This window comes from Dipodomys ordii, unplaced genomic scaffold, assembly GCF_000151885.1.
Source record: "Dipodomys ordii isolate 6190 unplaced genomic scaffold, Dord_2.0 Scaffold27, whole genome shotgun sequence".
Classification (NCBI taxonomy): Eukaryota; Metazoa; Chordata; class Mammalia; order Rodentia; family Heteromyidae; genus Dipodomys; species Dipodomys ordii.
In genome coordinates this window covers 1,376,572-1,440,636 of record NW_012267243.1, presented here as the reverse complement: position 1 = coordinate 1,440,636, position 64,065 = coordinate 1,376,572, and the positions used below count along the sequence as shown (strand labels likewise).

Genomic DNA, 64,065 nt, shown 5'->3' with positions numbered 1-64,065 from the left:
CATTTCTTCATGTGTCTATTGGCCATCCTTCTTTCTTCTTCAGAGAAGTTTCTCTTTAAGGCTTTAGCCCACTTATTTATTGGGCAGTTGTTTCTTTGTGGATTTGTTGTTGGGGGGTTTAATTTTGTGAGTTCCAAGTATATTTTAGATATGAGACCCTTGTCTGTTGTATGGCTAGTAAAGATCTTCTCCCAATCTGTGGGCTTTCTATAGATCTTGCTAGCTATGTCCTTTGCCATGCAGAAGCTCTGCAATTTCATGCAATCCCATTTGTCCAACCTTTCTTTGATTTGTTGTGTTCCTGGGTTTCTATTAAGAATATTTCCGCCTGTGCCAAGGAGACCTAGGGTTTCTCCTATTCCTTCCTGTAATGTTTTCAGAGTGTCTGCTTTATTGCAAGGTCTTTGATCCATTTGCAGTTGATTCTGGTGCAGGGTGATATAACCGGTTCTGGCTTTAGTTTTCTACAAGTGATTAACCAGTTTTGCCAGCACCATTTACTGAAGAGGCTGTCTTTCTTCCATTTTATTTTTTTTAGCTCCCTTATTGAAATTAGATAGGTATAGGTCTGTGGGTTCATTTCTGGGCTTTCAATTCTATTCCATTGGTCCTGAGGTCTGTTCTTCTGCCAGTTCCAAGCTATTTTGATTACTGTAACTTTGTAGCATCATCTTATATGTTAAAATGTACATACCTGTAGAGCTACTGTGATCCTCTGCTAGAACTATCCTAGATATACACTAATTCGTACATATGAGGGAAGCCATGGAGACTGTGTTTCTTAGGGTTTGGCTTTCTTGACCTAATTTTTCCACATTTGTCCATTTCCTTATGAATGAGGTAATGCCATTCTTTCTGATGGAAGCCTGGAACTCATTGTGTGTATATGCCACATTTTCTTGATGTATTCATCTACTGTGGGGCATCTAGGGTTTATAGTAGAGTGTTTCTTCACAGCAGTGCTGTGCATTTTCTTATCTGGTTATATGTCCCTGTGGTTATTGAAGGTAGGAATGCTATACCATAACCCTTATCTGGCACACACATGGAGCCAGAAGACAGTAGCCTCAAATTGAGATGTGTTCCTGCCTCTGGCTCTCCAGGTTCTGAGTTTACAGATGTTTTCCATTACATCCAGCTAAATCCTGTTTAACTGCTGGCTTTTACCACCATAAAATTGCTATAACTACTGACTTGCTACATTTTAAATGCTTTAGGATTTTGTGCTTCTCCACCCCCAAAATTGGCTGTTTTTCAGTACTATGCTTGAATTCAGAGGTTCTTACATTTTAAGCATTTGAGGGTGTAAATCCACTCCTTTTTGCTCTAGCCCTTCTTCAGAGAACATGTTGCTTTTCCAGTGCTGCCTTAGGCCAATATTTTACTTCTTTTTGTTTCCTAACTGACTGAGATGACTACATAGATTATTTATATTCATTTAATTTCTGTAAGTATTTGTAGTTTTTTAGACTGAATTCAGGGCATTATTCTGCCTGTATGTTATACCATTATTCCACCATTTTTGAATCCTATCATCTATAGTCTAAGAAACAAACAGATATAACAAGATTTCAGGAAAATAATATTAAGAAAATAATACTAAGGATTTTTGCAGGAGAACTTTAATATTACACTTTGTAATTATTCTGTGATGTTTATCGCAAGACATTTCCATAAAACTCCTGTGGGTGCATATAAAGGAATGTAAGTAGCATATGTACCTGCCAGCTCATTTTCATTGCAGCATTATATATATATTTTTATATATCTATATAATATCTATATCTATATATATATATATATAATAGAATAAGACTCTGTGCCCTTCAACAAATAAATGTGAAAGGAAACCTTAATATGCCTATGTAACAGACTGTTTTCCACCATAAATACCATTGAAACTTGTATTTGCAAAAAAAAAATAGAGCTGGAGATTAGTGTATTAAATGAAATAAAGCAGTTCTTAAAAGTCAAGTAGTGCTTGTTTTTGCTCACATATGAAATATATATACTATAAACATGATTTATTATACACACATATACATTAGTGAAAGGCGGACTGCTGGGACACAAAGGCAAGAGAAGACGTAAAGGGTAAGGTAACAAAGTTTAAATTATTGGTAAAATTCTAAGCAGTAAGTAATAGTTAATACATTTAAGGAAAGAGCAATCACAAAGGTTACTTGAGTATTTTATCCGATAATCTCAAGGGCCACCAAGTTATGTCAGGAAGTGTAGGTAACTCAAATCTCTGCTAATAAACTATATCGTAGTTGATTATTCTGTTCTTATCTTATTTTCACTGATTTCAAAATTACACTTAACACATGTAAGTTAGTGACTCACAGAAGAAATCAATAAGTTAGCCCCATTCAATATTTAGGAATGTTCTAATTCTTCTTTCTGTGGCCTGTATTTTTCCAACCTAAACTTTGCTTTGAACAGTGAAATTGTCATTGAAAGTGACTTTGTTTAGCACATAATATTAAACTTGTATGTTTATCCATAATTTTTAAAATTGAAGTTCAAACAATGACCATGCAGTTTTTACATTTGAGGAAATTATCTGAAGCAAAAATTAAGATTTTATTTGACCATTTATTTGCATATTTTTCTACTCCTAAATATAACTATGCTTAGATCTTCCATTATTGAGCATTTATGATGAGATTGATTAATAAGTGAAAATAAAACAAGAGAAGATTGATAATCTATCAAGTAAAATTTGGTAACATAAGAAATGTGTTGATTAGTTATGTTTATGCTAAGTATAAAAAATCTATTGGGAAACAGTAGTAAAACATATAGTAGGTGTTTTGCCCTCAGGAAAGCTTATGCTTGTGTTAAATTTTGCTACCTTCCAGACATTAATGTATCATTTAGCTTTTTGCTTATTATTATATACTGCTTTAATAGCCTACACATAATTACGCACAAATCAAGAACTATTGACTGTGTACAGACTGATGAGTTTAAGATAAGTTATTAGCACAGATTTATGGCCCAAATCTCATCTATTCATGTAGCAATCACATTCACCAATTCCCTCTCACGATATTATCTTGCATTTGTAATAAAAATAAGATCTATATTTTAGCCAATATTAGTGTATAATATAGAGTCTAAGCTATTTTTTTATGTATAGCAGCTCTAAAGCAATTATTTCTGTCCTGTTCTGTCCTGCTACTGAAATTCAGTGTCCTTAGATGAATGCATCCTGTGCCCACCTCCCAACAACCAGCTTTGTCTCTGTGAGGAATATTGCACAGTATTTGTCCTTCTTTGCAGTTCCCTTCTCATCACTCATTATGAACATTTCTTTATGTTTTATGTATCATTTATAGTAAATGTAATAAAACATACTGAGTTTTAAATAGGAGGATTTCTTTAAGGTTGCATTACCTCCAACTGTTCAAATATATTAAATTTTCTTTATTTGTTCATCTGTTGATTGACACATAGATTCCATTATACCTTGGTTACTTTTAGTACTCCAGCTAGGAACAGAAAATCATGGAGGTTACTGAGATCCTTCATTTAGTTACTTTGGATACAACATCAGCAGTGATGTTTCTGGGCCTTGGGCAGTGCCAGATAGTAGTTTTGGGGAAATTCCATTATGATCATTGCAGTTGCACCAGCTTCTGCATCAGGGTTGTAAAGGAATCTCATTCTCCAAATCTCAGTTGATTCTAATTATAGCTATTCATTCTGACTTGTAGGAGTTGACACTTCCAGTGTTTCTCATTTCAATTTACTTCTGATTGGTATCCTGAAGCATGTTTTTATAAACATATTGGCCATTATTTTGTTTAGGAGAAATATATTACTGGGTCCTTAAAAATGCTTATTTTTAGTATTGTTGGTTAATTTAATATTTAACTGTTGTGTTAAAGTATTTTGATTATAATATTCTTTAGAAATATGATTTTCTATATGTATGTATATATGCCTATTTGTACAAGCTTGTGTTTATATATAATATAAAGAGGAAAGGTAGCATACAGATTTATAAATATATACATCATAAAGTAAGATGGACAGAATGATAAACAGATATATTTAATATACATGTATAAAGGCAGCATTATTGTAATTTTATAAGTTATATTATATATAAAAATATACATATATTTAAATATATCTCTGTAATATATTTGTATATGTCTTATATATTATTAGAGTTTATGGTATATATTATACCATATAAATTATATATGTACACATAAATATATATGTGTGTACGTATAAATATGTGTGTACATATAAATCATATGTAATATATGTGTAATATAATAATGGATATAATTATGTATAAATGATGCAGTGATAATCCCATACACATATATTTACATTTATTTGGCTACATACCCTCCTGCCTATTGCTGAGTGAGCCAATATTTACAACCGTAAGGGGAATGTTTATACATTGATTATTGTAATATTCATTACCAAACCATTGCAAAATTAATGAGCTATCCAGGCACCAGCGGCTCACACTGGGAATTCTAGTTACTCATGAATGCTTTTGTGGAAATTCTTTTCCTTAGCATTATGGCCACTCTGTGGCCAGTTGTCAGCCCCTTTTATTACCCTGTCATCATGACCCAACAGTGTAGTTCGTGTCCAGACCACACTGGCTTCCCCCTCAGTGATCTTCTCTTTATAGCTGTGCACACTGGCAATACATTAAGGTTGACTTCTGTCAGTTCAACATAATCCCTCAGTTCTTCTGTGATATATCCTTTTTGCTTAAATTGACCTGCTGAGACACTTCAAGCAATGAACTGTATGTTTTTGTTCATATCGTTGGAATAGTTGGTGGCTGCTTTTTTTTTAATTGTGAAAATGCCGTACAATTACATGGGGTTACAATTACATGGGTAAGATAATGAGTGCATTTCTTATAAAACATTGTTGCCACCTCCTTTGTTCCCCTTCCCATCCCTTTCCATCTCTCCCCCTACGCCCCCCTCCCACGGCCTCCCCCTCCAGCTTCCTCCCCCTCCTTCTGAACACCCACCCAGGGACAAAGTTGTAAAGTTCATTTTTTGATCTAACTTCTTGTACATCTCATTGTTGCAATGGGTCAACCTGTATCCCTATTTAAACAATTTGTTTTTTCCCTTCCCCTCCACAAATTATACCAACATCATATACAGTGAAAGCAGGGATTATTCCCTGGGGCAAGAACGTACAAAGCAACAAAGAAATCATCTTGTAAATATGTTAGAAACAATCACAAGAAAGAAAAAAAGAACATTTGAATCCTTATCTTGGTGTTCATTTCACCTAACATCAACTTATCTGACCATTTCTGCTTGTTTCAGAAATATACTAGTTATTGCAAATAAGGGAAACAATGAGACCTGTATTTTTTTGGGCCTGGCTTACTTCACTTAATAAAATTTTATCCAAGACTTTCCATTTCCTAACAAATGGGGCAATGTCATTCTTTCTGATGGAGGCATAGTATTCCATTGTGTATCTATTCCATATTTTCTTGATCCATTCATCTAGTGAGGGACATCTGGATTGGTTCAATATCTTAGCTATGGTAAATAAAGCTGCACTAAACATAGTGATGCTGGTAGCTATAGTGCAGTCTCGTTCACTGTCAAACACTATGGTCTCATATTTTTTTTTAATGTGTTGAAATTCCCAGTGAAAGAAGAATAAGGAAACACTTTTCCAGCTTGTGTTCCTCACATTGTTGTGGTGCCTGTGTTTCTTACTTCTGGTGCCATTGTGTATCTGAGACCCTGAATAGACTCTGAAATGATTGAAGACATCATCCTTTCTGTATTTTATACCATTGTTCCATCATTTCTGAATCTCATCTTCCACAGTTTCAAAGTCAAACAGAGAAAAGATACCATGGGGAAAGTAATATTAAACAAATGATACTAAGGAAGATTTTTGCTGGAAAATTTCGATGTTATTCTTTGAATTTATTGTGAAATGTCACTGAAATTAGCACTCAATCCAATTTGTGTTTTATATATTGAGTCACTTTCTTAAATTTATTTAACATGAGTATATAATATGGGTATTTTTTATTAACCTTTTTATTTAGAACCCAGAAATTAAGAAAACTGATTTTAAATGGTATTTATTCTAATTGTATATGGTTCTAAAATATATAAATAGACCAATTTACACAAAATATTATGCTAAAATAGCATTCTTTGCATTTCTTCTCATCTAATATGCATATGAATATTTGAAATCCTCAGGAAGATGAGATCTGAGGATGGGGTTCACAGCCAGTCCAGACAAGAAAGTCCTTGAGAATTTCGTCTTCAGTGAATGACCAGGAGACCCGAAGTGGAGCTGTGCCTCAAACTGGTAGAATGCTATCCTTGAGTAAACGAGCTCAGGGACAGGGCCCAGTTCAAACCCCGTGGTAAAAAGTTTTGGATATCTAATTCAACCTGACTAGGAGTATGTAGTAAAACTCAACAAGAATGTAGGGCAAACTTTAAGACATTGGTTTTTTAGTCTGAGGTATTAAATAGAAACTTAGACAATAAGTTAGATGACACTACATGGAATAGTTAGTTATCCTAAAAGATATCACCTTCTTATTTTACCTGAAACTAGGCTAATACAATTTTGCCTGAGGGAAATTTATGTATTTATAACCAATCATTTTGTATCCGATGGCAACATAATTTTCCAGTTATTTGCTGAGTTTTAAAGTTCTGATGCTTCTGTAAGAAATTTGTAAGGTTTGAAACCAGACTCCAGTGTGATGTGCTTGAAATAGACCATGAAGATAGACATTCATTTTGAAGATGGACAGACATATAACAAGAGCTGTCTAATCAAAGACCAGTTTTTCTGTTTTCATGACGTTAGTGGTTTGAACACTGGGTTGTTTTTATGTGTTGTAATTGACTATTGGTAAATATTTTGTTGAATTAGTAATTAAAAGTTAGCATTACATACAGAAAACTTAGTCATCTGTTTTCCATTCTTTCTGTGAAATTTCCATGAGTCTTGACTCTGAATACAAAGTCAAGTTTGACTAGAGGTGATATGGAGAAGAGCAAAGCATGGACTATGTTTAGACAAAGAATTAGATAAGATCATCAGATAATGTTTATCCTTTTATGGTACTAGGGTTTGAACTCAAAGCCTCCCAATTTCTGGGCAAGTTCTCTACCACATGAGCCATGTCTCTAGCTCAACAGATAATTTTCTAACAAATTTTACTAAGAGTTATATTAAATATCAGAAATAACCGTCAGTGATAGACATATCAAATAGATCATTATTCCATGAGAAGGAACCTACCAGTAAAATATAGCAAAATCCAACAATCAGGAAGGAAAAACCAAAAAAAATGGAAAAAAATCTTAATCATTCAATTTATTTACATGGTCACAAAGCAAATGGTTTAGTTTTTAGACAATGCACAGTACAGCATAGGTAAATAGAAAACTAAGACAGGAGTGGCAAATTATCTATCAAGTATGTTGAGAAGGTAGGAGTCATTTGTAATATATTATTATTAAGTAGTTTTACAAAGAGGTTTCAAATCCATAAGTCAATGAATCTTTTTTATGTAGTTCACTTTGTACACAATCAATAGAATTGAATATAAGTGCTGTAGTCAACTTTGCTCCTTATATTTGTGTGCCATGTCTGCTTGCCCTTTTTTGAACATGTTTCTGCATATTTAGTTTTCTTTATTCAATTTTCCTTGGTTTTAGTAAACCAATTTATATGAAGCCACTTGAGGTGGATTTGAAATTCATAAATCCATTGGGAAAACTCAGTGTCTAGACTTTGAGATCAGAAAACTTTTTGAGTACTTGGGTCATAGAATTCTAATATGGTTTAGTTCCTATCCCCATAATGTTTGGTGGTCAGCTTATAGCAGACCAGACATTAGTTTATTTGCTTGCTTGTTGTTTTGAGAAAAAAAGTCTAACTCATACATGATAGCTTGATGGCTTGAAAAATTCAATTCCACTGAGAATTTAGTAACTTCCTATGGCACAATGCCAAGAAGATGAAATTGTTTTTCTGGATGCACATATTCTAAGATTTCAATAAGACCCATTCTCCCGTGTTCTATAAAAGAACATCTGTAGGAAACTTCGACATGCTAGAAGTAAATTTATGCATAGCAGTGAGAACGAATCCCTAATTTCATACATGTAGGAAAATGTGCATTCCTGTAATCTAAACCCCCAGATAAATTCTAGAACCTAGAAGGGCAGTGGAGTAAGGTCACCAAGGAATACCCTCTGTCTAATGCATATCAAAGATTTGGATAAGTAAAATATGTATTGATATCTAAAAAAGCTCCTCAATATTTTCAAAAATATTTGTCTGTATTAAAATAAAATGAAAGTGAAAGGATAAAATATCTGAGGAAATCAAATCATGGTGAACCAAAAGAGCTAATAATAATCAAATAGATAACCTAACAACCTAATTTACACCTATACATTTTATTTTAAATCAAAGAATAAAATCATGTTTAACTTTTTGATTAATTTAATGGGCAGCAGATAACTTATTTACTTTTAAAATGATATTTTTACTTGATAGCACAAATTCATTGTATATTGTACACAGTAGCTTTAATAATTTTATGGGAAGTGGTTTGTACTATAGGACAAACAGTGGCATAGAAATTGAGCACAAGTTTCTGGACACCAAACAGAACTCGGTCATATTTCCATAATAAGGAGATGATGATGATGATGATGTCTGCCCAGTATATGATCACAAAGAAACTCACCATCAACAGAATGGTCTTTGTGGCCCTTTGCTCTGGGGAGACTCTTGGGTTCAGCCTGGTGCTGTGGAGGTGCTTTGACTGTCTCTGATGTCTGAACAACAGAATCACCATGTATGCACTGGACAGCAGCATAAGTCCTACCAGGAAGATATCTCTGAACAATGTCAGAATGAAAATTAGTCCCTTGATGATGGGGTTGATAGGAGCTATTGAACACTGTTCATTGATATTTATTAGATTCTGCTGGCTTGTGTTAGAATATACTACAGTATGGAAGATGAGGATACTACCAAAAGATAAATTATAGGACCAGAAAAAAATGACTATGCAGATAACATAGTTTGTAAATTTATGTTTCAATCTCACTAAGCAGGGGGTTCTGGGGCTGATAGTAATGGCCTGGAACACACTCAGGAGGCAGGTGGTACTGATGGAAATAGCCCTAGTCACTCTGTGAATATAAATCAACACTTTGCATTTGAAGTCACTCTGCAATTTCAATGATTCAAAAATGTCTGGAGAAGAAAGACACAGTGCAATGAGGAGCATTACCATATGGACAAGGGCCAAATGACAGCTGATTATGTCAGTGGGTTTAACTCTGAAATCTTGGAGAAATGTGAAAAGCTGTAAGAAAAGAAGGAAGATGTTGGCAGAGATCCCAGTGCTGGTTTGGAATAAAAACAATTGCTGAATGATAATATGGATGGAAACAGCATTCATCTTCATGACCCTAAGGCCTTGGAGGTGGAGTTGGTGTGCCCTCCAGGGAGAGAAGGCTCAACTTCGTAGAAGAACTGGCACTGAGACTGTATCTGGATTTCTCCTGTGTCCTTGGAGTAATAAGGAATTATCATTTTTAAGAGCTTCATTGGGAGACAAGAGAGAAGATAAAATGAGAGATTGGCAGTACGCAGGACAATTTATAATAGAATTTGTTACAGAACATGGAATATTGCTGGATGTTTGTGGGCTTGAGGCTCACACCTGTAATCCTAGCTACTCAGGTGGCTGAGATCTGAGGATCATGGTTCAAAGCCAGCCAGGGTAGGAAAGGCCATGACATTCTTATCTCCAATAAACCACTCAGAAAAATGGAAGTGGTTTTGTGGGTCAAGTGGCAGAGTGCTTGCTGAGGGACAGTGCCCAAGCCCAGAGTTCAAGCCCACAACTGACCAAAAAAAAAGCCAGCCAGAATATGGAATATAGTTAATTTAAAGCATTGATGTCAGAGGAATGGCAAGGAAAGGAGAACCACAAATAAGAGTAACACAGCATGGCCTGTAAGGGCAAGTTTGTGAATATTCACAGGAAATGAACAGCCACCGGGTCTGTTCAGATACTCAGGGTGGCAGATATGGGTCCTACTGTAGAAAATGATGGGGGACCCCAGAAACCTAGACCATATTGGGATTAACTCCCAAGATATGCAACCTTAAATAGTGGAGATAAAGGAGTTTTAGGATTGGAAACAGAAAGGGCGAACAACAATGACCAAGACAAGTGTCAATAACCAAGAAGATTGTACTCATAATCTGACTGATACAATTATAATCCCTTTTTAAACTGCTTAGAAACAACAATAACAATAATTTCAAAGGAAAAAGGAAAAAGTCCAACAGAGTCTCCAAATAGACAGATGCAGCTGTGTCACACCTGACATTCAAGCAACCTTAAGCAAAACAATAGAAATACCAGCAACTAGTCCATAAGTCAGCACCTTAAACTTTGTGGCCCCTCTTTGATGTAAAGCCTCTGAGAGGGAACAGACCCACTTAGTCATTTCTCTCAACTAAAGCTATGGACAGAAAGTAGAAATGGATAGAAGTTTATGCATAATTACACATATAGAAAATACAAGAACAATAAGGATATCAACATTGCTTCATATATCTCTGTCTTTCAGAAGAGGAGACATTAAAACCTTTTGTGACACACAAAAGGAATCCAATTTAAAAAAAAGATGGGAAATAAAGCAGGGAAAATAATTGAACACCATCATAATAAAAAAAGCTCTCAGTAAAATTTCTGCCAGTGAACCCAACTCTCTAATCATAAGACCCAGAACAACATCTTGCATCAAACAACACAAAATAACAAGATCTAATCATTTGTTCCTTACAAGAAACAAAAGCAAGCATAGTCTAAGGCTGAAAGGGTGGAAAAGTACCTTACAAATAAATGACCATGAAAGTTGTCAGGAGTGGCCATACTTCTCTCTGATAAAACTGACTTCAAGATAAATCAGATAAAACTGACTTCAAGAGATAAATGAATTTAAATCATATTAATAAAAGGAAATGATCCATAAACCGAAATTACCTCATAGATACAATGAACTGCTGCAGAGATTTACCTGGCATCTGAAGAGCACAAATTCTTTCCAGTAACCCATGAAACTCTCTCCCGAAGAGATTATACCCTAGAATATAGAACTTCATTAGCAATGAAAGAAACATGAAAAATCCTGTATTTTAACTCATTTTCATAAAGAATTAAACTAGAACTCAACAGCAAAAGACATTGCAGAAAATATTTTTTAAAACATGGAGAGTGTTTTAAGTAACATAAGTCAGGCCCAGAGAGACAAGAAGGTATGCTTTCTATCATATAAACTACAACCAACTTATAAATGTACAAGTAAATACAAGGTTGTATGAAATGATATGTATGTGTTTATCAAAGAATGATATTTGCAGGGGAGAATTCAAATGATGAATGGTTTAGAAGAGCTAACTCACAGACTAACAAAATCAATACCAGAAAAGTTGCACATGAAATGTGTGTGCGTGTGCAGTGAGGTCAAGAAGAAGGAGTAAGATAAATAAAGAGAACAAGGGGTATGGATGAAGTCAAAGTATTCAATGCTTATCCTGTGAAAATTAAGAAAAGTTTGGGAACGATAAGAGAGCATAATAAAGGATGATGTTGAATGGTACCTCTTATGAAACTGGTTAAAGATAATGAAAGTATGATTTTAATGAACATGAAAGTTGATAACACATTGTTGAATGTCAGGTGGGAGACATTTAAGGAGGAGATATTTAAAAGTTCCTGGAAACCAATGAAAATAAAAAGGCATCCCACCAATCCTACCACAAATCCTCATTTATGTACAGCAAAATCAGAGTTAAGAGAATAGTTCATTGTTAGGAAGGCTTGTATTAAAAACAACAGCAAAACCTAGGACACGCTCAAAATAACACTAAGTGATCAAATAAATAATCTTATAGTGCTAAACCAAAGCTAAAACAAGTAGATGGAGATAAATAGGAAAAATTAGGGCAGAAATGAATGAAATTGAGAGTAAAAGAACAATGAAGTAATCACTGAAACAAAAGGTGGTTCTTTGAAAAAAAATATGGATGATAATCCCATAGATATAAAAGGATAGAAGAGATTCAAATCAATGAAATTAGAGATGAGGAAGAAAATGACACAGTAAATAGCATAGATTCCAAAAAATCATGAGGTAATTCCTTTAAAATATACTCAAATAAACTGGAAAATCTAGAAGAAATAGATATATTTCTGTATGGATAGGAGTGGCCAAAATTGAACTATGACAAAATTAACAATTTCAACAGTGTTGTAAAAAGCAAGGAGATTAAAGAATTAGTAAAGTTTCTCTCTTAAAAAAAAAGCTTAGGGTTAGTTGTGTTCACTTCAAAGAAATACTAATACTAATACTTTTCAAATGCTTACATAAAATAGTAAAAGAAGGAATATCAGTGAACTCAATCTATGAAGCAAATATTACACCAAATCCCCAAACAGGCAGACATTAAAAAAGAAAAGAACTATAGATCAGTTTCTATGGTGAACATTGAAACAAATATTCTCAGTAAAAATATTCTCAGTAAAAATCTGTTAATAAAGCTTAAGAGAATATAAAAATGTTGTATAAAATGTTCAATTGATGTCATCCCTCAGATGTAAGTAAGTATGTATGAGCAAAGTACAGAAATTATTAAATATAAAGGATCACATAAATAGATCTTAGAACAAAAAAAGCAAATGTTCATCTCAATCCATACAGAAAAAGCCTTTCACAGAATTCAACATTGTTTCATAATGAAAACTGAAGAAACTAGGATTTGATAGAACATACCTGAATTTAATAAAGATAACATATGTTAAACAATTGGGTAAGCAAACTGGACAGAGAGAAGTCAGAAGAAAAAACACAAATGGCTAATATTTACATTAACAAATGTTAAACACCCTTAGCCATAAAATGAATATAAATAAAAATTACACAAGATTGCTCATGGAATGACATTAAGATAATCTATCAATGGAACATAAAGAAGTTATTATGAATTACCACCATGGGTGCACTGTAAACACAGGGTTCAGAAAATACATGAGTATTAGAATGTTGAAATTAATTAGAAAGTTGGAAATCAAAATAATTTAGCACTTGAATAACATAACTGATTATTAGTTTTTATTTGTTTTGTTGCTTTTCCCTACATGTAAGTTACAACAATAAAGATTCATTAAAATTATCACAATATGATCTATACCTTGAGATTTTACTTAATATAGAGATCCCTTCATGGCTTAGGAAGCACTTAGGTCTCCACAAATAAGATAATTCCACATAAATTCTATCAAATAACAGAAAATCTGTTGTAATTTTACTGAGTTGACAGTATCTGTCTTATATTTTATTTCTTGAATACATATTAATTTATCAGATTATACAACTATTCTACTGTGAACATAATCATGCAGAATAGGTGAGGGATATTACTATCAAATGGATAAGGAAAACTTAAAATATCCTTGGTCTTAAGTTAGAAAACTAAAGAACAATCTCATGTAATATGCAGTTGTGTATAGAAGGCCAAGCATGAGTTTTTGAAGAAAAGAAATTTATTAGAATATTTATATTATTTTAATATAAAAACCTACTTGTCAAAAAGTGTTGTTTTGTGGAAGACAGAAATAGTGTTATTTTAAATAATGTGGAATGGTTTTAGCACTCAGCTTTCCACAGACTGGAGAAGACAATCTGTGCACAATAACAGCCTATGTATATGAGGCAAAATGTTATTCCAATTCCCTAATTTTATGGTATTCATAGCGCAGCATTTTAAGATCTATTACTGGTCACTGACAACATGCATTGATGATGAGTATTTCAGGTAAAAAAGATAAGGGGTATGATGTATGAAGTGTCCAATGGTAGAAAATAAATTACTCAAAAATATGATAATCTTACCAGACAATTAGAAAAGGTCAAACATTATGTACTTATGACCTTCTAAGAAGATGCTGAGGGAAATGAACTCCAAGTTATTGACAGGAGAGGTTTTTTCTTTTGTTGCTGTTGTTTTAATGTACTATGTCATTTTTTTTGTTTCTTTTGTATGTTCTTCCCCCTACAGCATAACCCCTATTGTCACAGTATTTGATGCTGGGGCCCTGCATCTTGTATATACATCTTGCTAATTTGGGGAGGGGAATGGAAATAACAAAATGCTGAAACAAGGATACAGGTTGACCCATTGTAACAATGAGATGGACAAGAACCTATGTTGAAAATGAGTTTTACGATTTTGGGGAGGGGTGGAGGAAGACGACCTAGGGAGGTGGGGAAAGAAAGAATAGTAGGGGAAAATACAAAGGAATGGGTAAAAATGCTTGGTAGGCAATGTATTCATTACCTTACTCATGTAACTGTAACCCCCTCTGTATAGTATTTTTAAAATTAAAAAAAATATGAACTTTGTAAACAAGGCACTTCACTTAAGGGTTTTATGAAACAGACAAGCATCAATCCAATCGTGGCAATTCATACTTATTACATAAATGGTTTCATTTAGTTAATTTTATTTCTCAAGTTTACATGCTTCAATTAGAGAGCCACACGTTAAGATGTCGATTTAGGTGTTCAATGCTTCTTGAACAGTCACCCCTTCCACCATTCTTCTCCATTTCAATTGCCCCTTCCCAGATGTATTTCATGTTTTTCACTTCCTCAGATATGTACATTGACAATTTTACACATTTTTAGTTTTTTTATCTGAGTTTATTAACATCATGTAAAGTATTGCAAAGGAATCAATTACATTTCAGGCATTTTTAAATGCAGTTCTAAAATATTCCAGAGATAGGCTTTTCATTTTCATGTGAAATACCCAAATTATTTCAACAATATAATCATCAATTAGTTTATATAATCTTCAAATATTTAAGTGTTGTGACAGACTTGTTTATTCACAGTTAACAATTTTACTTTCAGGAAATACACAAAGTCCAAATTTAGTTTAGTTTCACTAGGACAATGTACTCAGTACATGGGTTTTAGTGACCCAGTTAATATGAAATATATGATTCTTACTTTAACTATGCCTGAACTTCCAGCAATTGCAAATATGTTTATTTTCCATTAAATTGTCAGCAAATATTTATCAAAGATTTAGTTACAGTTTGATTGATACCTATTTAAATTCATATTTGAGCAAAACTAGGCTCAAAAGTATTTGTGGCTCTGAACATCAAGAAATGAGTTTTTTAAAAAATCTGTAGCTCATCCGAACCACAACAATAATTCTTAATATTTTCTTGGGACAAAAAGAAAATCAAGTTTACTTCAATATATTTTCAAATATTTACTATAAGTAATATACAAGAGAAATATTATACAAAATCACCTCCTATACAACTGTACCTCACAACGTCACACTGGTGGATGCAATTTTGTAACTAATCTAGAATGATTCTCCAGTTCCATAAACCATTATGTTCAGGTATATTATACACAGGTTGTTTTCTCCCCCGCCTGTCTCTCTCTCTCTCTCTCTCTCTCTCTCTCTCTCTCTCTCTCTCTCTCTCTCTGTTATTCTCACTCTGTTTGTCTCAATTTCTCTCTTTTGACATTTCAACTACAGCCTCCTCTGAAATAAATGATGATAGGTTTCCTGTCCAGAAGTTTAAAACACACACACACACATACACACACACACACACACACACACACACACACAGAGAGAGTTGTATAAACCATTATCTTCAGGTATATTATACACAGGTTACTTTCTCTCTCTTCCTCAACCTCTCTTATACTCTTCCCCCCTCTCTCATTCTCACTCCCCTTCTCTCAATTTCTCTTGTTTGACATTTAAACTCCAGCGTCCTCTGAAATAAATGATGATAGGTTTCCTATCCAGAATTTTAAAACACACACATACACACATATGCAAACACATACACACACACAAATTAGACCCTACAATCTTTTGTGAATTGCAAACCTTACAGATATCAGTACTATACAAATTGACCACTGGAATTTTAAAAAATGAAAGATTATCCTGGGGAATGGTAGAAAACAAGTAGAAAGAAGAAATATGCAGATAGCAATCTGATTTCACTGGAAAGGGCATTGTTACCTAAGAAAAAGACATGTATCCCTCACCTTACCCCTCCACCTTCACCCCATAAGTTATGTTAATGTGCTCAAAATATCTTTGAAATCAATATTAGCACAGTTTTGGAAGATGTATGCATTGGTAGAGGAAAATTATCTAGACAGGAAACTGAGTGGGAGATTGAAACTTTCCCCACTTAATTCTTTGCATTTGAGAAAAACATATAAAGATGAAGATGGATGTGGTAGGGATTCTCTAAGACATTTGCTAAAACTTGCATTGGATTCCACCTCAGGAAACAGAGAAAAGGGGCTAGAGCTGAAAGGGGGAGGGGGGAGGAAAGGAGTGAAGGCAGGGAAGACAAAAGAACCTCTACACACTCTGGGTCTAGCAGCACCCCACTATGCTACAACTTTTGAAAACTTAACACAGTTTAAGATAAAGTATATTAGAAAGCTGAAGCAAGTTGGAACATTACAACTTACGATAGCATAGTAAAACACTTAAAAATTGAAGTAATTTACAGTAGTTTCAAAATAAAAAAGCAACAACTTGAAGACAGTGAATTGTTTCTGATTTGATATTTCTTACTAGATGTAAAGTTACCTAAGTTCATACAGCCATGTAACATAAATAGATAACCTATTGAAATAAAAGTTGAATACAATTTCAGTTTACATATATATCAAGGAGTTAAAAATCCTCTCACAATCCTATACATTTATGGCTTAAGTATTTCACAAAGTTGACATTTTCATATCTGGAAATATCTACTGTGTTTTCTTTGGATTCAGTAGGACTTTATATTAAAATTCCATGAGAACGCGCCTTAACAAAAATTCCTTGAAAATATTTTACTTTGCCTACCCTTTCTCTGTATCCTGAGTACTCACAGTTAGTGAATGAAAGAGCCAGAGAACCACTGAAGTAAGTCCATGTGGAACTGAGAGAGGAGATATGATTATAAAAGAGTGCCATCAGGTCATCTCTCTAGACCTATCATTATCATGTCAAGATAGGGTAGGCCTTGGGAACATTAGAAATGGAAGTCAACAAAGCAAAAAAGTTCATCTAATTCTTGAATAATGATGTAGGATCAGCTGGGTCCCAAACATTTTCCTTTGTGAGTTCATCTCCCTAGACCATGTCCAAATAGCTTGCTTGATTTTAAACTTTGTTGACAGGAAGAGAATGAAAACATAAATGTGCCTTGAAAATAAGAACAAAGCTGTCAGAGTTCCTGATCTGTGTCCATGGCTGTAAGTATCCTGGTGGCCTCTACATTTATTCTCTAGTGGTTTGGGAATCTCAGCTAGATCATAATAGACTTATTAAAGCAAAAGGAAAATAGTTTGGTAGTCAGATTTAAGAGAGATAGCAAATCAATGTTTACAATAAAAAGTATAATTTGTATCTAAACATTAGTATGCATGGATGAATTTATTTTATTTCAAACAGAATTTCTTAAACTTGTTTCAAGTATATCCAGTAAATTCTATAATAAGGTGAACTGATTCTTTCCCATGATGTCCATATACAAATTTTTGGATACCAAGAATTTTCAGATTATTTTGGTTTATCTAGAAAAAATACCATGCCATCCCAGGTACAGTTAAAGACCAGTGGCTCATGCCTGTAAATTTAGCTACTCAGAAGTCAGAGAAATGGAGGATGACCATCTTAGCCACCCTGGGAAAGAACAGTCTGAGACACTTTCTGTACAAAATAATAAGCCACCAGGACTGGAGGCATGGCTCAAGTGGTAAAGAATCAAGGGAGCAAGCACAGAACCCTGTATTCAAACTCTGGTACCAGCAAAAGTTAAGGTGCTCTGATTGAGAGATGCAAGACTGACATCATGAAGCTATAGGGAAGGAGAGAATGCTGTTTTGTTGACTTTAAAAATAGAAGAGACCAGAGACAAAGGGGCATAGGTTCCTCTACAAAATGGACCAGTAGACCCTCTAAAAGGAAAAGGGATTCTACTACATTGTGAGCCATGGAGACCTTTTAGCTGTTAGATCCTTTAGAACTATAAGGTAACTAATTTCTGTTGTTTTAAGTCAGTGAATCTGAGTTAATATACTAGTCAGAAACAGGAAAATACAAACATTATGACCCAGGACTCAGAGAAAAATTAGTTTGGTGTGTGTGTGTGTGTGTGTGTGTGTGTGTGTGTGTGTGTGAGTGTGTCTGTGTGCGTCTGTGTAAGTGTCTGTGTACTGGTCCTAGGGCTTGAACTCAGGGTCTGGGCTCTGTCTCAGAGTTTTTGCTCAAGTCCACCATTCTACCACTTAAGCCACACCTCTACTTCTGGCTTTTTGGTAATTTATTGGAGATTATTATCTCACAGACTTTCCGGCTCAGGCTGGCTTTGAACCACAATCCTTAGATATCAGCCTCCTGATTGAATAAGACTACAGGCTTGAGTAAACTGTGTCTGGCTGAATTGGCAATTCTTATTATACAAAAATAACTTCACATTAGTGTTTCATTATAGTGATGTTTGCTTTTTTGCTCTGTGTTTTTGTGTGTGTGTGTGTGTGCTGTGTGCTAGTAATGAGTATTGAATTCAAGGCCTGGGCACTGTCTATAAGCTTTTGTGCTCAAGGCTAGCTTTCTATCATTTTTGAACATAGCTTCATTTCTGGCATTTTGTTGTTGTTGTTGTTCATTGGACAGAAAAGAATCTCACAGACTTTCATGCCCAGAATGGCTTTGAACCTTGATCCTCAGATCTCAGCTTCTTGAGTAGCCAGGTTTACAGTGTCCACCAGAGATAAAATAAGCTTTAAAAATAAAATTAAATAAAAATTATAATGTAATTCTAATGCATGACAGCTTTTGCCTATGTTATTTTTTATAGTTTTTTTTCTTTCAGTTTCGGGTTTACACTTAGTTTCAGAATCATTTTCAATTAAGTTGATATGATGTAAAACTCAGTTCAATTTTCACTTTTCACAAGTACTTATGTTTCAGAACCATTTCTAGAAAATTCTTTTTAAAGGAATGAACTCTGGATTTATCTCAGAAGCCCAGGGTCCTGTTTACAGATGAAGGGTTTTTTTATCTTTTATTTACATTTTGTCAGTTTATTTTCTCATCTTCACACTAATAACACATATTACCTTTGTAATTATAGGTTTTCATAGTTTTTTTAGTTAATCTCTAAAGAATTCCAACATTTTGAAGCATTGTAAAACATTTTAAGTTTCAACACCTATTGATTGACAAGAAATAGACAATCTAATAGTTTAATATATATACTGATTTTATGACTTTCAAACATGCTAAATTCGATTAAAATTTGTAGCAACTCGTTATAGATTAAATAGACTATCTGTAAATATAGTATTACTCCTTTTCCAATTAGCTAACAATTTTCATTTGCCTGATTTCTCTTCTTGGTGATTTTTTTATTTCTATTATACTGAATACAATAATTTGGAAGTAAATGTAAAAAGGGAAAAAAATTAAAAATTTATACCTTCCTGTTTTTCTTAGAAGACATCTCTATTTAATGATTTCTATAAGATATAATTCTGAACCCATAGGGTGCCTTGCACCTCATTAGATATAATGAATTACCCTATTTTCTACATCTAATTGTTTTTAATAATTGGTCTTCATTCTGGTGGCATGTCTTCTGAATTATATGTATCTTCTTTGTGGTGCTTCAGAGAATGGATTTAGAGTTTAGGATATTGCTTTTATGATTTTGTTTAGATATTATGAGGTATGTGCCAAGGCAGTAATAACAAGTAAATGGAAACAAATTTGGAGAAACTTAAGCAGAATTAAATTAGGACTCCTCATGGTCTGAGTGGGAGGCTCAGCACTCACAGAGTCTGGGATGCAGCCTTGTCTTCCCTGCAGAGAACACTTGAGTCTAGACTAATAAGCACTTTCCCCCCTGATCCCCAAATGTATATTAAAAGAAAGGACTGAATGAACACATTCAAAGAAATCTTCATGTCAGAACAAAGATTAAGGTTATTTATTATAGTAGAGTGGTCATTAAGTCCCATATACATACACACAGACATACATACAAATACACCCAGACATATACACACACACACAGAGGCATGCACATTCACACACATAAAAAGTCATACATGGATTAGTTAAAATAAAGCCATTTTGAGCAACTGATTTATGTCAATGGAAAAGCTTAAAAAGGATATGTACATAAGTAGAATATTATGTAGAATATGAAGGATAAAAAGAAACTGCTGGTCAGGATTAGAAAAATAAACCTTTTATATAAACCAATTAAGAATTGATCTGATATTAGGAGAGGCATAAAAATGTAAATATTTGTAATTGCATTTTTTTCACATTAAGTTTTCCTCAGGTATCATTTTTTATGATGATATTATATCTTCTTTGTCATAACTTTAATTAAGGATTTTATTTCCTAGTTCTTTCTATTAAGACCAGACCTTGGAATATACTATAGCATTTTCCTCTCCACTAAATTATGCGAATGAATCAAAGGGGACAGTTTACTACTATTCCATTGAGTACAAGTTACATACTTAAAAATACATCTATGTATAATATAAAATATAGTTTTCGTAGTATATCCACAAATTGTATAGAATCATTGCTACCTAATTTCAAATATTGACCCAACTCCGTGCTAAAAAAATAAAGGAAAATCAACCTGGTCCATAATTCTCAGTCCTTTCTCCAAATCCTGACTTTTATTAGTATACTTTCTATGTCTATATTATTGCCTATAATGATATTATATGTAAACTCAATTACAAGACTTTTAACTTGCTTCATTCACTAATGAAAGATTTTAAGCAGAAGTTCTCAGAAACTTTTGCATTTCCCATATGCACAATGATGCAGTATTAAATTTACACATTAACTTTGGAGAAAATTACAATTCTGGGAAGAATTGGTCTTTAAAACAAGAGATTTCCAAACTCTGAACATTGTTTTACTTTCATGGTATTTCAAAAAATTTGCAAAATGGACAAAATTTATATATTTTAATCATGAGAAATTCTGCTTGTGCATGCCTAAGTCACATTCAGCTTCTACCTTCTCCCAAAGCCAATATCCTCTAGTCCTGTCTTCCTTATTTCTTAAAACTTTCCTCCTACAAATACTCGTGGGCCCTTTGCTTTTCTTAGTCAAGTGTGGTACTAAGTTTTTAGTTTCTCAGTTTCCCAAGAGATTCCCACTTGCACTAGGTGTTTGCCTTCTAACTGTTACTCATAAGACTTATCATGATTAATGAAAAGATGGAAGCCCAGGAGACAGATCTCTAAAGATGAGATTCAAGAGGTTACTTGTTATCTTATTAGCTTAACAAGTCCCATGGTTCCTGTTCATATCCTTTATTTACAAAAAGTTTACCTTGATTCAAAAACCTTACCTCATTATTACAGACACTAATTCTTCTTTGTATTTGTGCTCATTAGCAGGCCACTGTCCTTGTGGTGTTTAATGATGCTCAAGGGAAGGGAAGATGCATGCTTTGAATGCAAGGTGTCTATAGGATCCTGGCATACCTCAGCTATGACAGCCTCTTAGGTGCTTCATAGAAAGAAACCATTCATTTGTAACACAACTGGGATTCTTTCACATTGTGAAATCTGCATTTATTTGCTCAAAATTATGGTCTGTTAAAGCACAGGAGTCCAAGTTATGGAGCTGTGATGATAATGAGGTCAACTTATTAATTTAGATTCTTCATGTACCAGCTGATATTAGGCAATGCAAGGCACATCCAATCTAAAGACCATGTTCACCTAAAAGTACTACAATAGCTGGGCGCCAGTGGCTCATGCCTGTAATCCTAGCTACTCAGGAGGCTGAGATCTCAGGATCATGGTTCAAAGCCAGCCCAGGCAGGAAAGTCCATGAGACTCTTATCTCTAAAAAGCCACTAGAAAACTGGAATTGGTGGTGTGGCTCATGCCGTAGAGTGCTCACCTTGAGCTGAAGAGCACAGGGAAAACATCCAGACCCAGAATTCAAGCCCAATGACACACAAAAAAGTGCTACAATAAATTTATTTTTATAGTCATGTGAATTAGTTCTATAAAAGATGAACAAAAAAATGAAAGTTTCAATTTTAGTCAGTTTTTAGAGTTACATAATTGACAAATTGAGAAGTGAAGTACATGGTCAACAAGAACATGTTTTGTGTGTGAAAATGTACACTAAGGACATAAGTCACTAGCTGCTCAGATACTTAACCATTATGCCTTTAAAATATCCTTATATTTATTATACAAGGAACAATCCAGTTGCTCTATTTGTGACACCCATGACAAAATTTTCTTGTCAGTAATATCACTTTTATGAAATGTATCTTTAAGTTAATTGTTCCTTTGCTTATATTACATACATTCTTCAAGTCAACCTGCTGTCTAGTTGATTGTGTTGATTTTGAAGAAGTGTAGAGACTCAAAAGTATGCATTAATGAAGTTGTCTTAGGCCAGCATTAACCTGGTGATCTATGTTATTGGATTCCTGATGACCTCAATTTAGTTTCTTGAGGAGAAAATGACCAATAATTTTCGTCAATAATTTGGCATTTTTTCACATATTCTGTAGAGTTTTTACCTCTTGTTAGTTAAAATTAGGTCAATAGTATATGATTAGCACAGCAAAATTACTATTATGTGAACATCCAAGTGAACTGAGGATGAGTGTTTGCAGAAGGGATACAGTCAGCATGTGTCACTATGAAGATGTTAGGAATAAGCCCATGAAACATCAAGAATCAGGGCTTTTATATACCAAAAGCACACCATATGGATTATTCCAACTTTGTTCGAGTTATGCACACCAATGAATGAATGTCAATACTGTAAAATAGGTATTCTGGGGGATTGAGTATCAGGGAGAAAGCGATGATGAATAGAGAAGGTAAAGTAAGGTGAATAATAGGTACTTTATATGTATGTACTATGTATACATATATGACAATAGATAATGAAAACGGTTAAAATTGTTTTCAAAAGAGGGGAAGGGAAATGAGAGAATATAACAGAGGTGATAAATTTGATAAGGGTATATTATACATATGTATGGAAATACCACCCTGAAATCTCCCTTTAGAGTTGATGGGGGCTAATTTAATAAATTAAAATAAATAAGTATAAATAATACATGTAATGTATATTGACAGGATAATAATCGATATTAATGAGTTGATTATAATTCCTATTATAATTGTATATTAATTATATCATTTTATATATCATATAATTAATTGATATTATATTGATATTAATTAATGTTGTAATATATTATAGACTTAATATATACTAAAATGCCATTTATGTGTTTTTTAAAATGATTATTACCACTGATTTCTCAGTACTAAAACATTCACAGGTGTTTCCAATAATAAAGCCTATTGCTCAAAACTGCAGTTATATAAATATGATTATCTCCATGTGCTTTTTAACTTAGCCAATCTAGTCCTTATATATTTATTTATTTATTTTTTGGTCATCATGGGGCTGTTGGGACTGCACTTGTCTTGGGCGCTGTCCCTGAGCTCTTCAGTTCAAGGTGAGCACTCTACCACTTGAGCCACAGTGACACTTCATTTTTTCTAGTGGTTAATTGGAGATCAGAGTCTCATCGAGCCGTCCTGCCTGAGCTAGATTTGAAACATGGTCCTCGGATCTCAGCATGGCATGAGCTACTGACACCCGGCATTTTAAGTATATTTTTACTTATTATTTAGTTGTATTTTATATTCTGTTGTTTCTCTTTCTGATTCTTTTTTTTCTTATCAAGCATTGTTGCCTTCTCCTTTGTTTCCCCTTACAATCCCTTCCCCAAACCTCCTCCCCTCCACCAAAGTTGTAAAGTTCATTTTTTGATATAACATCTTGTACATCTCATTGTTGCAATGGGTCCACCTGTTTCCCTATTTAAACAATTTGTTGTTTCCCTTCCCCTCCACAAATTATACCAACATCAAATACAGTGACCTGTATCCCTATTTAAACCATTTGTTGTTTCCCTTCTCTTCCATAAATTATACCAAAATCAAATACAGTGAAAACAGGGGTTATACCGTGTTGGGGGGGACATACATAGCAACAAGGATTGCTGGGTCATAGGGGAGCTCTATGTGGAGTATTTTGAGGAACCTCCATACTACTTTCCAAAGTGGTTGAACAAGTTTACACTCCCATCTACAATGCAGTAGGGTTCCCGTCTCTCCACATCCCCTCCAGCATCTGTTGTTATTAGAGTTCTTGATTATAGCCATTCTAACTGGGGTGAGGTGGTATCTCTATGTTGTTTTGATTTGCATTTCTTTTATGGCTAGGGAGGTTGAGCATTTCTTCCTGGGTCAATTGGCCATTCTTATTTCCTATTCATAGAAGATTCTCTTTAAGTCTTTAGCCCACTTATTTATTTGGCAGTTGTTTCTTTGAGGATTTGTTGTTGGGGGATTTAATTTTGAGTTCCAGGTATATTTTAGATATAAGACCCTTGTCTGTTGTATGGATAGTCAAGATCTTCTCCCAATCTGTGGGCTTTATATTGATCTTGCTAGCTATGTCCTTTGCCATGCAGAAGCTCTGCAATTTCATGCAATCCCATTTGTCCAACCTTTCTTTGATTTGTTATGTTTCTGGGTCTCTATTAAGAAAATTTCAGCCTGTGCCATGGAGACCTAGGGTTTCTCCTATTCCTTTCTGTAATGTTTTCTGTGTGTCTGCTTTATTGCAAGGTATTTGATCCATTTGGAGTTGATTCTGGTGCAGGGTGATATATAAGGTTCTGGCTTTAGTTTTCTACAAGTGATTAACCAGTTTTGCCAGCACCATTTACTGAAGAGGCTGTCTTTCTTCCATTCTATTTTTTTTTTAGTTTCCTTATTGAAATTAGGTAAGTATAGGTCTGTCGGTTCATTTCTGGGTTTCTAATTCTATTCCATTGGTCCTGAGGTCCGTTCTACTGCCAGTTCCTAGCTATTTTGATTACTGTGGATTTGTAGCATCATCTTATATGTTTTAATGTACATACCTATTGATCCTCTGCTAGAACTATCCTAGATATACACTAATTAATACATACGAGGGAAACCATGGAGCCTGTGTTTCTTTGGGTTTGGCTTTCTTTATCTAATTTTTCCACATTTTTCCATTTCCTTATGAATGGGGCAATGTCATTCTTTCTGATGGAAGCCTGGAACTCATTGTGTGTATATGCCACATTTTCTTGATGCATTCATCTACTGTGGGGCATCTGGGCTTTATATTAGAGTGTTTCTTCACATGAGTGCTGTGCATTTTCATATCTGGTTATATGTCCCTGTGGTTATTGAACTTAGGAATGCTATACCATAACCCTTATCTGGCACACACCTGGAGCCAGAAGACAGTAGCCTCAAATTGAGATGTGTTCCTGCCTCTGTCTCCCCAGATTCTGAAATTACAGATATTTACCATTACATCCAGCTAAATCCAGTTTAAATGCTGGCTTTTACCACCTTAAAATGGCTATAACTACTGACTTGCTAAATTTTAAATGCTTTAGGATTTTGTGCTTTCCCCCTCCCATTGGCCTTTTTTCAGTACTATGCTTTGGATTCAGAGCTTCTTACATTTTAAGCAATGGCTCTGCCACCTGGGCTGTAAATCCACTTCTCTTTGCTCTAGCCCTTCTTCAGAGAACGTATTGCTTTTCCAGTGCTGCCTTAGGCCAAGATTTTACTTTTTTTGTTTCCTAACTGACTGAGATGACAACATAGATTATTTATATTCATTAATTTTCTGTATTTGTAGTTCTTCAGACTCAATTAACTTCCTTTATATATATAAAAACTTTATGTGGAATATTTTTGTAGGTATAGAAATACACTTATTTTGCTATAGGGTATATGTCTTCCATGTATGAACAAAGAATTCTGACCACTCTCACATTAATAAGCCCAGCGACCACGCTGCTATAAATGAGCCCTATCCAAGGGAACAACAGTATCTCTAGTGATACCAGGAAGCCAAGCTATACTCATAGTAATAAGCAACTGCAAATGGCCCCAATTCAAGTAAAAAGTGAAAGTTTTCCTGATTTTGCCTCCTGTTCCCAATTTAGAAGCAATTAGAGAAAGTTGAATGTGTAAGCTTGGACAGCCTGTAGCTCTTTGACATGGCTAAGCCTCCATTCAGGGTTCACTGAAGACTTCTCACTCTTCTTTCTGCTTTAATACTCTATCAAAATATCAGCCATAATGGCTGACTCTCTTACAGTAACCAATCCTAGCATATGTAAGCTTTACTTATTGTTATTTAGATGGTCCGTATTTATGTCTACAAAAATACCAATTAGAAGGAGCAACTTTCTGCCTCTGTGAGACTTATCTTTCATTTTTTATTTTGAAAAAATTTCCACTTAAAAATATACTTGGATAACCACTTCAGTTTGCCAACAGATTTTAAATCTACCTTTCACATTTATGTATTCTGAATTCTAGCATTGTGTAAATACTATTCATATCAGTAAAATCTTTTATGTCATTGTAATTATTCATTATTATATAGACAATGATATTAAAATTATATAATTAATGGTAAATAACCATTAATGGTGTGATTAATAATTATATTAATGATTGTCAATTAAGTTTAATAGAAATGTGAATATGATAAAGGATTATAAGAATAGGGAGAAAACTTCTGATCATTTCTAATAGTTTAAGCATCACACTATTTTTCTCTGTATGTCTATTTGAGTCATGGAAATTGTAATCTTTCATGAATCTGAAGTCATTTAGTATAAATGCATTGTAATTATGATATAGGATGCCTGTAAGGCAGTCTAGGAGTTTACATCCAACACATTAAAGTGACAAGTTAGTGTGGCTGATGAATTAAGATCCTAGAATCCAGAAGGTTTCACTAGATACTGCAATACTATCAAAGTTTTCACCCATTGTAGAGAACCAACAACAATAAAATGCTATACAATGGCTGTAAATACAATGTGTGACAACATTAACTGCACTGCCACCTACTGGATGGAATGATACAGACTTCTAAGTGTAATTCCTGGAATAAATAACAGCTGATGTAAAATTTTTGGTTGAGTTTACTGTTTTTAATTTCTTAAAATATTTCACTATTAATAATTTTAGAATTAATTTCATTGCTTTTGTAAATTTTATTTTTATGTTACATAAAATCATAAATATTTTACATGTTATGCAGTGCTATGTGATGTTCAATAATTATGTATATTATCTCTAGCTTAAACCAGATTACACATATTTGTCTCTGAAACATTGATCATTTCTTTTTCATGGATGCTCTTAAATCTATTCTTCCAGCTTTTGAAATGCACAAGATATCACTGTCATTACAGTCACCATATAATCACTGTAATATGAGGTGGCACCCCAAAATTTATTGTTCATATCCAACTTCAGATTATTAACTATTAATATTTTCCCATGTCCCCAGTCCCATTTTACCCTCCTTCAGTAGCCATAATTCTTTCATCTTCAATGAGATCAAATTTCTGATTGTAGATATCAGTGAGAATGCCAAGTTACTTCCCTTAACATATGTTCTCCAGTTCTGTTCATGTTGTCAGATAAAATGGAATTTCATCCTTATAGCTTAATATATTTCTTGTTCATTAAAGGACATTTAAATTTTTGTATTTCTTGGAGACCAGGAATAAGGCTGTAATGATCACAGAAGTACAGATTATCTTTTCCCACCTGATTTCACTTTCTTTAGGTATATACCCTAATTGGAATTTCTGGACAATATGGTAGTTTGATTTCAAATTATTTTAAACAAATGATTTGGAAATAATAAAAAGACAAACAAATGATTATATTTGAATTTATGTGTCTTTTACTTGAAAATGTTTACCTTCTAAATTTTCTTTAGTTGTGCAAAGGTGTTGTCATTTAACAAAGCAGTTTATGAATACAATGAATAGATCAATGTCATTACTTTCAACATTTTCACCACCCCCTCCTGACTTCCCCTTTTCCTTATATTTCTTAATTTTAACCCCCATCTCTTCTTCATTTATCTACCCCCTCTCAATTTCCCCCAACCTCCCCCTACTTTAGAAAGTACCCACTTCCTGGTGTTTATATTGTTGGGCTTTGATTCATTCTTTCCAAGGAATTGAACTATTTGATTTCTCCATTGAATCTACCATATTTCAGTTAATACATCTGTAACCACTTGTATACCACACTATGTGTTTACTTATACGTTTCTAGCTACCACATATAAGGGGGATCATCCAACTTTTGTCTCTTTGGGTCTGACATACTTCACTATGTGTGATTCTTTCCCAAGTCTCGCCATCTCTCTTTTTTTTAAACCCCAGTTCCTTCCATTTATTTTATTTTATTTTTAATTTTTTTCTTTTTTAATAAGTTTTTTTATTGTAAAAATACTGTACAGAGGGGACACAGTTACATGAGCAAGGTAATGAGTACAATTCCTATCAAGCATTGTTGCCTCCTTCTTTGTTTTTCCCCTACCATTACCCTCTCTCCTGCCACCACTTGTACATCTCATTGTTACAATTGCTCAACCTGTATCCCTGTTTAAGTATTTTGTTTTTTCCCTTCTCCTCCCCAAATTGGAGAAATGTATATACAAGATGCAGGGCACCAACATCAAATACAGTGAAAACAGGGATTATACTGTGGGGGAGGAACATACAAAACAAAAAAATCACATAGTACATTATAAATATATTAGAAAAAAACCATTTGTGTCCCTATCTTGGGGTTGATTTTGTTGTGTTGATTCGGGACCCCCGAAAGACCACCAGAGACCACACCAATGCAAACAGCAAAAGAGTCGTTCATTTGCAATCTGGAGCTTGGTTCTCCTGGCACTCGGTAACCAGTGACACTAAGAGGCCCGAGCACAAAATCAGCACAGCTTTTATAGCATTTAACAAACAAGTTTTGGGGATTTCCACACAAGCAGTTACATGATTGGTTAACATTTTTTTTATTGTGAAAATACCGTACAGAGGGGTTACAATTACATGGGCAAGATAATGCGTACATTTCTTATCAAGCATTGTAGCCTCCTCCTTTGTTTCCCCTTCCCATCCCTTCCCATCTCCCCCAGCCCCCCCAACCCCCACCCTCTTACACCCCATCTACGCGAAAGTTGTAAAGTTCGTTTTTCGACATAACAATTTGTACATCTCATTGTTGTAATGGGTCCACCTGTATCCCTAAATAAACGATTTATTTTTTCTCTTCCTCTCCACAAATTATACCAACATCAAATACAGTGAAAGCAGTGGTTATACCGTGGGGGAGGGACATACAAAGCAACAAAGAAATCATATTATAAATATGTTAGAAGCATTTGGTAGTTTAGCAGAGATAACGAGTCTCATAGACTTTCCTATCTGAGCTGGCTCTGAACTGAGGTCCTCAGATCTTAGCCTTCTGACTAGCTGGGATCACAGGCATAGCGCCATTTTTGCCAGACCTATGTTGTTTTCTGAGAAACCCCCATAGTAAATTCCAGAGTGGTTGAACAAGCTTACATTGCAATCCATGATGTATTCAGATTCCTTCCCTTTTGCTCATATTCTGCATCAGTTGTTGTTTGTTTTCTTAATAATGACTATTCAAAGTGAGGTGAGGTGAAATCTCTTGTTGTTTTCTTTTGCATTTCCTTTATGGCCAGAGATATTGAGCATTCCTTTATGTGTATATTATCCATTTTTACTTCTTTTGAAAAGTCTCTCTTTAAATTAGTAGACATTTATTATTTGGGTCATTTGTTCTTAATTTATTATACTTTCTATATATTTGAGATATTAGACTCCTATCTGACATGTAGTTGGCAAAAATCACTCATTGTATTGACTTTCTTTTTAGCTCATTGGCTATGCTGTTTGTTATGCAGAAACTTTAAGCTTGATACAATCTCATTTATCTTTCTTTGATTTGCAATACTTCTGAATTTTTACTCAAAAAATTTCTACCTGTGCCCAGAGGTCCTAATGTTTCCCCTATACCTCCTGCAATAGCTTCGTGGATTCTGGTCTTTCAATAAGGTTACTTCTTTAGATATAATTTAGTTTTAATAATTTGTATTGAAAGTTTAATATTTGTTTATTCTTTATGTATCCTGTTTATTCAAACATAATTTACTTTTATCTTTATTTCTATTCAGACTTAATAGTTGTATATTCTTATAAAGTACATAATGGCAAATTCATACATGTAATGTGTAATATTTAAGTCAGTATAGCAACTACTGTAAACTTTTCGAATATTGATATTTTATTACTGAATATTTATTGCTCTTCCATTTATGTTGAAATAGATCAGGGATTATTATGGAAAAAACTACAATGAATTCCTTTCTGTGTTTTCCTGAATCTTACTGTCATTCTGTCTTCAATTTTTCCATTATCTTTTTCAAAGGAGTTCTGAATTTTCACAAATGATGACAAAAATGGTATTTGTTTTCTGTCCATGCTACTATAACAACAGCACTAAATATTCTCTGTGGCTAAATCATCTACCAATTTGTGTCTCTGTGTTTGCATTTCTTTAAAAAATAGTGTTTACTATAGATTATATTTAGTTTCCACATGGTGAAGAATATTATAAGATAGTTATAAACTCTATGCATATCATCTACTCAACCATTTCTCTATCATTTTCCAACCTACATACCTATCTTTCCATTTTCCTCTCCAGTGGTGTTATATTCACAAATCATATATTAACCATATATAATAACAAACCACATGCTTCTTGATTCTTTATGCTATTTCCATATCCAACTCAATAAGAATGGAGAATTAAGAACATATTCAAAATTTCAGCAAAGAACTAGTTGGTAATGTTAAAAATAAAATAAGCATTTCCAAAATGCATATTGAAGTTATGTAAAAATTCTTTCCGTCTTACATACAGAGATACATAGAAATAGGAAAACTGCCTATGAAAAATAAACTTAATATTATATCCAAACATATTTATGAATATTTTTCTTGAGTTAATAATTAGTTATTGGTTCTAGTTTAATTTGTAAAATTGTGTTCATACAAATCATGTATCTGTCAATGCACACAAAAACGATTAAGATAGTATAACACATAATAGGTGTGAATCATCAATATACTCTATTTTCTTTCCCAATATTCCAGAGGTATAATGTTTCAACACCAAGCTTAGGTGTACCAATAACTTTTTAGTGTATTTTATTCCAGTTTGATTAAGGATCAGCACAATAATTCCAGATAACCCTGAGGAAAGCACTCATCAATTTAGAATAACCCTGTGCATGCACAAATGTTACCTGAAGGAGTGCCTTTAGTCTCGAAGAAACAGAAGAATATTCTGTTTAGACAAAAATTTTCTTCTTATCAGTTTTTCCAACCCTGCCTTCATAGCTCTGTTTCTTAGGCTGTATATGACTGGGTTAAGGGAAGGGGGTAACACAATATAGCAAGCAGATAGAATGAGATCTGTAGATGATGAAGACCCTATGGTAGGTTTCAGGTAAGCAATAAAACCAGTTGAGAGAAATAGAGCTACAACTGTTAGGTGAGGGAGGCAAGTGGAATAGGCTTTTGCCTGGCCTTCTGCAGATGGAATCTTCCTGACAGTGGAGAAGATATAGATATAGGAGATTATGATACAGAAAAAGTAGCAAAAATCAAGTACCACATTAATGAGAATAAGAACAATTTCTACAATGATATGCTTTGAACAAGTAATAGCTAGCAACTGGGGAATATCACAGAAAAACTGGTGGATTTCATGCTGTCCACAATAAGACAAAGAAAAGGTACTCATTGTGTGTATAGCCGATATCACGGCACTGTTGAGCCAGGAAAAAGTGGCCATCTGCATACATGTGCTTCTGTTCATGATGACTTCATAGTGCAGAGGATGACAAATGGCAGCATAGCGATCAATGGACATGACTGTAAGGAGGCAAAGCCCCGTGTCAGCTGAAAATAGTACCAGAAAGACCTGGGCCACACAGCCAAGGAAAGAGATGGAGTTTTGGTGGGTGATGGAGTTAGCGATAGTTTTTGGCACCACAGCAGAAATGAGGGAGAGATCAAAGATGGACAGGATCCTTAAGAAAAAGTACATGGGTGCGTGGAGGCAGGGGTCCAAGGAAGTGACAGTGATGACTAGAACATTCTCCAAGACAGCTGCCACGTAAATCACTGTGAAAACCCCAGCATACAGGAGTTGAAGCAGCCATGGGCCAGAGAAACCCAAGAGAAGAAACTCTGTGTCCACCGAACCATTGATGATTCTTGATGAAACATTCTGCATTAAAACAAGAAAGTTCACATATGATACTCAAGGATGTCATCTGCTCCCATTCAAAGTTCAGAAGAACTAGTTAATTTGTGTTTCTATGCATCACTGCACTTAGCAGGTATAAATAACAGCTGTGAGAGTAAATGTTCCTCAGTTGAACAAACAGCAGTGTTCTGGGCATATGCCTAGTCTCACCATGTTTTTTTTTTAATTTCATTTTGTTTTTGAGAAGTTCAAGTGTCACCACAGTATTCAGTTCTATCCATAAGCTCTTTCCAGGATTACAAGACAGAGCATCTGGTCCCTTGTGAAGAAGGATATTATTGTGAATGTATATAAAGGGCAGAAAAGACAGTATATGTGAAATATCCAATATTCCCATACCATGATCTGTTATATGTCTTTGAAAATTTTGGTGTTTAGATATTGGTTTTTCATTATAGCCTTTTCTGTGTTCAAAATGCACTGCGTCCATGTATAGACATATTATAGTGGAACTTCTACTTATTATACATAGATGCTAACTAAATAAAACAACACAACCTTTATCATTCTCTTCCTGTTTTAATAATTTCTAAATGTTTAGTTTCTGGTGGTGGCATGCGCCTGATCCTGGAACAAAGGAAGCCACAGGTAGGACAGTCATGGCCTAGCTGGCCCCAAGGGTCTGTGTTAGAACCTACATGAAGAGCAATTAGAGCAAAAAGGGCTGTGGGCACGGCTCACTGGTAGAACATGTTCCTATAAACATGAGTTCCTGAGATCAAACTCCAGCCATGCCAAGAAAGAAAAAAAATCTATGATCAGAAAAATTGAATCTCTATATAAATCTATGTCTTTTTCCTTTATTATAATCTGTTTCTAATTCTCTGATAACTGCTTACGTACAGTATAAGACTAGTTCAAAATTAAATTCTTATTAGTATATCCATGTATTAGAGATTTAAAATTTTACATGTAAAACTAGTGAAAATATGTTGGTGTGTTGAAATCTATTTTGATTAGAACACTTACATGTTTTCTCTTGGGTCAATTTTTATGTCTGAAAATATAACCAGCAATTTTAGCATAATAAAATGAACACTTACTAAATTATCTTCCTTGCAGGGAACACAGGACATCAGCTTTTTGGTGAAATGGCTGGAGGAATGATGATCCATCAGTAACCCAGATGTCCCAAGTTAACTCTGACTTCTTAATTTTGTGAAACTCTCTCACTAATAGCATTGTATTTCCTGCTGTTCTGAGTTTAGCAAACACAGCTGCTTGTAAGAGCAAAAGGTGAGCTGGAAAGCCTCTTATCTCCATTGCCCATCTCCCTAAAGCTGTGCGTTGAAATTCCAAAGGGAAATGCTGCTACTGCTGTAGAGGTATTATTAATCCATTTCTCTCAATTAATAGACACAAATTGGCACCATTTTCATGTAGAAATATTGCATCACAAAGCATGTTCTCTTGCAATGAGTAGCTTCAAATATTGTAATACAACTGAGAGTCTTTATTTTTACTGAGAAGTCAATGAGGAGACATATTTTTCATCATTCATTGAGCCCTTATAGAGAAGAGTTAATGTGGCAGAATTTTCCCAAGTCCTGTTTATCTTTTACTATTTTCTTACAAAGTCATACTTTTATTATATCTGATACATATATGTGTATCATATTTGATGTATATAAAGGCACATATAAAATAGGTAGAATTATATATGATATACATGTGATATATATGTATCATTTATCAGGTATATAAAAGTATATATAAAATATACATTTATGATACTTATACAACATATATGCATTATATAGCATGCATATAAACTATATATAAAATATTTGAATATGTATGATTCTGATATGTATCATATATCATTTACATAATTGTATATATAAATATGTCTAATTATATTTACATATCTATATACAAATATATTTATATTCTATATTTGTTATGTTATACAAAATATATTTAATATTATATTTAATATGTATTTTACACACTCATATATATATATATATCCCATTCTTGGGCTTGAACTAAGAGACTAGTCTATGTCCTTGAGCCTCAGGGACAATGCTCTACCATTTGAGCCACAGCTGTACTTCTAGCTTTTTTGGGAGAAAAATTGGAGTTAAGAATCCTGTGGATTTCTTACCTGGGATAATCTTGAACCATAATCCTCAGACCTCAGCCTCCTGAAAAAGTAAGATTATAGGCATAAACCACTGGCACCCCACCTCAAATAGATATATCTTTAAAATTAATTTTATATACATAATTTTTTAAAAAATTGTGTATAATTTTTGACTGGTGAATACTTAGAATCATAAGGGTCAAAAGCAAAAACTAGTATCATATATAACATTGTATTTATGGAATAGTAATTGACCCAACTAAGCTATAATTTGCTTATTCTTTTAGTTTGATAATTCATTTTATAATGTAGTTTGAATTTTGTGTTGGAAAACAGCATGCTTCTGAGATTGGCTACTGTCAGACACACATTAATTTCAGCGTCCAAAATAATCCTCAAACCACATTATAAAGAATATTATGGAATAAAAGGACAAAAGTTTAAAGAGATCAATATTTGAACATTTTCCTACCATGTAGGAGGAACTCCAAGTTCCAATCTCTAGCATCAATATAAATTATGACAGCAGACACCTCAAAAAATCTACATCTATCTTTGAATACATCTGAAATTATATTACCCAACAAAATGCATAGATTATGTATTATTGTATATGCTCATTATACAATCATAAAAATATCTAACATAAATAATGACAGTTCTGGGAGATAATGCTTGCTATACTTTTCCTATTTTGAATATACCAAAACTGCTGTGAAGTCCTTTCTGTAGGAGGTAACCATAGCTCTCTTTTAATCTGGCTATAAAATCAAAGTATGAGCAGAAATATAGGAGATCTCTGGAAAGAGGCTATAGTGTGGAAATGGGTCTTTTTTTTGTCAGTCATGGAGCTTGAAATCTGTGCTCTTCAGCTCAAGGTGAGCACTCTACCTTTTGAGCCACAGCACCACTTCCAGTTTTCTAGTGGTTTGTTGGAGATAGGAGTCTCTCAGACTTTCCTGCCTGGGCTGGCTTTGAATCGTGATCCTCAGATCTCAGCCTCCTGAGTAGCTAAGATTACAGGCATAAGCCACCAGTCTCAGGCTGAAGATGATTCTTTGAAAATAGATGTTTTAGCTTTTTCAAACTTTCTATCAGCTGAATATTCCATTTCTCGTTGTGAGACTGGCATTAATCCGAATCTTAATATCCATTCTATTAAGATGAATGAAGTAATATGTATTCCCACAGGTTACTTAGAGCCACACAAATAGTATAAACTCACATTGGACACTGAATACATATAGCAAAATCTCACACATTACCTCAATCATTTGCTTCAATAAGGAAAAAAAACAAAAATATTCATCAAAGCATGGTTATAATTGTTAAATACTGGAGGCTATTTCAAAATCAAAACAAATAGAATTGAATCTATGAGCTGATGTATCAAAGTGGAAAAACTATGTATGCTTGTGTATATACATATATGTACATAGATAGATAGAGAGATAGAGAGAATATGAGATAGATCCCTATATGATTTTAGAAAATAATGCCAAGTGAAGAAAGCCAAGTAATGCAAGCACAAACATAGTATAATGACTTTCATATATATATATATATATAATTGTAAAAATACTGTACAGAAGGGTTATATTTATATGAGTAAGGTAATGAGTACATTTCCTATCAAGCATTATTACCTCCTCTTTTGTTTTCCCCTACCCTCTCTTCCCTCTTCCCTCCCACCTCTCCAACTCTTGACTCCCTTCCCCTCCCAAGTTGTACAGTTCATTTTCAACATAGTGCCTTATACATCTCATTGTTTTAATGGATCAACCTGTATCCTTATTTCGGCATTTTGTTATTTCCCTTCCCCTCTCCAAATTAGAAAAAATATATATAAAAGATTCAGGGCACTGGAATAAGATACAGTGAAAACAGATTATATCATGGGGGAAGAACATACAAAATAAACAAAAAAATCACATGGTGCATTATAAATACATGAAAAACAATAGCAAGAAAAAAAGAAAGAAAGATAGGGACACTCGTGTCCCTATCTTGGGGTTCATTTCGCTTAGCATCATTTTATATGGTCAAATGTATATAGCTTTTGACCTTTTCTGCTTGTCCTAGACATATACTAGTTATTGAAAATAAGGGAAACAAAGAGGTTAACACTTCCTGCCTGGAAATTTCCCATGCTAAACCAAAATAGACAGAACTCTTCTAGTGTAGTGAGGGCAAAAGAATGGGCCAGACTGTGCAGTAAGGGAAAAGCCTTCCTTCCAGAAAAGTTCTGCATTTCTTACCATGGCCTTGCTCAATTGCACGTGTGAGCATCCGAGCATCCTTTCCTAGCCTCCTGCTCCAGGAAAATGTGTACCAGAATGATGGATGATTAGAACCAACAGTGTCTGAATGGGAATTCAGTCAAAGGGATCAGTTCATGAAGAGTATGATCAGACTTAATGAAGCCTCTGATTGGTTCAGCAGGCTATATGACCTTCAGATTGTCCAACAACCTTGAACATTATGTCATTTTTACTAGAGATTGACTCCAGTGCAATTCCCGACAGGCAAGTAACTCTCCTTTGTGACCACCCCCATGTAATGGGATCTCTGCTTATCAATTTCTCTGAGATGTTCCTTCACACAAATCTGTCTGGGCTATTTTCAGAAACTTTTCTGTCACCTACACTGTTACACATCCTGCTTAAACTTTTCTTTTTGCTTGAAGTTTGCAACCCATGTCTTGTCATTCTGGATGTTAACATTTATTTCAAAGTTTTAAAGACATAGAACTACAACTTGTACTTACCCTGAATGTAGTTTGAGCTTTTTATGTCAGCTTATCTTTTTAATCATTTAAAAATTTATTATGAAAATACTGTACAGAGGAGTTGCAATTACATGGACAAAATAATGAGTACATTTCTTATCAAGTATTGTTGCCTCCTCCTTTGTTTCCCCTTACCATCCCTTCCCATATCCCGTCCTCCCTACCCATATCCTCCCCTTCCCCCTGCTTAAATGTTTCTACCATAACAATGAAAGGCTGTGGACACAAAGCTCCCGATATAATTATTTTGGTGCTGTAATTCAGATAAGAGATGTATCAGTTTCAAACCTGCGTAGCTTCTTGTGTGTGACCTGTATTCTCAGATCTGACTATTTCATCTTATTAATCAGGGGATGATAAAGGCAACAAAGAGCCACTAGTCTTTTGAAGGATAATTGGGCTATGCCTGTATTTCTGCCCTAGGCATCTCCCCCTAAATTGTGGTGAACTCACTTGGCAGCAAAGTTTGACTATACATTTCTTAAAAAATCCAAGTAAGGTGTTGAAGTGATTACACAGATCAAGACATAAGATACGTATGAACTGTGTTCTTAAAAGGCAAAAAAGTACATAACCTATTAATTAAGAAAAGTAAGGGAAGGGTGGGTTGGTAAGGTGGGTAAGAGTGTTGAAAAGCCTAACATTGATAAAGATGGACTGTATTCATAAACTGCTTTGATGAAGGCAAATAAATAAGAATAGTTAATAAAATTACTCACTGCCTGAAGGAAAAAAAATCCTCCTATATATATTCAGATTTATGCTCCAGATTAATCAGGCATTTTCTGCTTTCTACTCTCCATCTTTCAGATGGTTTAGAGCTGTCAGATATCATATGAACATCTTTTGCAAGGAGATACAACTTTGCTTTGGTTCAAGGGGCCAAGCTAGAATTTTTTTAAACATAGGTAAAGGTCAATACTAGTTTAAGCTTTCACTTTGAAAAATGAAGACAATAAAAAGGGCCCCTCTTTGATATTCTTTTTTTTTATTGTGAAAATACTGTACAGAGGGGTTACAATTACATAAGCAAGATAATGAGTACATTTCTTATCAAGCATTGTTGCCTCCTCCTTTGTTTCCCCTTCCCGTCCCTTCCCCTCTATGCTCCCTAACCCCTCACGCCACCACAACCACCACCACTACCACCAATCAGAAATTTACTAGGTGCTACCCTTTGGAAGGCACAATTCTTCTTAAAGCATTTTGCCAGTTAGTTTTTCATAAAATAAAAATAAACTTTCTCACTCAAAGAGCAGAAACAGAGCATAGGCTCTGCCAAACTGATGAGGAAAATACGTCTAGCAGTAGCAAACTCTTCCATTGTGCTTCTTCCATTATTCTGACACAAACTTGTCTCATGCTCTTTGTGTGAGATGCAACGAAGTGCTGTAGTTTGCAAACCTTAAGAGGTCCTTGCTATACCAAACCTAGTACTAAATGCCCAGCTTCCAGAATTATGATAGAAAATCCAGTCATTTATAAGTTCTTCTCAGTCTGTATCTGTAGTTCTTTATTACAGCAATTGAAAATGACCATAACCATCCATGCTTATTGTTTCTGTACCCTACCTTTCAAATAACATTATTTGTTTTCCTACATTATAGAATAATACGAATCATAAACTGTGACTTGGTAAATGCTGATGAACTCTCTCTCCACTTTGTTCTGTGACATGGTTAAGAAAGTGCTCTTTGCAACACAGTCCTTTGAGACCTGACCTCGGTTTGCCTGGCTACAACACTGGTCAAGTTGAAAACCTTCAGTTAACATCTAATCCTTCCACACAGTATAGCTGTACATTTGTATTTAAACTCAAATATATCAATAAATTGTCAACACAAGTATAAAACACATCTCTATCTATATTGGAGTAATTATGTAAAATAGCTGGTGGCCCCAAATATCCATCTGTTAACAGTGAATATTTTCACTGTTACAGCAGTAAAAAGTTAAAGAAGGCTCAGTAAAATTACACTAAAATAATACTAAATTAAATAACACTAAATAACTCTAATTCCACAATCTTAAAATAACAGATGAAAAATACATTAGGGTTTATGTTATTTAATAATAAAATGAGTAAGTACATCGGAGAACAGACATGAATGACATTTTTACCATAGTACAGAAATATTTAAGAGTATGAATCTTATGTGTTATTTTCCCAACATTGCTCACATTATTGAATTCAGTGTCTATGTAAATATTCATACCACAAATTCTAATTTGGTCATTTTATTGCTATAGTCAGAACTGATTTATTATCTCAAGAAAGAAAACAGCATTCTTTTCCAATTCTGTAATTTCCAACTACAGTACAGGTCACAATAAGTTCATGTCCTGGGTAGCTGGCAGATTTGCATTTTTTTTGTAGTCTCTAGTGAGGAAAATGTTTCTTCAACTCTTCTAGACCTACAAGTTTCCATCAATATGCACATGAAGACAACTTTCCATCAATGCTAGCAGTGTCAGAACACCAACCATAGAAATATCTCTCCTGCTGAGCAATATCTTAAAACCTTAGCGTTTAAGGTTTGATGTGTTTGTACTGTGAACATTTGGCATTCTACCCATTTGAAACTCCTTACTGTAATTAGAACTTTTCAATGTAATAATGTATTCATTGATAGCAACAGTCTGGGAATAGATTTGACTTTTTAGATCAATCAGTCTGGCATGGGGTCACAGAAGATTGAATTACATAAATCAGTCTAAGTAACCAATACCCAACTCCAACTGTTCCTGTGACAACGATGATGAGGAGCCACTATTCCAGAATTTTAAGATTAAAAAATAAATATGAATGTGTGACCCCGAATTATTTTCCTTACATCACAAAGTCTCTTTATGATTATTACAAAAATCCCCACAAACAAGTAGGGGATGCTCACTAGGATTTCTTGATTCTAGTTCTACTCCTCAGAATGCTTACAATGATGTAGCCTCCACTGAAGTTTACATAGAGAGGCTTTGATTTCCTTGTTCCTCCAATTGTATATGATAGCATTCAAGGATGGGCACATTGCTGAATACAGAAGCCAAAAACTCCAAAGGTGTGGAAAATCAGGCTTCAAATAGGCAAAAACCCCTGTTTCTAAAAATGTGGTGATGACTGTGGGATGGGCACACAGGTGAAGGCTTTTGACCGCCCTTGTAATGATGGCATTCTCAGCACTGTATTGAAGATGTAAGCATATGAAATTCCCCTTCACACTAAGAAGAAAAGTCCACATATTACAGCAATGGCCACAGGAACTTCAATGGTGACATGGATCTTAGGGCAAGAAATCTTCAGTAGAGAGGGGACATCACAGAAAAACTGTGGGAGTTTTCCGGAGCCACAGAAAGACAAAGAGAAAGTTCCAGCAGTATACAAGATGCCAATAAAACCTCCAAACAACCAAGAGGCAGCTATCTGCATGCAGATTGACTTGTTCATAATGACCTCATAATGCAGTGGGTGACAGAGGGCCACATAGCAATCACAGGATATGGCTGTGAGGAGAGAAAGCTCACACCCAGAAAAGTGAACCACCAAGAAGAGTTGACACACACATCCTGGGAAAGAGATGTTGCTCCTGTCTGTCCAACAGTTCAAAATGGGGTTTGGAATCATGACCAAAATGAGGCCTGTGTCAAGGGAGGACAAGTTTTTCAGGAAGAAGTACATGGGGTTTGAAGACAATGGTCCACGGTGACAAAGGTGACGATGACAAGATTCCCCAAGATAGTCTCTAAGTAAATGAGCAGAAAGAGAAAGCCGTGTACCAACTGGATCTGCCTGCTGCAGAGAACTGAGTGAGGAGCAGTCCATCTCCACTGTGTGATTGGCCGTGAGGTCCCTGCATTTACCTGTAGTGTGCAAAAGATGGAAGATCACACGTTTGGCACAGGCTGAACCTTTCTCTTATTGAGCAATGAATTTTCACCTGGGATGGCTTTGAACCATAATCCTGAGATCTCAATTTCCTGAATAGCAATAATTACAGGTGTGAGCCAATGGCATCTGGTGAGCTTTTGACTCTTGATAATATTTGTGCCACAATTCCTACAGTTGACCACATCAGATGTACAGTGAGAATAGACAAGGACTTTGAACATTGCCAACATGATCTCTAAACTTAGAGTGGCGAAATTCAGGAAGAATAAAATGTGGGCTTTGAAGAGCTCCGAAAACATTTCATAAACAATTCTCCAGACAAAATTACCCTGAATGGATATTCTTACATTGTTTAAATGTATCAAATTATCATACTATATACCTTATATATATATATGAAGTATAATGTATAAACTTTTAAAGTAGTGAAAATAATTTAAATACACATTTCAAAGTTTTCTTGAAAGTACTTGCTGATAGAAAAGGGCTGCTTTGTACATGCTTGTTCACACATGGACCATGGTGGTTTCTCTTCTGACTACCTTTCCTTCAGTCTTAATGAATTTCCAATAGGCAGACTCACCTGGAACATGTGAAGTACTAAGGGTTTCTTTTATTCATGTGAGCACTTCATGGTCCACAGTGTAAGAAAGTCCTCATTTTAATGCAGCTGAAATAATTTCCAATACACTCTACAATCACCCACAATGGACAGAGAACAAATAGTTTTCATGGGGACCATGGTGCAGTACTTTATGGAGCTTCAGTCGGATGATTGAGGGTTCACCCTGGTCCAACCTCACCCTTCTCTCCTGTGTTCGTGCTATGACCATTCTTGCAGGGTCACTAAGGGCTCATGTCTCCTGGGGAAAAATGTCACCAGACAGCCATCCTCTGTATTCTAAGAGATTCATTCACCATTCATTGCTCATGTTTATTTTAAACTCTATAATAATCTGAAGTTTGAGTTTGTATATATTTTTGACAAAGAATAACTTTAGATATTAATTTATTTTGGTATAGTGTGGGTGTAGCTTCTTTTATTTGGGGGGTGTGTGTGTGTGTGTGTGTGTGTGTGTGTGCTGTTCTGGGGCTTGAATTCAGGGCCTGAGTATAATCCCTGAGCTTTTGTGTTCAAGGCCTAAACTCAACCCCTTAAGTCACTGTTCCATTTCTGATTTTTTGGTGCTTAATTAAAGATGAGTAAGACTGTCTTTCCTGAATTTGGTTCCGAACTATAATCTTCATACATCAGCCTCCTGTTAGCTAAGATTAAGTGGCATGAAACACTGAGTCTTGGCTTATACTGTGTGTGTATGTGTATGTGTGTGTTTGTGCATTTAATCCACTGTTTTTAGAAAGTCTGAAGTGTAACCTTAGAGTATGTCCCTGAACTGAAGATATGAATGTGTTTTTAGTAAAATTTAAGGTTCTAAAGTCTTATTACTTCCAGAAACATATAGATGAATGCATGAATTACAGTTATAATTCTAATTACAAGAATTATGAGTGAGGTGTGAGGATGTAGCTCATTGTGAAATTAGTGGTCTAACATGTTTGTCATCCTGCTTTGATCTCAGCACAGCAAACAAAATATTCTTATTACAATTTTTTATTATTTTTAAGTAGTTGTACAAAGAAGTTCCCATTCCGCAAAATAGTATCTGAGTACAAAGTGTCTGACAACATTGTCACCCATCTTTCTTAACCCATACCTTCTCACTTTTTTTCTTTAATTGTGATTAGGTGATTACATGAATTTCACAGTATTGTGGAATAGTGCTACTTACTTAGAGTCACAAACACAATTTAACTTTCACATGTCAAATTGTCATTATCATGGTCTATACAGTTTGTAAATTCTATGAGCTTTGACAATACAAGTTATTTTTTTCCACATCAGGTGATGTTTACATTTCTGTCCTTTTTCTTAGTGTGGGCTGTTCCCACTTATTCTGTTCCTCCTCCTGGCTTCCCTCTGTTGTGTGCATATATCTACCATATATATGGTCAAGAACATGGAGTCATTTAGTAATGATATGACAAAATGGGTGGCTGTCCTTTGTTTCTTGAGTCCTGTTACTTTGCCATATCTACTTGTATTTTGGCTTAGCATCCACATATCAGGGAGACCATGTGCTGTTTGTTTCTTTGTTCTTGGCTTACTTAATTCAAAATAATCTGCTTTAGTTCCATCCATTTCCCTGCAAATGCCATTATTTTGTCCTTTCTAATGGCTGCATAATATTTTGGACCCACTCATCAGTAGTGGGCATCTGAGTTGTTTCCAAATCTTGGCTATTGTGAACAGTGCTTCAATAAACATGGAGGTGCATGTGTCTTTGTATGCTGGTTCCTGTCAGCAAACAAAATTTAAAACCATAAAAACAACTTATACATAAACTTCCTTTATCATAGTACAAATCTGAAGCAGCATAAATTCCACTGGCAGAACAACAGATATCTTTACATAATAATTTCCACTATGAAAGTAAAATATTAATGAAAAATATAAAACCGTAAATGGCTTGAGGGATGAATCTTGAAAATATCAAACAAATGTCAAGCACATAACAAAGGATATCATATACTATGTACTTAAGAATGTATTTAAAAATTTATATGCTGAACCTGTGACCAAAGTATAAATAAATGTGGAGTTAAGAACTTTGAAGAACTCCTCAAGTTGGAACAAGACTAATGCCTAAAGCAATACAACTCAGGCTGCAAAGGGCACAGGTGGTTCACTCATGTTATGTGAGGACACAAGAGGTGGTCACGATTGCAGGAAGGAAGCAAGCCCTCAGCAGAACCTGTTGCCCTGTGTTTTGACCTTTCACTTCCTTTGCTCAGAATGATAATAAAAATGATTTGTTCTTTGAGTTTCCGTTTTTAGTCACATTCCGATTTTCAGTAACATTCCACTTTCTGGTAGCATCTTTGGCTTGTGACATTTTGTTATGGCAGATTGAGCTGAGAAAGATATAATAGACGATGCAGAGTTGCATTTTTATGGAAGTCAATGAAAACAAAGAAATTAGATTCATGTAAAATTTAGAGCAAAGTATCTTTGGGCCCAAAGCAACATTGAAAAATAGGAAACAATATTGCTTATTCATCCTTTATTGTCTATATCTTGTATGTTTGACGTTTTAATGGAAAATACCAATTTCACTAATAAAATAGGTTGCCATTGTAAGTCACTTTTAATCTAATACATTCTATACAGAAAGTAGTCAGAAAACAACACATTTAACAAAAGATTTTGATTTACACCTATGATCATATATTGCTGCAGTCACAAGCAAAGATGAGTAAGCCAAAGAAAATATTTGCACAGTAAAATATTTCATCCTTTTAATGAATGGTATTAGCTTTTAATTTTGCACAGTTGTTTCATATTTTACTTTTTGTAGACAGAATAAACATACAAACATTAACTTTTATAGGTTAATGGTCCTTTTCATCACCATCATTCATTGAAACATTATTGATTTATAATTTATCTAGCTGACATATTTCATGTTTAGCTTGATGCAATATCTTTTGAAATTATTGCCTTAATTCTTTCTAAGGCTCTCAGAATTATTAACCACCTGGCTATAGGGATAGCTCATCCTGTCATTATTTGCATATTTATTTAATGATTCTCATCTATACATCATGACTTTTGTGTGATATTATTACCTTGTATGTTGAGGACTACATTGGAGATATTGTTTATATATTTTGTACTAATTTTTCTATTACAATCTCAGTGTCTTCATGTGAGTTGTAAAAATTCTTATTGCTTATTAAAAATAACATCTCATTTAACAATGATTTACTTAAATCAAGCTCCTACATAAATCAAGTACTGTATGAGTAATTATTTTCTGCAGTAATATTTTTAATTTTAATTTTCTTTTAAACTAAATTTAGTTTTGCCTGATCTATGAAAATATAAAAATGTGTACGTTTGTATACGGTGTGTATATTTAGATTTACATTATGCCATCATAACAATGCTACTACATGGAGAACAGCAGGACTGGCTTGGGAAGAAGGTAGAATTGGGATCAAATTGGCATCTGTGTTCCTTTGTCCAGAGTAACACAGGCCAGTGGGGAGCACTTGTGAGCTCCCTGACATCCCAATACAACAAGAAGGCTTGACTGCTCAGATCTAGGAAGAAGAGGAACATAGCTAAGGCAAAAGAATCAAACACCTAGTACCTTGGTGAGGGTGATGTGTGGCAGACAAAAACCTCTCTCACAATTAGACCAGTTTCCTATAATTTATTTCAACTTGGGATTCTCATCCAAGCAAGCCAAGTATGTTTCTGTGCTTGGCCACTGAGCTACATATCCAGTACATGATTTTTTTCACTTAATTTTTTAATGGAAATTAACTTTCTTTTAGGATTTAGGCATTACAACGGATTGTTCTAACATTATATCGGATTCATCATATTTCTCAGAAGGTAAAAGGATAAGCTCCAAGGTATTGTCTTAGGAGCATTAATTGTAGGATGCACACCTTAAACTTCTTCAGAAATTGCCAATATTTCTCTCCAACCTTGAATCAATATATGCTCTTAGTCATTCTCATTTTTCCATATTTTTACCAACTCTTGTTAGTCTCAGAATTTAAAACATTTTCATCTGATAGCTATAAAACAATAAATAATTTGGATTTTAAAATACTTTTGTATTATTAGCATTTGACCATTTTTCAATGTTTGTCTTTTTCATATTTTCTATAAACTTAGAATTTATAAATTTTATTTTAATTCTCTTTTTAAAACAAACATCTATGTAAGGAATTGGTTATTTCATATTGTGTAAAATATTTTCTTCTAAAATTTTGTGTGCTTGTTCTATGAATAAAAATGAAATTTCAAGTATCATATTTATAAATAATCTATTGTCAGTCTCTTGAGTTAGTTTTCAAGTTTGTTGAGTCATTCTTCTGACCATGTTTTAGAGTCAAATTTAAATTAAAAATGTTTTAGAATTGTGATAATCACATTAAGATGTTTAATATAAGTGATTTTATTTTTTATCATAGTGTAATGTAGAATTCTGATGTATTCAACTTTAATTTTATCAAGATAATTTTCTCACTGTTACTTAGTCCTTCTCTTATTCTGGATAAAATTCAAGTACTGGGTTGGTTCTACTCCCGTATGCATATATTATTTTGTCATTGAACAAAGAATCTACAAGTAATTTTACAATTTTTATTAGTGTTGAAAGCAGGCACTTTGTTTCATGTTTCAAATGAAATGTGAATACTGTCATGACAAATATATAGAAATATATAGATCAGCAGAAATTAGTAATTTATTTTGAATGTAGAGGAATTTTTTTAATATTAAGAACATACTATCAATCAGAATGTTTCCTTCAGTTAATTATACATTTTTTCAAGTAAATGGAGGACAGGTTCAGATTTTATTACTCTTCTTTCTTTTTTTATTGTCAAGGTGATGTACAGAGGGGTTATAGTTACTGAAGTAAGGTAATAAGTACATTTCTTTTCAAACATGTTACCATTACCGCTTCCCTCTTTTTTCTCCTAATATCCCTCCCCTAAACCCCCAAGTTGCACAGATCATTTGCACCATATTGACTTGTGAATATCCCTGTTGCATTGGTTCCCTTTTTGTCCCTTGTCTAAATATTCTATATCTTTTTGTAAAATAAACAGGTATAGATTAAGTAGGAGTTAGTTAACGAATTTTCTTTAAAGTACATTTTCTTTTAAAATGTAGCTTTAAAAAAATTCTATGAAATAACATTTTTTTTGCTGTTCCTGGGACTCAAACTCTGGGCTTTGGTGCTGTTCCTGAGCTCCTTTTAGGTCCAGGTTAGTACTATACCACCTGAGCCACAACTCCACTTATGACTCTAGCTATGATTAATTGGATATAAGAGACCCAGACTTTCCTGTCCTGGACTATCTTCAAATTATGATCTTCACATACCAGCCTCATGAGTAATTAGGATTAGAAACCTGACCCACTGTTATCTGGCTATATAATAACTCAACACAATTTCAACACATCATTTCAACAACAAAATCTGAGAATGAGACCTTTTATATATTTCATATTAAATATGTAAATTTCAATTATATAATTATTCAATGGGTGCAGAAAATATTCATTACAAATACCATGCTTAAAATTATTATTTTTGTTGTTGTTGGTCGTGGGTCTTGAACTGGGGGTCTGAGCATTGTCCTTGAGCCTCTTTGTGCTCAAGGCTAGTGCCATACCACTTGGAGCCACAGCACCACTTCTGGTTTTCTGTTGGATAATTGAAGATAAAAATCTCATGGACTTTCCTGCCACATATATCTACTTCTGCTCTATTTGACAACTCTAATTTTAGGTACTCATACAATGTTAGCAGACATGTAATAGTTGTTCCTACTTCTGGACACAATGATCTATTTCATATACATATGTACAATGTACAATGATTAAGGTGAAGTAATTTGAATATTGATCATTTCAAAACTTCATTAGTAGTTTTTTGTATTTTGAATATTCAGAATTCTGCATTTAAACAACTTTTCAGGTAGAATTTCTACCTTTTATATATTTTTCTAATTCATATTTCTGGAATTTTTCTGTCTCCTCTCTCTTCCTTTTTTTCTGCTTTGTGGATTTTGCATTATCTTTATTTATTAGATCTTAAAAAGTATAAATTGAAATAAGAATTACTTATAATGTTCTTATAATTTTCTTCCAATTGCATTATGAGATTGATCATTCACTGGGAAATTGCACACAGTGAGTGAAGCCCATAGAATGCATAGATAATCAGCTAGAATTAAAATTTTAATTTCATTGCCAACTAATGGAGTATCATAAATATATCTTTGACTATGTCATGCCTTGTTTCTGAAATTGCAAATGAAGTCTTCACTCAGCATCTATAACTTACTTTTTGCTAGGCAAAATGACCATTATCACTCGTCACAGAGAAGAATAGCTGAAGTCAAAACATTTTATGAGCCAGAAGTTCATGTTCATGAGAGATTATCAACTGCTACCAGGGAATATGCCCACATAATATATGGATAAATACAATGAAGGAAGACTGACTAGTTAGGATGTACTGTTTGGGGCAGAAGGAAGACAGGAATAGGAAGCCCAGCCACTAAACTCTTACAAGTTCTCAGCTTTTAGAAGCTGACTTTTTTCTTCAGAATGCAGTCATAATATTAAATGCATATTTAATGAAATGAAAGGCATGGAAGGATAGGTGGGCTTGAGAGGGAAGGGGAGAACGATGAAAGGGGTGATATTGCTCAAGATGCATTTTGGTGACATGCTGAATTGTAACCCCTTTGTACTAGTTCTTAAAAGGAATAAAAATATAATTTTACAAGTCCTTATGTCGAAAAACGAACTTAACAACTTTGGTGGGGGTGAGGGGGAAGATCGGGTGGGGAGAGGGGAGGAATATGGGAAGGGAAAGGGGAAACAACCAGGAGGCAACAATGCTTGATAAGAAATGTACTCGTTATCTTGCCCATGTAATTGTAAATTGTAACTCCTCTGTACGGTATTCTCACAATAAAAAAAAACAGATAATTGAATCAATCTGATTATCCCAAATTTATTTACTCACAGCTATAATGTCCGGTTTACAATGAAATTAATGTATACCTTGGCAAAGTTTTGCAAATTCATACTTTTTTGTACATTAGAAGCTGCCATAGTTCCTCTGAAGCATGAACTACATATGTACAGATCACTCTAAGCAACAAATACTGAACTCATGCATGATAACTGATTTGCGGTGATGAATCTCTACAAGGCCCTTTTTACAAGCTTGCAGTGAGATAAATATTTAATGCAGGACATCCAACTATTTTCCTTGTATCACTCTCTATACAATTACTTTAAAATGTCAAAGACCTAAAAGAAAGTCATGTCATTTAGGTGCTCTTGATACTAATTCTCTTGTGTTACCAGTAACACCGACACCGATCAACTTTCCACAGAAGCTTCCACAAAGAAGCTTTGATGTCCTTGTTCCTCAGACAGTATATTATAGGGTTTAAACATGGAGGGATCACAGTATAGAAATTAGATGGTAAGAAGTCCACAAGATGTGGAGAATCAGGGACTGGCTTCAGGTAGGCAAAAAAACCTGTCATTAAAAATGTGGTGACATCTAGGGGATGGGGCACACAGATGGGGAAGGCTTTTTGACCATCCATGAAATGATGGTATTCTCAGCACTGTATTGAAGATGTGTGATAACCCAACAGAAACTAAGCACACAAGTGCATATATGACTCCAAAAACTGCACTGACATCAATGGTGACAAGCATCTTAGAGCAAGAAATTTTCAGTGTAGAGAGTACATCACAGAAAAAGTGTGGAAGTTTCCTGGAGCCACAGAAAGACAAAGTTCCTGCTGAATATAAGATCCCAAAAAATCTCGCGAAGAGCGGAGAGATGGTACCATCTGTAAACATACTCCTTTGTTCATGATAGTATCATAGTGTAATGGTTGACAGATAGCTGCATAGAGGTCAGAGGACATGGATGCTAGTAGAAAATGTTCACATCCAGCAAATTGAAACACTAATAAGACCTGACTTACACATCCTGAGAAAGAGATAATATGCTTGTGAGTCCAAGAGTTCCGAATGAGGTTTGGGATGGTGACTGAAATGAGGCCTGCATCCATCTCCACTGTGTGGTTGGTCATGGTGTCCAATATGTTTGCCTCATACCTGCAAAGTAAGCAGGTCAGTAGTTAAGCTTATAGGAACATCCCTTTTTTTGCAATTGTAATATCCAATTACAATGTGTTTATTAAAAATAAACATTTCTAATTTTCTAAGTGCATTATGGTGTTTATTATCTTTAAGTGTCATATCCAGGTGGTATTAGAATAACACTTTAGGGCTGGGAAGGTGGCTCAGTGGTAGAGCACTTGCCTTGCATGCCTGAGGCCCTGGGTTCGATTCCTCAGCATAAGCAAAAAGAAAAAAGCCAGAAGTGGCGCTGTGGCTAAAGTGGTAGAGTGTTAGCCTTGAGCTGAAGAGCTGAGTGACAGTGCCCAGGCCCAGAGTTCAGGCCCCACGACTGGACCCCCTCCAAAAAAATAACACTTTAGTAATATTACAGAGCATATATAAATAAATCTTTCACAGGACCTGATATATTACTAACAATTTCTGTATCTTTAAATAATTACCCTAAATCTCTAGCTGAATTTCTAGTTCATTGATATAGTTTAGTGAGTTTGTGAAGTAGCTCAGAAAGTAGTCAATGAATCATTTTTTGAATTTTCCTATTAATAATACTTAGTAATATTTCAAATGGAGTAACAATTCATATTTCCTTTGACCTTGTAAAAGTTCATAATATTAAACTTTTGTTACCAAGAAGACATAATCAAAAGATTTCTAATTACTTGGTGTATTTTATAGTGAAAAAAGAATTCATTATTGTGGATAAGAGAAGCCCATAGAAAATGGCTATTCTTAACTTTATTTTATATTTTCCCTCATATACATATTCCGTCTCTCTCCCTTTCTCTCTCTCTTGCTCACACACACACACACACACACACACACACACACACACACACACACGTGCGCGCGCACACACACACATCTGCTCCCTCACTAATATTTGCAGTAGCTTGGAGAACATATTAGGAAATAGCAAATACCCAAACAGGTATGTTAGACAAATAGAAAAGCATATTATAGTACTGTGAACTGAAGTATATTCTTTAAAATATGTATTTAATCTCTAACTAGAGTGTGACTATATGGCTGAATTTAAAGATAATGTCTTTGAGGAAGTTTGAACCTTTAAAAAAATTAGTTTTCTGGGCACCTGTGGCTCATGGCTGTAATCCTACTTACGTAGGAGACTGAGATCTGTGGGTGTTACTTCAAAGTCAGCCAGGGCAGGAAAGTCCATGAGACTCTTATCTCCAATAAACTACTCAGAATATGCTGGAAGTGGCACTGTGACTCAAGTGGTAGAGTGCTTTAAGCACATAGAAGAGTAAGGAGAGCTTCCAGGTCCTGAGTTGAAGCCCCAGGACTGAAAAAAAATATCTTTAAGTAGTTTACAAAGGGATTTCAATTCAGCATATCAGTTTATGAATACAATGACTATTGACCAATGTAAACCATTCTACCATACTCTTGGAATTCCAACGCTTTCCTTATTACCTTGCTCCATTTTCACTTATGTATATTTAATATTATGCTTGCATTCATCCTGCATTCCTCTCTTCATGCATCTACTCCCTCTTTACTCTTCCCTTGACAAACCACATTTCAGTTTCTTGGTACTCATTTTGCTAAAGTTTAAGTTAGTTATTCAATGTAGTTTCAGCCCTGGAATCTTCCCCTCCTTGTGTATATATGCATATAAACCTATATGTTTTTAAATATGCTTACAAATTAGGTCTAACTTCCACATGTGAGAGAAAATGTGCCCTTTGCCCATGTAAGACTTAGTTCACTTAATTCTTTTCAGATCCATTCATTTAACTGGAAATAAAATAATATCAATCTTCTCAATGAATAAGAATATTGTATATATAAACCATTGTATAAATAAACCATATTTTCTTAATCCATTCACACATTGTAAGACATCTAGGCCATATACTTTCCTGCAAGTTTCCATAACTTGTTTATGGTGAATATGAGTTTTCAAGTGTGTCTATGTTGACTTTTAATTTTTTGGAAAAATGCACAAGAGCGATATGACCCCTCACAGAATTTTTTTGGGGGGTCCGGTCGTGGGGCCTGAACTCTGGGCCTAGGCGCTGTCCCTCAGCTCTTCAACTCAAGGCTAGCGCTCTACCACTTAGGCCATGGCACCACTTCCAGCTTTTTTCTTTTTGCTTATGTGGTGCTGAGGAATCGAACCCAGAGCTCAGGCATGCAAGGCAAGTGCTCTACCACTGAGCCACCTTCCCAGCCCCCCTCACAGAATTATTCTATATTTACTTTTTAAAAAAAGGAATTTCCAAACAGTTTTTTATAGTAGTTGAATTAGTTTTTATTCCTATCAAGAATTCAGTAGGATTCCTTTTCTCTGGCAGCATTTATTAACCATTTGATAACCATTCTTACTGGGGTGAGATGGAATAGTATGTTGGTTTGACTGCATTTTCTTTATGGCCAGAGATGTTGAGCATTTCTTAACGTGTTTATTGGTCATTTTTACTTCTTCTGAGAAGTCTCTATTTATTAATTCTATTTATCAACTGGGTTATTAGTTTTCTGAGGGTTGACTTCCTAGAGCTCCATGTCTATTATAGATACAGACTTTTCTCAGATGTGCAGTGGGAAAAGATAATCTTCCATTTTGTGGGATGCCTTTTTAGCTTACTATATGCTTTGATGTGGAGGAACTTTTAATTTGATGCAATGTCATATGCTCATTCTCACTTATTTTCTGGCTTTTTGGAATTCTAATGAGAAAGTTGTTATCTATTTCAATAACTTCTAATGTTTCAAGGTTTCATACCTTACATTGAGATTTCGGGTCCATTTTTCAATTGATACAGGTACAAGGTGACAGGATTTTTCCCAGGATCACATTGGCTATTCAAAACATTGGTTCCACATGAATTTTTGAACTGTTTTTTCCTATCTCTTCAAAGAATAACCATGGTATTTTCAAGGATATTGAATTGAAATTTCACATTGCTGATGGCATTATGGCCATTTTAACAATATTCATCCTACAAATCTACGAACTTTGGAAGTTTTTCTGATGTGTTTTCAATTTCATTCCTCAAAGTCTTATTATTTTCATTATAGAGGTCTTTCACATTCTAGTTAGTTCTCCCCACCCCCAGCTTCTAGCTAGGTATTTTATTTTTATTGAAGCTATTGCAACCAGAATTGTTTTCCTGAAGAATGTAACAATGAAGCCTTAATCCAATAGGAGTCATGTCTTAATGGAAGAGAGCCACAGGATTGTTCACCCCCTCATGTGATGAGAGGACACATGGAGAAAGCAGCCATGATGTGAAAGAAGAGAACCCTCCACAGAGCTCAGTCTCCTGGGTCCTGACTCGATTTCCACTCCCCACAACTGCTACTGAATAAATTTTGGATTTTTAAGCTCCTCACTTTGTCATTTTGATATGGGAAACTGAGTTGAGAAAGACATAGAACATGTACAGGTAGAACAACATTTTATAAAATGTAATTGTTTAGAATAGAAAATAGGAGTAAACAGGTTGATTTTTTATAAAGTTCAGAGGAACAACCTTGGAAATAAAACAGTTCTGATAATTAAAACAGTTCTGATAATTATAAAAAGGTTGCTCATTTCTCCTTTATTTTCTCTACCAAGTAGGATTTATTTTTTACTTAAATTTTAATGTGCAGTTGATGAAGATAACTCATTTTAAAGCTAAATCAAACAATTATCATGCTTAAAGGGAAAGATTCAGAAAGTTTTCTTTGGTAGGTATTATAATCTGTATGATTTTGAGTAGATAGTTTTGTTTGACTGTGATCTGATATCATCCAGTTTATGACACATTTACTGATTATGTTCTCATGTTAAATCAAACATGTCTTACAAGTATTCCTTTATTTATATAGTTTTTGCTGGAGAGCTATAGAAATTTTCTATTCAGCCATATGCATTGTTTTGTTTACTTTGTAATATTTAAGAAGGGTTTTAATTTTAACAACTCTTAAAACCTGACTTATTGTCAAGTGGAAAATGAAGAAATGCTATACCTGTCTGATCTAGATACACACTGCTGGAGACTTGTCTAATTCAGATTCACTGAAGCATTGAGATTTAATGAACTTCCCACAGGGAGATGAATCTAACTCAGATAATAATTGTGAATTCTCAATGCTCTTTGTTTTCAGAGCAATTCTTTGCATGGGAGCAGGAATTTTAGGAAGGTGAACAGTTGGCAAGAGTGTGTTGGGAAGAAGCAGGCATTTCTGAGAGTAGAGGACTGGTGAGTGAGATTCAGAGGTTGGAAGCATCCTTACAATGCTGGCGTGGATCAGTGGATGGCCTGACTTACAGAGGTTAAACCAATGTTAAGGTTTTCACTGAAAACGTCCTAGTAGAGGAAGCAAATGGCTACAGGAAGTTATTAAAATTGTATCATTGAAGAGATGTTAAATAAAATTGGAGGATCTAAAGATAGACATGATCTGAGGATGAGAATACAGCAAAGATATCTCTTAAACTAGACATGTACCTAGTCACACATGAAAGCCCTGTGTGTCCCTGAGATAGGATTCATTAATTCTGTAATTGGATGCAAGTAGACTCATTTTCAGTGTGCTGATGCTTGGTACTGATGAAGTCTTTCTTAGATTATGTTAATCATTTGATTAGGTCTCAAATGTTTCTATTTTCGTGAAAAAATTCTACTCTATACTTAAAGCTTAAATTTTCATTGGGCACAGTGACCATTGCAGTTAAAGGCAAAGTAGAAAAAAAGGTAGAAATACACTATCTCAACAAAAAATAAGAGCATAGCATAAGTATCTAATGTTAGGCAGGTGAGAGGTATAGTACTTTTGTCCTCCAATGTAGGCCCTTGGCAAAAATATTTGAGACCCTGTCTGAAAATTGGGTAAAATAATAAAGATTTGGGATGTGGCATAAGTGGTAAACAGCAAGGTCTTTAGTTCACATCGCACTACTGATCTCTCTAGAAAAAAAAAATCCAAATTCCAAAATGACTTGAGCATACTCCTTTTATTTTGTGCTATATTAAATGCTGGTGGGAGAGGAATGAAGTAGGTTCTATACTTACTTATGCAACAATGAGTAACACTTTTCATGAACATGTAGTACAATGAATTCAAAGTCCTTCAAGGCCAACTAAATAACAAAGCCCAGAATCGCTTCATAACTCTGATGATGGTTTTTATATTTTATGATTTTGATTTTATTCGTCAGGAATATTTTATAGTGAATTCACTATTACATTTCAAAAGTTCTGAAATTCTCCTCCATAGAAACACATAGATACTTCCCCAGAATCCAACTGTTCCAACCAAATGCTAACTTTCAGGGATAAAATAATGATGGTTTTAAGAGCAAAATATACAACAACAAGTTTTACCTGTGGCTTGTGATTCACACCAAAATCACATCAAGTAGTATATTTAACTTTTACAGTAATACTCTATTATAATTAAAACTACTTCCTCTTAAATCAGATGCTCCCTTTCTCCACTCCTTTCCAATATAGTATTGGGATTCTCAGTTCCTGTCATGGGAAGAGACTAGGATGGGATACAGTTCATTCTCTCTCTCCCTCTCTTTCCCTCCCTCTCCCTCTCTTCTCCCTCTCTCCCTCTCTCCCTCTCTTCCCCTCTCTCCCTCTCTCCCTCGCTCTCGCTCTCTCTCTCTCCCATATATATATACAAATGTATATATATATATGTAGGAGAGAGAAAGTATATATATATATATATTTATATACATTCTAAAATGGACACGAATGACATAATGTGGATACTTTGGAGAGTAAAACTTATGCTATTTTTTATTTTTCCTTACTTTTTACTTTAGACTTGGAATATGTCCTCATATCCCAAATTCAGATTTAAGAGTCACAAATATTTTCAATTTCAGACTTGTGCTTGTTTTTGTTTCCTTATCACTTACTAATTATTTTAAAGTAAAGTATTTGTATTATTTCCCAGTATTATAATATAGAATTACAATATAAGCCACATTATGCTAATGTCCTAGGACTTTGAAAAGGCTGAATCCTTTCTGGAAATTTCTCATAAGAAATATGTATTTTCACTCTTTTATCTATTGAGGCCTCAATTTCTCTGGAGCTTATGACAGCCTTCTACCCTCTATACCCACAATGAAACACCACCTTTTCATAGCCACATCTTTTTCTCAGTAACATCCTCAACATTTCTCAACTTTTAAAGGTTGATGTGATTTATTGTGAACATGTGGGTAACCTGCCCTTCCCCAAAATACTTACAACAACTACACTTCTAATTTCTCTAAATAAGTAATGTATTATCAGCTCTAACATTTGGAAATAGCTTTTAGATCAGCCACAGACTCATGGCTCCCTGAAGTCTGAATTCCATGGTTCACTTTGAGTAACAAACATCCAGACCACAAAGATTCACTGGCAATGGCGGTTGATTCGTGAGGATGAATTATTGCAAGACTCTTTCTAGAAAATTTAAATAAAATTATTTTAAGTATCATCAAACTATTTTCTATATATTATAAAATACCTATTCAATTATTTTTATTATTTTGTTAGTTGTGGTTCTTTAACTCTGGGCCTGGGCCCTGTCCTTGAGCTCTTCAGCTCAAGGCAAGCACTCTATAATTTGAGCCACAGCACCACTTCCTACAATTACTTTAAAACCACACAGCTCTACAAGTAAGATGTGTCATTTATACTTTCTCATATTATTTTGTTTTCCTGTTAATCATTATAATGATACAGTTTCCACAGAAACTTCCACACAGAAGCTTTGATTTCCTTATTTCTAAGACTATATATTATAGGGTTTAAACATGGAGGCATCACAGAATAGAAAACAGATACCAAAATGTCCATAAGATCAGGAAAATCACCGACTGGTTTCAAATAAGCAATAGCACCTGTCACTAAAAATGTAATCACAAATATGAGATGAGGCATGCAAGTGGAGAAAGCTTTTGACTGCCCTTGTAAGGATGGCATTTTCAACACGGTATCGAAAATGTAAGCATATGAAATCCCTATGCACACCAAGCAGAAGAGTCCATATAAGACTCCAACAATAACACTAACATCAATGATGACATGCATCTTAGAACAGGAAATCTTCAATAGAGAGGGGACATCACAGAAAAACTGTGCAAGTTTTCTGGAACCACAGAAAGATAATGAGAAAATGCCAGCTGAGTATAAGACCCCAAAGATACTCCCAAAGATCCAAGAGACAGCTACCATTTGTACACAGACCCACATGTTTATGAAAACCTCATAATGCAATGGGTGAGAGATGGCCACATAGCGGTCATAGGACATAGCAGTTAGGATGAAAAGCTCACACCCAGCAAAGTGAACCACCAAGAAGAGCTGACACACACATCCCGCGAAAGATATGATGCTCCTATGGGTAAAAGAGTTCAGAATGAGCTTTGGGATGGTAACTGAAATGAGGCCCACATCAAGGGAAGACAAGTTCTTCAAGAAGAAGTACATGGGGGTGTGAAGACATGGATCCACTGTGACAAGGATGAAGATGAAGAGATTCCCCATTAGAGCCTCCAAGTAGATCAGCAGGAACAGAAAGCCATGGAAGACCTGGAGCTGCTTGTTGTCAGAGAATTGGGTGAGGAAGAAGTCCATCTGTGCTGTATGATTGGTCATGGTGTCTACTGCATTGACTTCCTGTGAAGCAGAGGAAGGAAGGACATATATATCAGGCTCATACTGAACCTTCTTCCTGTGCATTTTCAATCTGTAATCATCCTACTATATTTTATTTTTGAAATATACACAGATTTTACTCTCCTGGAGTCTTATACCTTGTTTATGATCTCAAATGCTATTTTCAGTGCATACTAGCATGTTGATGAGGCAGCATATAGAGAATATTTGAAGAAAAACTGTTTAAGACAAATGCACTAATGCAATTATAATGAATGTGTCTTTGAAAATTTATTCTAAATCATCAGCTGAATTTTTAAATAAAATAAGTGAATTCCTAAAGCAATTCAGAGGAAAAAGTAATCAGACGATAATTTACCCACTTTCTCAGAGAGAAGTATTTGTATTATTATTAAGTACATGGAACAAAAGCATAAAATTAAGTTTATTATTATTTGAAAAATATATTTGAGCTAATGGGAGTCTTCATGACCAAATGCTCAACATCTCTGTCCATGAAGGAAATGTAAATCAAAACAACATTGAGATTCCAAATCACTCCAATTTAGAATGGTCATTATCAAGAAAATAAATGATAATAGATGCTGGCAAAGATGCTGGCTGAAACAGAATTCTAATATATTGTTGGTAGGAATGTAAGCTTTTTCACCCACTCTGGAATACAGTGTAGAGGTTCCTCAAAAATTAAACAGTACTATCCTGTAATCTATCAGTTCCACTCTTGGGCACTTACTCAAAAGATTACAAACCAGGATATAGTAAAGCCACCAGCACAACCATGTTTATTGCAGCAATATTCACCATAACCATGGTATGGAATTGGCCCAGATGCCCCAAAGTGGATCAAGAAATTGTGTTATATATATACAATGCAATTTTATTCATCTATTAGAAAAAATGATATTGTAGCATTTCTAAAGAAATAGAATGACTTGCAAAATATTATGTCAGGCCCAGACATATATGTGGAAACTAGATTTACCTTAGAAACATATCCTGCCTTGTATGCAACTGTATAGAAATGTATTGAGAAATATTGTAGATTCAAGGGAGATCTCAAATAATGTAATTCCCTAGAAAGCCAAAATTAAAGTTCAGCAAAAAAAAAAAACAGCAGGGATTTGATTTTTCAAAGGGGAGAGTGTGGTAAAGTAGAAAGAGGTAGATGAATGAAGAGGAGAAGAGGGGGAAAATGCAGACAAGAATGCAATGTATATCCTAAAATAGTAAGAATAGTGAAGGTTACTCTACCTGATTTTTGTAACTGTAATACCTTTGTATATCACCTTTATAATAACAATAACATTTTAAAATAGAACAGTGAGGGAACTGGTGGTAGAGGCACAGATGAATGAGAATGTTGAAAGGGGTGACATTGATCAAGATATACTGTATTCATAAACTGCTTTGTTATATGGCAACTCCTTTGTACTATGTAAGGATAATAAGAAGAAATTAAAAGTAAATATTGTATCAAAACTAGTAAAAAAAACAACAGCTGTGCTTTGATTCTTATTAAGGAAAAATAAAAGTATATTTTGGGTGACATATTAAGAAACACATAAAATGTGTCTAAAATATCAGCAATGTCTAACCCATAGTTTGTGTGTTTACACCCCATATGAGCCTCTCTATTTCTTTCTCTCTCTCTTTCTCTCTCTCTCTCTTTTTCTCTTACATGCTCTCTCTTACACACACACACACACACACACACACACACACACACGAGCTCACTCGTACACTATATATATAGCATTAATCACATTGGTAGGGAACATATATTGCAAAAACTACATGCTAGTAAATGTAGCTACAATAAATACAGCATAGCACTATGTAAGCAGCACTATCAAGTAAATAGTCATATTTAAATATAAGGGAGCCAACACAGTTTGTATATAGAATATTTTAGATGGATGTTGCATTTTAAATTTAATTTAATTAGGAAGTAAGAACTTTTACAATGATGTCATAATAAAGTAAGTATTTAACTGTAGTCATATTATTTTCCTAAAGAAAATTAAAAGCACCAACTGAAGCTGGGCACTGCTGGCTCACACCTGTAGTTCTAGCTACTAAAGAAGCGAAGATTTAGAGCCATCCTAGGTAGGTGAGTCTGTGAGACTTTTATCTTCAATTAACCACTAAAAAGCTGGAAGTAGCTCAAATGGCACAGGGCTAGCCTTGAGCAGAAATCCTCAGGGATAGTGCCCAGATCCTGAGTTCAAGTCCCACACACACACAAAAAAAACAAAATAAGATATGAAAAACAGAGGGAGAGAGAGAGAGAGAGAGAGAGAGAGAGAGAGAGAGAGAGAGAGAGAAAGGAGAGAGAGAGCGCATCACTTATGTTTAGAGTTATGCACAGATATGAACGTTCATGATTAACTTTGTAACTTAGAACACAGTTTCTTGAAAGGCAACTGATAAAATCTCATCATTTAAGGAATGATGAAGTTAACTTTGGCCTGAGGAAAACATTTGAGAAGGAAAAAGTGAAGAGCTCCTGGTGTTATCAAGGCAGAGTGAGCAGGAGCTGTAGTGTGGTGGGGCTGGTCAATGAGGAGATGGCTGTGAGTCAGACTTTGACATTCAAGGAAGCTCTACATTGCTGCAGACACTGAAGTACGCTTTCATACACCTTTGTTTCATCCATACTTATGAGCTTACTTAGTTTTCTCTTCTGTATTCTTTCTCCTGGAAATTAATAGAATTGAAGACAATCTTTCTCTGAAACATCTTACTTACCTAATGCTTCCTCCAATGGCTTATGTGTTACAAATATTAAAAGAACTACAAGGAGTAAATACACATAAGAAATAAATTCACTACTGCTTCTAAAATTGCTTATGCCTTTTGCACAGAATATTTTTGATTCAAGTCAGTTCCTAATACAAGGTATTCACCTGAGTGGTTTTTAATATTTTCCTTCAATCAATTATAGACCCCCTCCCTTAGCTAAATTTTAATATTACTTCTTTATTAAACTAAAACCCTGTTTAGTAAACTTTAAATAAAATTCATCTTAACATACAAACAATGGATAGGATTATTATTCTGTATAAACTATTGAGTATTCAACTTAAATATATATTCTATGTAAGTTTTACTAAATGAATATTTAGTGAGATCTTTCTTTTTATTGTCTTAATCAGGATTACATTTAACTACATAGCAATATTAAAATAGTCCAAGAAGACAACTGCTTTCTGTCATTTTTTAATAATTTTCTATTGGTGAATGGATCAAATATAATGTTCATCTAGGCACAAATGCTAGTTATCCTGAATTTATCACTTCACCTTCTAGAAAATAAGTTGTCAATTAAATTTCATCACACTACACCTTCTGTATATGAATTAAAAGATATAAATAGTTTTAAATTGAATTTTAAATAAATTGTATCTGACCATAATTTAAATGAACATTTCAAATGAAATTTAAATTTTACAAATACTTCCTTGCTCTAAAGCTCTTCCTGAAAAGAAAGCACTGCTTTGCACATACTTGCTTATTTATACACCATGGAGCTCCCTCTAACAGGTTCTTCACTAGGATCTTATAAAGCCCCAATATTCAGAATTTCCTGAGTGGAATGAAAGTGCAAATGTTCTTTTTTATCTGGAGAGAGCTCTTCTGGTTAAGTTGTGAAGGAGAAAGACAAAGGCTTCTTCTTATCTGAAGTCCTCTTTATAGTGAGGTTTAAATAATTTTCACTACACTCTGCACCACCAGTTGGGGAAACAATGGACTGAGGACAAGTAGAGTTCTCATGGTGACCAAGAAGCAATCTTTCAGAGCCTCACCCATTAGGACATTTAGTGTGTGCAGCCTCACCCCACTCACACAGCTTTTCCCTTGTGTTTCTTCTGTGACTGTTCCTGCAGGGCTACTGCCTCTTCCTCAGGGAAATATCAGATGGTGCCCAGTATACTTTGGTATCTATTTCAATACAAGTGGTTCATTCTCATCTTGTAAATGGTATTAAAACCTGAAGTTTGAGCTCACTTGAGTTTTCTTGAGAGTAACAATAAGTTGAGCTAATGATTTTTGTCTTTTATCGTTTAGTTTTTATTAGAGTGCTGCTTCTGAAGTTGCAAAATTTTCATTGTGATTGAAAAACAGGATGTAACTTAGTGTGAAATTGTACAATTACAACATAGCCAACAGAGCACAAAAACTATACAAATTGTAATTTATGTTTTCCATGCGGTAACAACATGAAAATATAAATACATAAAATAGAACAATAAATATCTGAGCATAATAAGCATAAAATATTAATAAAATATAATGAGCATAAAATATGATGTAATGTAAAATAAATTTGTGATTTAGCTTAAAGAATGAATCCTTCAAACAAATACAAAATAGAAATGTTACACTGAATAGAAAATGATATTAAAATACTAAGAACTGAAGTATGTGTTTCAGAAGTCACATGACAAACTCTAATCAGTGTATGGATATATTAAGGGATAGGATCTTTACAGAAGTAATTAAGTGTAAACAAGGTTGTAAAAATGGGGGGAGTCACTAACCCAAAAGGATTTGAGTACTGTTGAGAAGACACAATTTTCTTCCTTTCTCATTTGAAGTGAGGACATATAGAGAAGGCAGCACTCAAGTGGAGATACTTGTGAACTAGTCCTGGAATTTCAATCTCTAGAACTGTGAGAAAACCATTTTTCCTACTTTTGCTGCTTGGTCAATGGTATTTAGTCATGTCAGATTGAGATGAGCCAAGCACAGAAGCAATTGCACAAAAAGTGCAAGAAGAAAGAAATTTTTATTGCAAAGAATCACGAAGGACTCTGGGGATAGTAGTCATAAAGGTGTCTCACTCCAGGCCTGGCAATAATTGCGTTCATGATAATGATTTAAAAATTGTATTTTTAAATAAAAATATAAGTAAGACAATGGAAACAGGCAGATTTCTTAACTTCAAGTGAGTTTTCGATTATAATAGTTTTTAGTCCTTATTTTGCAATATAACTGATAATAAATTACATCCTGAAAATAAAATACAAATACAAATGCAAATATACATGTATAAAATTAATCTGTTTTTATTGTGTTTGTTTATTTGGTCAGTTGTAGGGCTTGAACTCTGGGTCTGAGCCCAGTCCCACAGCTCTTCAGCTCAAGGCAAACCCTCTACCACTTGAGACACAACACTACTTCCAGTTTTCTGAGGTTTTATTTGGAGGTAAGAGTCTCATGGACTTTCCTGCTTAGGTTGGCTTTGGACTGCAAACCTCAGATCTCAGCCTCCTGAGTAGCTAGTATTTCAAGCATGAGCCACTGGAGCCCAGCTTAAAATTCAGCTTAAATAAATGGAATTTAAGGAATCCCAGGGACTCCACTCCCAAATTACTCAAGATGATTCAAAACTTTGGCAAAGTAGCAGGGTATAAAATTAACCCTCAAAAATCAATGGCTTTTCTGTATGCCAACAATGAGAAAAGTGTGGCTGAATTTAAGAAAGCAACTCCATTTGTAATAGCCCCACAAAAAATGAAATACCTGGGAATTAACTTAACCAAAGAAGTGAAGGACCTCTATGATGAAAACTTTAAAAACCTGAAAAAAGAAATCAAAACAGAAGTTAGAAAGTGGCAAAAACTCCCATGCTCCTGGATTGGAAAGATTAACATCGTGAAAATGGCAATACTTTCCAAGGCTAGCTACAAATCCAGTGCGATACTTATCAATATTCCAACCTCATTCTTCAAGGAAATAGAAGAGGCAATCCAAAAATTCATATGGAACAATAAAAGACCCCGAATAGCAAAAATGATCCTTACTAGAAAGAACAGTGCTGGAGGAATATCAATACCAAATTTCAAACTCTACTATAAAGCCATAGTAATCAAAACAGCTTGGGAAGGGCACAAGAACAGACCCCACGACCAATGGAATGGAACTGAGAATCCAGAAATTAAACTAAAGACCTACAGCCATCTAATCTTAGAGCTAAAAAAATAGAATGGAAGAAAGACAGCCTCTTCAGTAAATGGTGCTGGAAAAATTGGTTAATCATTTGTAGGAAACTAAAGCTAGATCCTTATATATCACCAGAATCAACTCCAAATGGATCAAAGACCTCGGAGTCAAAGCACACACTCTGAAAACATTATAGGATGGAATAGGAGAAACCCTAGGTCTCCTTGGCACAGGCCGAAATTTTCTTAATAGAGACCCAGAAACACAAAGAAAGGTTGGACAAATGGAATTGCATGAAATTGCAGAGCTTCTCCATGGCAAAGGACATAGCTAGAAAGATCAATAGAAAGCCCAGGGATTGGGAGAAGATCATCATAGCCATACAAAGGACAAGGGTCTCATATCTAAAATACACCTGGAACTTAAAAAATTAAATCCCCCAAAAACAAATCTTCAAAGAAACAACTGC

At 34.5% G+C, this 64,065-nt stretch overlaps 3 protein-coding genes across 3 annotated transcripts; all 3 read right to left on the bottom strand.

The window, feature by feature from the left end:
• Positions 1-8,572: 8,572 nt before the first annotated feature.
• LOC105985054 (vomeronasal type-1 receptor 90-like) lies at positions 8,573-9,487 on the bottom strand. The gene has a single exon (XM_013015467.1). It carries the CDS (start codon positions 9,485-9,487, stop codon positions 8,573-8,575), a length of 915 nt encoding a protein of 304 aa, XP_012870921.1.
• Positions 9,488-31,469: 21,982 nt separating this feature from the next.
• Positions 31,470-42,073, bottom strand: LOC105985053 (olfactory receptor 14A16-like). Its single transcript, XM_013015466.1, has 3 exons — positions 41,947-42,073; positions 40,599-41,212; positions 31,470-32,444 (listed from the first exon to the last, which is right to left on the bottom strand). Exons 1-3 carry the CDS (start codon positions 42,071-42,073, stop codon positions 31,470-31,472), a joined length of 1,716 nt encoding a protein of 571 aa, XP_012870920.1.
• Positions 42,074-56,693: 14,620 nt separating this feature from the next.
• LOC105985052 (olfactory receptor 14K1-like) lies at positions 56,694-57,629 on the bottom strand. Its single transcript, XM_013015464.1, has one exon. It carries the CDS (start codon positions 57,627-57,629, stop codon positions 56,694-56,696), a length of 936 nt encoding a protein of 311 aa, XP_012870918.1.
• Between the last annotated feature and the right edge of the window lie 6,436 nt (positions 57,630-64,065).

Coding starts and splice junctions, on each gene's coding strand:
- LOC105985052 (XM_013015464.1), bottom strand. CDS start 57,629: ATGACCAATCATACAGCACAGATGGACTTCTTCCTCACCCAATTCTCT.
- LOC105985053 (XM_013015466.1), bottom strand. CDS start 42,073: ATGGTCATAGCACGAACACAGGAGAGAAGGGTGAGGTTGGACCAGGGT. Junction 41,213..41,946: donor CTATTTGTTCTCTGTCCATT/GTGGGTGATTGT, acceptor TGCACACTACAG/GTAAATGCAGGGACCTCACG. Junction 32,445..40,598: donor AAGTTCCTGTGGCCATTGCT/GTAATATGTGGA, acceptor GTTTTAATGCAG/AATGTTTCATCAAGAATCAT.
- LOC105985054 (XM_013015467.1), bottom strand. CDS start 9,487: ATGAAGATGAATGCTGTTTCCATCCATATTATCATTCAGCAATTGTTT.